Source organism: Pinus tabuliformis, chromosome 3_1, assembly GCF_031772625.1.
Source record: "Pinus tabuliformis cultivar Carrire ecotype Pingquan chromosome 3_1, CPIR1, whole genome shotgun sequence".
Lineage (NCBI taxonomy): Eukaryota > Viridiplantae > Streptophyta > Pinopsida > Pinales > Pinaceae > Pinus > Pinus tabuliformis.
In genome coordinates this window covers 100061437-100133525 of record NC_142301.1, presented here as the reverse complement: position 1 = coordinate 100133525, position 72089 = coordinate 100061437, and the positions used below count along the sequence as shown (strand labels likewise).

The 72089-nt window shown below is 37.8% G+C and overlaps 1 protein-coding gene across 3 annotated transcripts; it reads right to left on the bottom strand.

Moving 5' to 3' along the window:
• Positions 1-19396: 19396 nt before the first annotated feature.
• On the bottom strand, positions 19397-34467 carry LOC149185964 (uncharacterized). Of its 3 annotated transcripts, XM_089410846.1 has the most exons (5): positions 33972-34467; positions 29973-30965; positions 20744-20791; positions 20103-20594; positions 19397-20029 (listed from the first exon to the last, which is right to left on the bottom strand). In XM_089410846.1, exons 1-4 carry the CDS (start codon positions 34221-34223, stop codon positions 20145-20147), a joined length of 1743 nt encoding a protein of 580 aa, XP_089266972.1. In that variant the 5' UTR covers positions 34224-34467; the 3' UTR covers positions 19397-20029; positions 20103-20144. The 3 variants fall into 3 exon arrangements, with proteins under 3 accessions (XP_089266972.1, XP_089266971.1, XP_089266973.1); XM_089410845.1 differs by having other exon boundaries at positions 19397-20594; XM_089410847.1 differs by having other exon boundaries at positions 19397-20594; positions 29973-30962; positions 33972-34466.
• Positions 34468-72089: the final 37622 nt, after the last annotated feature.

Genomic DNA, 72089 nt, shown 5'->3' with positions numbered 1-72089 from the left:
GGCCATTTTCACATATTTTCGGTTGGGGTTTATGGGCTAGATTGGAAGCTGGTTGTTGTATCATGTTCCTTAACCACCCCAACCAATTTTTGGTGGTTTAAAAGGATGTAATTGGTATGAGAAAATCCATTTATTTCCATAAGTATACCAAACCTCATGAATTTCCTATGATATGAGTATATCTCCCTACATGCCTTTAAGCATTTCCCCTTAGGAAATTCTAGTTTCCTTGTCTTCCTTATGTCTCCCCTATATCATGATTGATTCTTCATCACCCTTTGAAATCAAATGCTAGAGGAGACCTTCAATGGACTAGGAAGGAGGAATTCGAAGGATGGTTCTGTGCAATGCATATAGCGAGGAGCAAATATATGTTGCTATTTAATAATAAATAAAATCATTCACATTCCAATATCGTAGTAATTTATGATTAATTTCCTTTATATGCTTTAATATTTAATTGAACTAACATAATGAATACATGTATGTCTTGATTCTTCGTTATTTGGTTGTTTTCCACTTATGTTGGTTGCATGCCTGAAGATGAGGGGAAGCAAGTGTAGAAGGGGGCAAATGATGTACTACAACCACCGAACCTTTAAGTATCATCCAAGTGGATATCGATGGCCATCCAACTACTCCACTGGCTCAAAGCACGGTTCTCCATCTTAGTAGTTTTTCTACATGTTTTTAGGTCCTAAACTTTTGAGGTCATTTTAAGGCCCTAAATGATGTTTTAATGACATAGCAAGGAACCAGGCTATACATAGCCTATGTTGATCTGAAATGTCTAATTCTTGGTTATAACTTTCCAATGGGCTACCAAGCACACTAAACGGATGTTGAATGCAAAAGTTATAACCCTCGAAAGTTGATGTACCAAATAATCCCAGTGGGGCTCATAAGCCTTTCGGTATTTGATCTTTTGTGGTTAGGTTTTTTATGTTTAGGGTTTCCTCATTGCTTCTAATGTTAAAAGGGTCCTTTTGGCCTCATTATAACTTGCTCTAGTAAAGGCGCATAACCATCACATCTCTTCTTAAATATAAGCTACCACCATTTGAGCTAGCTTGTTTTCATTCAACATTTGTACAACTTCAACATTTTCCATTTATTAATAGAAATCAAGTTTCATTGTATCTTTGTTTTTTTTGTTATAAATTTGTATTTCATTTTTTTCCCTTCATAAATTTGGATCAAATTAGGTCTCCTATCTAGTATATTAGTATTTGTCTGGTTTGCATGTGTTTTTGGGCTAGTTTCTTGAGTTTCTATTGTCTGTTATGTTAGGGTTTTCAGCCCTAACCTCAGGGGAAGATTTCCCTCGACAAAATTAGCAACTCCGTTGGGGAGAAACTCCTTTTAGTTTCTCTCTTAGGGTTGTTTAACTATCTTAGGGCTTTCTTGAAGATTGATTTTTAATATTTGAAATTTTTTAAGTTTGCTTTAGCCTATGGCATAGCCTCATATTTCATAGCCAAGCTTTCTCTTTTTATTTTTTCCTTTTGCAGTGGGTATATGCTATTATCATTAGAAACAATCATGAATATATGTGTTTTGTTTCAAATATAGTTGTCTATGCACATGCTTTGTTTCGAAAACACTCACATGAAGTGATATAGGTATCACTTCATCAGAGACAAGGTTCAAAGGGGGTGTTGTAAGATTGCAAAACATTTCTACATAGCAACAAGTGGCAAATGTTCTCACAAAGCCTCTAGTGAAAGGAGAGTTTGCAAAGTACCGAGATATGCTGGGGGTGGTGGAGGATCCCTTCTTTGCTAGGAGAGTGTTGATGTGAGTAGCATCAAGAATCTTCTACGATTGCTTGGTGTCTTAGCATGTGGAAGACATTATTTGCCTCTTCTAGTGATTTATGTCTTATTTCCCAAGTTTAACTAGGAAAAGTACACTACTTAAAGTCAATTAATTATTGTGGACTATTGGGTTATTCTAGAGATAAATTATTTAATTATTTAAGTGACTTAGAAATAATCTCAACCGTTGATCTTCAAGATATTTCTAAAAACTTATCTTCAAGATGTTTCTAAAAACTTATCTTCAAGATGTTTCTAGAGGAGAAATTGGAGTTAGAGATTTGGACTCAATGAAGATTATAAATGAAGGCTAGTGATGGAGGTGAAGACAACGAAAAGCACAAGTGTGTGAGAGAGTCATCACAAGGGAGTGATTTTCTCTGCAGTGCAAGTGGCCTAGTGACCAGTGTGCAGAGGAGAAGTGTGAGTGGGTTTGGGCAAATTCAAAAGGGCCGAGTTGGAGGGGATTGCAGGGCCAAGTTGTCGAAAGTAGTTTGAGTTTGTCTGGAGGAGGTCGAGTTGTTGGAGTGTTGGGGTTTTTCTAGTACACATTAGTGGCAGGGCACGGATCGAGTCGTTGGAGGGCGCAAATCTAATTAATGGAGAATGTTTTCTTTGGAGTGATTTCATCTAGAGGCGAATTTCCTTGAGGGCAATTTCCCTGGGCTGAATTCATTCTGAGGGAGCCCAGTTACAAGTTCCAAATTGTATTTCTCCTTGTATCTTTGTGGGTTGAAAAAACCAGATCTTCTAGATAATGAAATGATAGAATTGTTTGTGGGTCAATTAATTTTACAATGTGTGATTGATCCCTCTGGTATATTTCCACTGCATATTTTTAATTCTAGAAGTTAAAGTTACCAGTGGCCTTATGTTTCAACGATTCAATTATTATTTAGGTAAATAAATAATACACTGGAGACCAATTAAATTGTCGTGAGAAAATAAATCTGGTTGGTATTAGAAATTTAAAAAGTTACCACATTCATTCATAAAGGGAGTTTCTAAATTGTGAAAATAGAATCAATATATTGTAGTATTGGGGGGAAGATGTAGGCTAGGGAGAATTTTAAGTCTCGTGGTGTATAAAAAGGGGTATTCCGTAAAAATATGGGATATCTATTATAACCCCGTAAAAATATGGGATATCTATTATAAAGAGGAGTTATTTTTATTAGAAAGATGTATCGAGTAGGAAGTTAAACAAAAAAAATTGAAAAGTTTTTATGAATATCTAATGAGATTAGGGACATTTTTTACTATCCCACAAACGTAGGTGCTATGACATAAGTTGATGAAGTGAGAAACCCAAGACTCTGGAAATCTCATTCCACTAATACTTGACACTCAACTTTTCATTATAGCCCCACTTTGAATTGGCCAAATGGTTCACAAGTCTGACACTTTGTTTTGGCACGAACACTAAACTTTGACTCTAGTGTTTACAAAGTGTCACAAACACGTGAACTCTTGAACTTCGCTTTGGCATAAACTCTAGATATTGGGTCTCTGGTATTTACACAGACATTATTGGCCCTCGGGTATTCACATAATTCATATCCTTGGCCTTCGATGGTTCTCTTTCTAAAAGCATCATTGTCTGACTCTATGTCACAAGGTTCATCGAATTCCAACCTTGAGGTTTGAATTTTGGCGAACCTTAAATTTTTTTTGAGGTTTGGCGAACCTCATCGAACTTCATAGCCATTGACCAAGTCCATAGATCAAAACTCATAACCTTAGGTTACAACTCAAGCTTGTAACTTATCCTTGCAATTTCCATGTCCATGATAACATTTTTTATCTTTATTGATGTTGATTTCTTTTTCATGTTTATTGATGATGATTTCTCACTATTTTATCCTATATCTCATTTTTATATTATATATATATATGGACAAACCTAATAGCAAACCTCATCCAAACCTCATCAAAAAATTGAAACTCAAACCGAACCTAATCATTGTTGAACCCGAACTCGAACCTGAACCATGTGACTTAGGTCTGACTTATCCATCATCTACTGTGACTTTTGCTCTTTTTGCTCATGTAAACTAGTAGACTTCGAATTTCGCAATTTAGCCTTGAATTAATATTGGCTTTTTTTAATGTGGCAAACAGAGTTACAAATTAAAGAATTAAAGAAAGACTAGACGGTAAACATGAAAAATGCAGAGGCTTACAGAGCCAAATATAAACAGTGAGGAATATCCCAGTAAAGCTTGGGATGTTCAAACTGACAACACCCGACATCATTACTCTTATGATCTCACGATATAAGATTCCTGAAAATTATTGCAAGACAGAGTACAGTATAACGTTCTCAATACACAATCTCGACATTGTATATCATATCACATTCTCGGAACAAATCTAGAAAAATGACTTTTCCAGGTAACTTCCTGACTGTATAAAAGGTATCTTTCTTAGTACTGAACCTCAACCAGCAAATTACAAGTAATATAGCCGGGCAACCAAAGAGAAAAGCGTAAATACGTCTTAAAAGCAATAACAGACTAAAACACACAACTGTATGGATCAAAAAACAAACCATCAAAACACACAACTGTATGGAACAAAAAACAAACCACTAAAACACACAACCGTATATGTAACAACAAAATAAAATGAAGGCCGTGGTCTAATCTTCTATGTTCTGACCTTTTCCAGGCCTATTTCCCAGTTAATTTTGTCCAACATACATCAAGGATTCTTTGAATCCCAAGGTTGAATTACGAAATTTGCATAATCCAACTACTATATATGGATTTTGCAGAGTGTTGAATATATTTCTGCATTCAAAAACATATTTTAAATAAACAAAAAACCATAATTTCCCAAAAAAATTATTGCCAAATTCCGATGAAAAAACCAAAACATAAAAGAGTAAGAATGCACCCACACCACACCAAGTATAGAAACAAAGATTGAACCTAAGTATGTTAAGTTCAATAGCTTGGCACAGTTTCATTTGCAGTGATACCAGCAAGATAAACTGGCCTCAAGGGCCAAAACGTGCCACTTTCGCGGCGTATTGCAACGTAGGCAAATCTTTCAAAAGAGAATGGCCAAAGGTTGCAACCAAACTGTACAGTATAGAGTTAAAAAATCAGCGCTCTTTCACTCAAAGGTCGCTTAATTATATTTAAGAAAATAACAAGCAGCTGCATAATAATAAGCTACACGATTTGGATAAGTGGGCCAGGCACTGACAAAAAGTATCCTCCTCTTACTACCCCAAACTCTCCCCCTTCCACTCTTCTGATTATGGATTGTCACACATTTGTCGTCTTTAAAAATCATGATTTCATCATGTATGAAAAAAATACATGCTTCAAGTGTCCTGTTATCAGCCCTGTCAACCGGCTGATAAGATACTTTTCTGTCGGACCCTGAAAAGCCAATAAACTTCGGCACACTAACCTAGACAATATGGTCTTAAGAGACCAGGCATCCATCAGATACTAATCCAAATACAAAAAGGAGATGAATAGTGTCCCAGGTTTTACCCAGCCAATTCACTCTCTCTGCATATCATTCACAGAAGTAACAGATATCCGCTATTTACATATACTCGTGAACTGCTGGTGTTTTCTAAAAAGATTTACATTAACAACAGAAATTACTTCATTCAATTCTTCCAAAGAGATAACCAAGCACCTGTGGACCGTCCTTCAACAACCTGTCCACCTCTCGATTTATGGGTTAATGGAATTTTTGAAAGACACGAGTGAAAGAGATAGATTCAAAAATTCCAGCAACCCAAAAAAAACTCACCCACAGATCTAGGATGTACATTATGCAGAAAGCCAGTCCCTTGCATGCAACACATTTGTCACCCTATTATTTCAAGATAACCGATATATCATCTCCACTCTTACAAATTCCTTGGTATTGCCAACAATATGATTTGAGCCCATTTTCAGGGCAGCCAAAGGAAATACAGATACAGCCAGGGCAAGAAGGCTTGTCAGGAACCCAGAGAGGAACTGAACGTCACCTTCCCATGACCAACAATTCAGCTGAAGGCCATGCTCTTTCTAAGGGACTGGACCTAGTGTTCCGAGAGGGTAACACGAACTTAACATGCATTGGGAAATTCAACATTAGTTATGAATTTCATGAAAAGCAAATCATTTCCCATCGACTTAAATCTTTGTGCTAGCATCAAATCTTGCCTAATCACTTCATTGTATTAATTATGTGCACCCCTTGCATCAACAGTTATGCAGAACACATTGCAAACATGGGTGCACATTTGAAGTTGAACAAACCTAAAATCAGAAGTGCAGTGACCATATTAATAATGTTAGAAAGGTTTCAGTTGAGTCAGTTTACAGAAATCAGATCCTACAAGAAGAAATGAGAAATATGTAGCAGTAGCAGATGAGAGAAAGGAATTTGACACGAGATATGGCGGTTCTTAGCACCACATATAAGTTCAGGATAATGTCAAGTGATGACTACTCCCTGAATTCAGGCAGATACAGTAGTACTCAGCATTCCTCTGAAAAGGCTGACAGGCTGGATACTAGCAGCACTAACTAAAAGAAAGAACGTGGATCCAAATAACAACAGAGCAACAAGATCAGATTGGGTAGGCATTGCAATTTTTAAAACCTCGTTGCAATGCAATGTATTCAAAGGGCATCAGAATTGAGAAAATGAAAGGATATTTGTATAGTTTTGTTGCAGATTGTTAAAATTGGCAACTAGGGCCAAGGCCCAAACTCCATGTGGGTCATCTTATTAATGGCAGTTGATATTTTTCTTGGATCCCTCTCATCGAGAGGTGTAGGATTGATCTAAAGATCATCCAATTCCGATAAGTATTCATAGAGTTATGAATTTATTTGTGTTATAAGACAATTCGTCAAGGTCGGCCAGCAACCAAATAAACCCCACTTGTGCTCAACGTTAAAAAGGGGTGGCTTGCAAGTCATTTCAACACACTCTTCTTGTGATCTCTTCCTCTCCATTTGTCTTTGGGTTTTGGTGGGAGGAGCGATCCTAAGAGTATACGCTGGCCTAAGTCTCATGATGCCCTAGCCGCAGTAAGGAGGATGCCCTAGCCGCAGTAAGGAGGATGCCCTAGCAGCAGTCTGGCTGCAGTCAAAGGAGGAACATCTAGACGCAGTCAAAGGGAATATGCCATGCCCTAATCCGCATTCTGAGAGAGACCTTAACACTGTCATGGAGGAGAGAAGAAGTCTAAAATGTTGACCTCAAGGGAGATGCCCTAACTGCTATTCTATACAAGATCAAGGCACAGTCAAAAGAGAAGGCTCTACGCAGTCAAGGAGGGAGCTCTAATCCGCAGTTAAGGGTGGCCCTAATTCACTGTTAAAGAGGCCCTTATATGCTGTCCTAAGGTGCCCTAATCCGCAGTCTGTTGAGCCCTTATTCACAGCTAAACAGTGATCCTATTCCACAGCAACTGGGCCCTAATACGCAGCTAAGAGGAGGTTCTATACACAGCTAATATAGGCCCTAATCCACAGTTAGGAAAGGTCCTAATACGCTGTCCAAGAGATACTTATACGCAGTCCAGAAGGAGCCTTAATATGCTGTTAATGAAGGCCCTAATACGCTGCCTGAAGCAGCCCTTATCCACAGTCCTAAGGGAGCATTCATCCACTGTCAATGAAGCAACAAAGGTAGCCCTATAACGCAGCAAGGAAATGTCTTATCACAACATTAAGATGCATGTTTGCTGTAGGTGACTGTGTGATAAAGGAAGCTGATATAGACATGCCTTCAGGACTGTTTGATAAGCCATAGTTATACAATAAAGGAAAGCGTTGAAGTCTGCTCCTTAGTGTTGCTGCGTTAATGATGTTTATGTAACTGTTTTGAGGACATTTACTTCAGAGTTGCTATGTGCTAGGCCATAGGCCATAGCATCATAGCAAGGGTTTCTTAGTGACTGCGTGGAGGGTTGTTAAATGCTACAACTAGGCCGAGTTTGAAGAAAGGAGGACGCAGGTCTGTGTGGGCAGTTTTAAGGTAAGGGAAAAAGCTGTTTTGGTTGGCTGTAGGTGACAGTTAGTGCAGCAGCATGATGACAGTATGTACAGCAGCATGTATAGGTACAACTATAACGATTGCAGCATAGTGGAGGCAGTATGTACAGCAGCATGTATGGGTACAATTGTGAATGGTGCAGCATAGTGCACCATGATGGGTACAACCATGACTGGTTACATATCAGTGACAAGAACAGCTCAGTGAATGGGTGCAGCACAGTGACGGGTGCAGCATGATGATGAAGTGCAGCACAGTGAGGTGCAGTATGGTGATGGAGTCACCTTAGAGGATCTGTTGAAGCAGCCTGCCTTCACCTAAGTTCAGATCAGCTACCTCATGTGACATCTTCTTAGAGAAGATATCTGCTCTTATTTTTATAAGTCAAAATGTTGACTTCTGATGTATATGTACTATCTCTCTCTTTGCTGAACCATTGAAGATCATATAAGAAGAATTGATGAAGGGTTTCCTCACATTGGGGTTTGTCCCTGGCTAGCGCCACATCTTGTGTCTTCTTGTCTTGGCTTGTCTTCCTTTATTTATATTTATGTTCTATCTGCAGTTTACTTTAACGCTGATGTGATTGCTAATCTGGATAAGTTATTAAGCTAACTGTGAAAATTGAAATAAATTGCTCTAACATAGAACATACCTAAATTTATCACAGATGTTTCCACTTGGCATTTCCAAGCAAAGAAATGAAGAAATAGAGCAAGAAAAAAAAATTGAATGCCAACAAGTGACCAAAATGTATCATTGGGACTATAAACAGCAGTAAGAATGATGTTAGAAAAATTGCAGTCAAGTCAGGCTACAAAAAATCAGAGCTTTTTCTTCGCAGTAACACCCCTAGGCAGGCCACTCGAAGGGGCCTCACGCCCAGCCGACTCAACTGATGGAGTCTAAACCTGATGGACCAAAGGAGAATTGAACCCGCGCCTCATGACAGAGGGCCAAAGGCTTGGCCAGGGGGCTTCAACCAACTGGGCCACCCATCAGGGCTTACAAAAATCAGAGCCTACAACAAGAAATGAGAAATCCGTAAGCAGTAGGAGATGACACAAAGAATGAAGACCAATAAGTGTTGAAAGGAATTTAACACTCAAGTACACACATACGGGCAAATGCTTGCATGATGTTGCACATTAGAAAATTGAGCACATAGAAGCTTAGGATAATGTCAAGCAATAACTACTCCCTGAATTCCAGGAGAAATGGCAATTCTTAGCACCGCATAGAAGCTCAAGATGATGTCAGGTGATGACTACTCCCTGAATTCATGGAGATGTGGCAGTACTTAACATTCCTCTGACAAGGCTGACAGGCTGGATACCAGTAGCACTAACTAAGAGAAAGAACAAAGACCCAAATAACCACGAAGCAACATCAGATTTGCCCCTTTTATAATTTTGTTGCAATGCAGTGTATTCAAGCGCATCGGAATTGAGAAAATGAAAGGAATTTTGTATAATTTTGTTGCAGATGTTTCCACTTGGCTCTGATGAATCACTTGATGCTCTCAAAAAAACTGCCAAGCTTTTAAATGTCAAGAAAAGTGAAGATCAAGGCTAGATGTACGAATGCATGTATCAGCAGGCATAGGCATGTACATGAATAGAAAGAAAGGGAATACTCTGAGCAGGTGCCGTGTAGTTAACATGCATTGGGAGATTTAGCATTGGTCATGAACTTAATGAAAGAGAAATCATTTTCCATTAGACATGTCACGTAAGTCTTCAAAGTTCAGCAGTTCGTTGTGATGACATCAAATCTTGGTCATTTCATTGTGTTGATTACAATTAAATATGGAAGATCAAAAAGTGCTAAGCTTTTCATTGTGTTGATTACAATTACATATGGAAGATCAAAAAGTGCTAAGCTTTTCAACGTCAAGAAAAGGAACTGTGTATGCATGCATATATGTGCAGACGTGTATATGAATAGAAATAAAGGAAATAGTGTTTTAACTATTACTAAAAGTATTGAAATAACTAATGCCTTCAGATATGGCCAAGGCTGAAGGCCATGCTCTTCATACGGGGCTGGGCTTAGCACTCTTAGAGGGTGTCATTGACATAACATGCATTAGGAGAACAGCCTTGCTCTTCATACAGGGCTGGACTTAGTACTCTTAGAGGGTGTCATGAACATAACATATTAGGAGATTCAGCAATAGTTATAAACTTACTAAAAAGGAACTCATTTCTCATTGACATAAATCTTCAAAAGGTTCTTTTTTACGGCATCAAATCTCACCTAATCATTTTAAATGTGAAGAAAAGGGAGGATCAAATCTAACCTTTTGAATGTCAAGAAAAGGGAGGATCAAAGCTAGATTTATGCCTGCATATATCAGCAGGCATGTATATGAATAGAAATTAAGGAAAGTGTTCTAACTAACAGTGACCTTTTTAAAAACCAAAGGCCTTAAAGATGTGACCAGGGCTGAAGGCCATCCTCTAAGGGGCTGGACCTAGCACGCCAACAGACTCTCCTGAGCTTAACATGCATCAAGAGATGCAGCACTAGTTATGAACTTAATGAAGGGGAAATTAGTTCCCAAAGACAAAAATATTGTTCTTTGTGACATCATCAAATCTTGTCCAGTCGTTTTAATATGTAAGATACCCCCTTGGAATATCTCGAAAGCCCCACTAAAATTTCCAAGTTTGTTTGAGTTTTTCACTGAAATATTTTGTCAAACAGTTTGCATGCATATGGCTGTAGGTGCATTTCTTTTGTCTTTTATTTTAAACAAGTAAACACAGTGTCAAATAAATGCCCAAAAGATACTTCAAACAGCAGTATAGTATTTATATTAAACTCAGAAATATACGCCCCACTGATAGACACTTGCAACAGCAATAAGTTTAGGGGTAAATAGCAATTTTATTAACTTGATAAAAGAATGCAATGCTTAAAGTAACTGAGAAACCATGTGTATGATCCAGCAATGCAATCTTCCAAAATAACAGAGACTTTCTTGAGCAGCCCTAGCAATATATATTATAGACTTCAGCAATACGTCCTCCAGGGTGACAGTGACTTCTTCCAACAGCTACAACCATGTAATAACTTCCCAATGAAAACAACAACAGACAAGGGTACTCAGTACAGCCTTTAAATCTGGTACATACATCACAGAAATTTGTCCCACATATACAGCAGTCACACTCAGCTCCAATAGACAGGGAACTAGACCCTCCTAGAGTGAACTCGCCCCCACAGAACAGAGGTTACTCTTAACAGCAAACTCGGCCAGCAAAAGATGGTACTCAGCCCCTTCACAAAGTTGATCTCGGCCCTCCTAAATGACTCAGACTCGACCAGCACACAAGAGAAGGCAAACTCAGCCCAATACTCTAGTGAGAACAGTGGTAACTTGGTCAGCAAACAAGAGAAGCCCTCAGCCTCTTTAAATAATGCCCTCGGCCTGATAGAAAGAGAAAACTCAGCTTGTGTATAGAATATGAAGTACCAAAAGTTAGAATATAAAATCAACTAATAACACCTTCAGATTTACTCTTTTCCAACCAATGCCTCAATCAAAAAAGAAGTGCAATATTGAAATCTAAGTGACTCTGCTCCAATACTAGCTACGATGTATAGTTTCAACACCAAAACCAGCAACCAGAATGAGGGTTTCCAAAACCCTAGTCTTTTTCTCACTTACTCTCCAAAATATTTTTCTCAAATGATCAAATGCAAGAATGAGGAGAGACCCATTTGCATTTTTCATAACTCACTAGACCCTTTGGTCACTCTTTTACCCTTTATTTTAATAAAGCCACTTTAATGGATTTTCTCACTTTATAATTTAAAAGTGACTTTTCGTTAGCCTAGGGACCCATGTCTCATTTTTCTCAACTTAGCTTTTATAAGGTTTACTCCTAAGTGAATTGTGTTCCCTTGATTAAGAATTTTGTCCTAGCCTACAAGAACTTAATTAGGCTAGCGAAATCTTCCCCTTATGTCTCTTAAGCAGATGGGGATATCACAATGTATTAATTATAATGAAGTATGAAAGATCAAAAAGTGCCAAGCTTTTGAATGTCCACAAGAGAAGATAAAAGCTAGATGTATGCCTGCATATAGCAGCAGGCATGTATATGAATAAAAAGAAAGGTGTCGTGAATTCAACACGGGTTAGGAAATTCAGCAATAGTTATTGTTGGACACCTAATCCTTCGAGATTGGGCAAAATTTTGTAAATATGTAAATAGATATTAGAATATGAAGAGACCCTAGAATGTGAGATCTTGATTGTATTTAATTACATTCATCTTAATGAGATGAATAGGAGTTATTATCCTGGCCTGACATGGTATCAGAGCACAAGTACCAAATTTTGGTATAACTCCTTTGCCATTTTTCCTCAGGTCAAACATATCCCTGCAATTACAGAGAGGTATATTACAAATTATGTGAGTTGTGAATATTACATTGTCCTTCTCTCTGCCAGGTAACGCAGACTAATGTCTCTACGTTAAGATTTAACTGTTCATCGAAGGGTTTCATGTATCTGTCATTTGTGTTTTCTCTTACACACTCAGAAAACCCAATCAAATTTATTCTCAGCCTGCCATGTCTCCCCTATCGTTACCATTGTGTGTTATCACTGTGGAACTGCTGCTCTCGACCGTTTCTCACTGTGGTACTGCTATTATTGATTGTTTCTCACTGTGAAATTGTTGCTTTGACTCAACACTACATAAACTCTCATGCCATACTGTCGATCAGTTCTAACCTCTGTTGCTCTAACTTAACCTGCTTAATCATTGAGACTCCTTGCAACTCCCTTCTTCGCAGTTGTGTGAAACGTAAAGGAAAGAGAAGGCTTTGATCTCTACCATTCTAAGAGACTTTGTTGCCATGGTTGACGACGTATTTGATAGTGTAGATACCAATTAGTGAGCCTATGATTCGGTTGGATGATGATTTCCTCCGGTGAACTCTTTGATGGAACCTTGGTCTTGTGGATGCTATGTTCATTGAGGGTGAAGGAATTCTAGCGGATAAGAGAAAGGGAAATCAATCGCCTTGTCAAAAGCCTGCAAACTAAGGCCAACGCCAATTCTGCCATTGTTCATGTGTTATCGAATTGCAAGTTCATGGTGTTTTGCATTTTGTTGTTCATGTGTTTCAAGATTGAGTTGAACAATGAGGTCAACCTGCGGGTGGACGCCACTATGAAGCAAAGTGTTGAAAAATGCAACTAGTGTCAGTGTTCATAATTGTATTTGAGTCATGATATAATGTATTTGTCAAAAGAAAGAACAATAAATTTTATTATAAGAGAAATTGACTTATGGAAGCATGGGTTTCATGCTTGGGTCAATGATTTTTAGGTCAAAGCCTCCATTGTAGGCTTTTAGGGTTTGTATCAAGAGTCCTTGTCCTTGTCATTATGTAAAAAACACTTCTTGGGCTTTATCAATCAAGAAAGAAATTTATTTTAATATAAATTAGGTCATTTAGGACTCTTCCACCAAGTCGGCCTCAAAGGACAAGTCAGCCTCATCAAGGGAATTCGACCTCACAGATTTCACTATATAAAGGCAACAACTCGACCTCATTTGGAGCACATTCACAACAAGTTCGATCTACAGTTGTTGGAGAAGAAAAGAGAGTGTGAAAATCAAGGAAGAAGGGAAAAAACCCTAGCGAAGAAGCGAAAACCCTAGCGAAAAAGTTTGGAGACCTTTTTCTCTCTCTTTGACTCACGTGCAAAATTTTCAAGTTGCTGGGAAGGCTGGAATTTTAGATCTGCAATAGGGCCGAAATTCTGGAAGTTGGGGGCCGGAATTCTGGACTATTGTTGGGATGACGCTGCTAGACAAGAAAATACTACTGAAGTTTGCAGAATCATCTTGGAAGGATGACTTGGTGGAGGAGGAAGGCCTTTTGGTTAGGTCTAAGGTCTTGGTCGAAGGTCTAAGGTCTTTTAGCCCTGGTTGAGTGCCTACATCTGGTGTCATTGATCTTCATGTTTTAATTTGATGATAGCTTGATAAAAGAACATAAAGAAAGTTAATAAGACTACAAGAATATCACAAGTAATTATCAACATAAGAAAAGAAAAAAAAATTGCCTTTCTGGTTTTTTAACACAAAGCTCATTAAGTTTGCAACCATAAATGGGTCGTCATATATAAATCTATTGGTCTTCATCATTACAATCTTTAGCCCTTTTTAAGTGGTCATTTTCAAAATAAGATAAAATAAAAAAGAAACTTCTATTGTGTTTTAAGAAAAAAGGGGAGATTTGGACTATATTGCTATATTGCTTTGGTTATGTGAGGTGAAGTAAATAATTTGTTGAAGACTTGTAGAACTTGAATTGTTATTTGCCTTGTTTGTTTTAGAAGGGTTTTGAGGAAATAACTACAAATCATGAAGAAGGAAGAGGTATTGCAAAGTATTATTCATTCCCTCATCTCCATCATTGGAGTAGTTCTCACTAGCAAGGAGAACTACCGCAAAAAAATCAAGCACGCCCTCATTTTCAATGACCTAGGGAAAGAAGTCTATGAAGGAGAAGGTGACAATCCGCCAACAAATCCTACATCAGATAAAGAGCTTTCCATATGGGAAAACAAGAACAACAAGTCCTATGCCCTCATTGTTGCTTCTATAAATGAAGAGGTGAGTCGTCATATAATTCCAATTACCAATGCTTTTGATGCATTAAAGAAGTTGAAAGATTTATATGACTCACACTCAGAGCTCGAGGTAGTCCAGTTGATGATCAAACTCTTCAACCTAGAGTTGAAGGATGATGATCCCCTGGACCTAACATCATAAATTAGAGCTATTATGCATGATGTAGAAGCCAATAGAGTTAAAATGGACATTCCTCTCACAACTTTCGTCAAGGCTCTCTATCCGACATATTCTCGCTATCTTGAATCCTTACAAACTAGTGCCCAACTTAAGAACATTACTTTTGACACTCTTATGGAGAAGTTTACAAAAAGGGAGAAAATGTTCGGGAAGAGGAAGACAATTGCTTGGTCTCTTGAAGAAGCTATGTGCCTTGCACAAAAAGAGAAGAATCAAACAAGAGATTCTTCTAGAGGAAGAGGTGGCAAAAGAGGACGTGGAAGGAAGAATAACAGAGGTCGGGGGCAAATGTCATCAAGGAGGAAAATCTGATCTCCACTATATTCGTTGCAATAGAAATGGACATGATGCATCCACATGCAAACTCTCTTGGGACAAAATCCAACAAGAACGAAATGAAGAGAAAGGTAAAACACCAGATCCAAGGAAAGGTAAAGCACATGAATCTGCTCATTATATTGTGGCACATTGCAATATTGGAGTAACTAAAGATTTGTTTCATACTTCATTTGCTTCTTAGAAAGATGCATGGCTGCTTGATACAAGTGCAACCTACCACATGACCTTTCGGAAAGATTTTTTTGAAGACTTCGGTGACAATGTAGATGGAGCAGTATGCTTTGTACACAAATCGAGACTCAAGCCATCCGAACTTGACACCATCAGTCTCAAACTAACTAGACTCCCTGAATTTCTTCGACATAGTATTCTCCACCTCCCAGAGCTACGGAGAAACTTGTTGTCCCGGGTTCACATTCACCGACAAGGACACTCCATTCACATGTTGGAATAGTGGAGAGACTCTTGAAGTTGCAAGGAACATTTGTTCCATGTATAAAACTGTGAATACAATTTTCAATGATAATGAAGGAACATTGCCATCCAATTTTTTATGGCATGCAAGATTTGGACATTTGAATTATGACAGTGGTCGTTTATTGAAAAGAATTGGTGTTTTTGGTTTGCCAACAATTCCAAGGAAACTAAAACGACGTGATGCTTGTATCCTAGGAAAACAAGCAAGCAGTGATTTCATGATTATGTTTCCAAAGCACGTAGAAAGCTTGCATTGATTCACTCTGATTTGTGTGGCCCTATACATGTTCCTTCTACAAACGAAAATAAATATATGATGAATTTTATTGATGACTACACCAAAATGTGTTGGATATATTTGTTGAAAAGTAAATATGAATCTTTTGAAACTTTGAAGAATTTTCAAGCATTGATTGAAAAGGATGCACAATCTCATATGGTTCTATTCGTATTAATAAAGAATATACCTCAAATGAATTTGAAATCTATCTTCACCAACATGGGATTCAACATCAAACAATGGTGCCATATAATCCTCAACAGAATGGAGTAGCTGAAAGAATGAACGAGACTATCCTAAATATGGTTCGTTCAATGATGTTTTTAAAAAATGTGAAGCTAATGCTTTGGGTTGATGCAATTCTATGTTCAATATATATGAAAAACAGATGTCCATCTCATGCTCTCAAAAACAAGACTCCTTATGAAATTTGATATGGCCACATTCTTTCGATAAGGCATTTCAGGATCTTTAGTTCCACCTCCTATGCCTTGATTCCCAAGGAACAGAGAAACAAATTTGGTGCAAGGAGTCAAAAGTGTATCTTCTTGTGGTACTCAAATACCTCCAAAGCATATCGTCTCTACAATGAGGTAAATAAGAAGTTTACACTATCTAGAGATGTCATGTTTCTTGAATCTTCCAAGATTGACAATGTTGTTGAGCGGCAACTTGAATGTTTGAACAAATTCAGTCATGCAAAAACTTTTTAAGAATTTGATAATGAGATTCCACATCTTGAAGGGGGGATCCCTATCAAGAATCAATTTGTGGAATCTCTTTTTGAAGCACTCTCTTCCCCTCATGAAGCTCTAGCTACTTCTTCAGATCAAGAAGACACTTTGAATGATGTGATTGAGAGGGTTGAAAGGCTAGATCTTGATGCAGCCCCATCTCAGTCAACAGAGCATCCTGGACCATATCAAGAAGGTCTTCCAAAATGGCTCACTAAAACACTTGAAAGTGTTCATCCTGATGAAGTTGGAAAGACAAGAACTAGAAGTTCCACTAGCAAAATGGAGATGATGTAGATGATTCTGATTCAGCTGTTGACGTAAATGTTTCTTATGATTGTGAATTAAATTTGTCTACTAATTTTGAACCAACTTCCTTTGAAGAAGTTTCTTCTCATCATGAATGGAAATAAGCAACGCAAAAAGAGTATGATGCTCTCATAAAGAATGGAACCTGGAAGCTAATGGACCCTCCATTTGGAACCAAACCAATTGGTTGCAAGTGGGTGTTCAAAAACAAGTATAAATCAAATGGTTCACTTAACAACCCCAAAGCAAGGCTTGTGGCAAAATTATTTGCACGGAAAGAAGGGGTCAATTATGAGTAGACCTTTGCCCCACAACAAAATAGGCTACCATCCAAATTCTCTTTGCGTTGGTAGCTCAGAATGGATGGAAAGTCCATCAAATGGATATAAAAACTGCTTTCTTGAATGGAAATTTGGAAGAAAATGTTTTTGTCTCAACCAAAAGATTTTGTTGTGAAGGGACGAGCACAAATTATGTAAACTCATCAAATTGTTGTATGGCCTAAAACAAGCACCACAACCCTGGTATGAAAAATTCACTGAGCATCTTCTGAAACAAAATTTCAAACACTTTAATTTTGATGATGCAACTTTGTTTTTCAAGAAAGTTGGCAAAATTGTTGTCTATCTTATGGTATATGTAGATGATCTGTTGATGACAAGGAACAACAAAAATTATATTGCATCTATAAAGAAAGGATTGAAACAAAGATTTGAGATGGAAGATTTCGGATATCTTCATTACTATTTGGGTATTGAGGTGACTCAACATTCGAAATATATATTCCTCTATCAAAATAAGTACATTAGAGAGTTATTGAACAAATTTGGCATGGTTGAATGCAATCCTTTATCCACTACAATGAAACAAAATTTGTTCACATCTAAAGGAGGAAATGAATTTGAGGATGCAACCAAGTATAGACAGCTTGTAAGAAGTCCTATCTACCTCACCACTACCAGACGAAATATCTCATTTGTTGTTGGAATTCTTTCCAAATTTATGCAAAAGCCTTGTGAGGGACATTGGTCTACTGCAAAAAGAGTTCTCAACTATGTTGCAGGAAACATCCAGCAAGGCCAAGTTTCAAACCGTACTGATACCGAAAACTCTGAAACGTGGCCAAAACGTGGGTAATCGTACCGTACAGAAAACGTGGGTAATCCTACCATACAGCATCACTCGAGTTGGGGATGTCGTATGGTACAGCTACCCACGTTTCAGCCGAGTTTCAGCCTTTCTGAGCAGCATTTCAGCCATTTGTTAGGCGTTTCAGGGGCCCCACAGACAGCCAACCCATTTGTGGGGCCTGATTTCTAGCTAAAATTGATTCAAAAAGTCAATTATTAGCTGGAAAAAGAATTTCTACAAGAATTTCATTATTAAAAAAAAATAAAAAGAAGAATTTTCCAGAATTTTTCTACAATGAAATATGGAAGATCAGATATTGCCAAGCTCTTGAATGTCAAGATAACAGAAGATCAAAGCTAGAAGTATAACACATGCATATATCAACACGTGTGTCGTGAACTTAACGTGTGTTAGGAGATTGAGCATTAGTTATGAGCTTAATGAAAGGAAATCATTTCCCGTCAACATAAATCTTCGATGGTCCTTTGTAATGGCATCAAATATTGCCCCGTCATTTCATTGAGTTAATTACAATGAAATATAGATGATCACAAGTACCAAGCTTTTGAATGTCAAGAAAAGGGAAGATAAAAGCTAGATATATGCCTGTACATATCAGTAGGCATGTCTATGAATAGTGAGAAAAAATATAGTGTTTTATCTATTACTGAATTCAATTTTTAAAAACTTATAGCCTTGCAAGTATGACTAGTATTGAAATCCATGTTTTTTGAAATGGGCTAGGTCTAGCACTCTGAGAAGATGTCATGAACTTTACATGCATTAGGGGATGCAGCATGAGTTATGAACTTAATGAAAGGGAAATCATTTCTCATCAACATAAATCTTCCAAGGTTCTTTGTGATGGCATCAAATTTTGCCTGATCATTTCATTGGATAATAGATGGCCTGGTCTGTGTCTGTGTAATTTCCCTGTATATGAAATAAAACCTATCATGTTCCCTTTTTGAAAAAACATTTTGGCCTTCTGTTGCCATTTATCTGTGCGGAAAAGTATGCCTAAGCTTAGTTTGTTTACATTCTACACTAAATTGTTCTAATGTAGTAATTTACATGTTTTGTCAGTCAACATAATCATTTGTTATGTAAAGCATTGCATTTTGCCAAAATGACTCATATCAAAGCCTACTACATCATTGAAGAGCAAGAAAAAGGGATACCAGTATCAGTAAAATTACACTCCCTGCATGTGCAAGACAGGAGGACAAGGCATCTTTGTGGAGTTTGTTTCACAGTTCACCAGGAATTAGTTGACATCTAACCATCGCTTGTATATTATTGGTGCATACTTGGCAGGGGATGGACACACAGACCGTGAAAGATATGGCCACTGGAGAAATGGAAATTTGTGCAAACTAAAGCCTTTAAGGTTACCATACCACCTAGCAGATCTAAAACCAAACTTCAAAGAGTTCCTCCTGTCACAATTTGTCAAAATGCATATTACTAAAGGTGTGCAATGCAGCCACATACATCCAAAATATATCAGCATAGTTCAACAAAATGTTTTTCACTTCAGCAATCATAGTCATGTTGCAACAAATACAATCTAATTCTCTTGTAATAGAGAAAGTTAAACTCAATCGAATGTAAGTTCACCAATCCTATAATCAACGAATAACACAATAGCACTTGTACAATGAACCCCATCAATGATCAAACTTGAGACCACTATCGAGTATCAGTCAATAATATGCCTTCATCTAGTTGTAGAACTTATCTGGATGTCCCAAACAGTAATGTCTACTTCCTTAAAAAGGGATGTTCAGAAGATAAAGAACTTGATCTTTATCAAAGAGGAAACGGTTGCAACTTGATCCCTTTGCAAGCCAGAGCACAGGCTGTGTCCTTACATTTGGCGAACCAGAATGCAGTCTGAAGTTATCATGACAACTGGAGAAGATCTTGAGAATCCTAAAACCACTCATTAACACTTTCCAAGTCTTAAACAGGTAAGAGAAAAAGGGATGCAGACACCAGGCAGATCTTACACTTTGTTGTGCCAAATTCCATGCAAAAGCAACCAATTATGCTTGTTTCCTTCAAACTTATCTGCAAAATAAGAGAGGCTTATAATTCTTCAGCAGCACCATCCAAGATAGTTGTGTGATAACACAGATTTTACCTTCATTTCAAAGTTGAGACATAATCCCCAATTTGAGATAAACTATCTTAAATTTGTGGACATCTTCCCTCTGTCATGTGAAACTTTTATAGACTTTCTGGCATCATCTGATTGACTGCCTTCAATGGCGATATTTCCCATTGCTACTTCAGCATTCTTCACAGCCTCTATTGCACTTTTGTCACTTGTCTTCTTTTCCAGGAGAGCCTCGTTACAATTCTCAGTTTGCCCAGAGGGCACTGATGGTTCAAGTAGCCGAGGTACAGCATTAAACCACGGGTGAAGAAGAGCTTGTTCTGCAGTGGGGCGCTTTTCAGGTACAAAGTCTAAGAGTGGCATGAGAAAATCAGCAAAATCATTTGCATCTTGTCCAGGAAAATTATATTTTTCTTCAAGCACTTTGTTCAATGGCCAAAACCGTAGCCGCCGAATATGTCTTAGATCACCATGCCTGTTGAAAAAGTCACGAGAATACCGTCCACCTAAAGCAATCTGGGATCATTAAGAATACAAGGCAAAAGCATATATGATTTAAGAACATAGACCAGGATCAAAAGGTACTCAAGCTGATACTTTGAGCTGCTTTATGACCTAAAATTACAGTGGGACTGAAGAGGAGACAAAAGGCAAAACTGACTTACTTTCCGAGGCATCATTCCAAGAAGCTCCATCATTAAGGCCAGATGATCCTATGAATCACAACATCCAACCACAAAGGGTGCATAAGATTCCACACTGTCAACATAAGCAACATCTTAAAACAAAAGCAGAGAAAATAATGTTTTAAACCACAGATGGATACGTCACAAGACATCACTAAAACTGTTTTCCTTTACAAATTCGCAAATAGTGAAGTCCCAAATGATTGGTCATAGAATCTTCTTTTTCCAAAATAACAAATGTGTGGTTCCAAAATAACAAATGCGCAATTCCACCTTAATAATTTTGCTTTCAATGATTTGAGATTGTTAGCTATCAAATCTTCCTTTTTGAAACCTAGGTGAAATGAGGGAGCTTTCCATTTCAGAAAGATGAAGGTGGGCATGCATTCATATTTTTGCAGTGTATTTCAGAAAAAGGATAGTACCTTGTTCTTATTCAATGTTATCAGAAGTGCCGGTATAGCAGAAGAGAAAAAAGTGGAACATTTTTAAGAATTATAAGCTAAGGTTTTTAAAAATCATAAAGACAAGTATTTGTTAGTTTTTCTTTCAAACCCAGGTCAGATTTTAATGTCCAATAAAACATACCCAGAACAAAAATAAATATATTACTTCATATCTGAATTTTATGACATTAAATACACTAGGTTCCTAACTCAATATGCACAGCAGAAATAAAACAACCACAAAACCAAGCACATAAAATTATTTGACACAGTTTTACCCTGAAGACCCCAATGTGAGGAAAACCAGCAAATTTGAGCTTCTTATTCAGCTCATAAAATTTCACTACAGCAAGACTACACTTCAAAAACTTCAGCAGAAACTTAGCCCTACACAGCCTGTTTGATCCAGCTCAATCACTGTAAAGCCACAGAGAAATTTGGCCTGTACGGCCAGATGGTTTTTAGACTGTACAGCCCAGCCAAAATCCGCCTGTTTGGCCTGGGAAATTTGGCTTGTACAGCCCTGAGGAATTTCAACCTGTATGCTCAGGTAAATTCAGCCTCCTTGCTGGTTTACTCACTCCCCCTGAAACTTGACCTGTTCACTGCCATCTCTTGCTATCAGTTTGATCTCTTGCTTCAGTTGAATGCCTAGTCACTTGTGCCAATCGATCTCTCTCCAACAGCCTCTTTCCCTCTATAATTTTCCAACCTAATCTCCAAAGTGATGGAGGGCTAAGATTGCATCTCCACAATTGAGATCTATGGTCACAATATAATCTTCTGTCGACCCTTTTAACTTTATAAAAAAAATGGTCAATAAAGTCAAAAAATTAAATTAATGACTTTATGCCTAAGGTATAGACTTAGGAAATAATTAAATAATTTTTGTGAGAGAACCTTCTGGTGATTAACTGAATGTCATGGCACTTGTCCAATGCAGAATCACCTTCCAAGCTACAGTTTCAACACTTCCTCTTAGCAAGCAAAGTGTTCTGCACCACCCCCATCTTGTCTCTGTAGAATAGAAATTTGCCCTTCATCAAAGCCTTGGTCGGGATGCCTACTACCTACTCATGAGTCATCCGAAGGTACATACTGCAGCTTTATTGTCCCCTTTTGGACACAATTCACGAATGAAGTGGTATCTGATTTAAATGTCTTTCAACTTATCATAAAAAACTACATTCTCTGAGAGCTTGATATAGCTCTAATTGTCACAGTGAATTAAAGTTGACCCCATCTCCTAATCAAATGATCCCACGAGAAGCTTTCAAAGCCAAATTGCCTCGCAAGCTACCAAGTTGGCAGCCATGTACTCGGGCTCAGTGGAACTCAAAGCAACTAACATATGCTTCCTACTGAACCAAGAAATTGCTCCTAATCCCAAGCTAAAACAGCGCCCAGAAATGCTTCTTTTGTCAGTTGTACTATCTGCCCAATCAGAATCGGTGCACCCCTCTAACTTTACTCCATCCATCTGAGTATATCTTAGCCCATACTCAATTGTGCCTCAAAGGTATCTCAGTACATGCTTTGCAACCACTCAATGAACTCCCTTTGGCTCTACCATGAATTGACTGAGTGTGTTAACTACAAAGCAAATATCTGGTCTGGTATTGACCAAATGCATGAGAGATCCAATCAGCTCTCTATACCACTGCTTTTGACCTAGAAGCATCAATCTTCTTTCAGTTGGTCACTAGAGGCGCAGACATGGGTCTACATTCCAGCATCCTAAATCGCTACAAGATCTCAATAGTGTACTTCCCTTGTCCTAGGAAGATTTCTCCATCTATCTACCACATCTCCAAACCCATAAACAGTGCATCAAACCCAAATCTTTCATCTTGAACTCAACTACTAGGTCCATCTTGCATTCTTCTAATGCTTATCACAACTTGTGAGAAACAAGTCATCCACATAAAGCACCAAAATGACAGGCTCTCCCCTGACCCAAATGTAGTACGGATTTGAGTCTACTTCACTCTTGGTGAAGCCCATGCCCTGCAAGTAACTGTCAACCCTGACATACCACGCCCTAAGAGCTTGTTTGAGTCCATACAACGCTCTCTTCAATCTACACATGTGGGGATCCCTCCCATGCATCTCAAATCCCTTTGGTTGTGCAATGTAGATCTCTTCATCAACCACACTGTTGTAGTGTTTTCTTCTCAAAGATGTACGAAAAGAACCCACTTCAGATTGTGGATGACAAAAAATCTCAACAATATAAATGGCTGTTAAACATTGTAGATCTATAGCAACTGATAGAAACAAAACCTACGAAAGCCCGAATCTATGCTACAATCATAGTTAAACAGCAAAAAGGAAGAGAAATAACTCCAATCATCCAATGGAAACTAGATATACAAAGAATAGTTTTATTATAACACCTATGAAGGGAACAAATAAATGTTACCGGTCCCCCTCTATGGGATGGGTTCTTTGCTATCCTCAAACGTCTTCAGCTAGTGTAGAGTCTCTCTCCTCTATAATGTGTAAACCCATCAAAAAATATGGTGTGCGACAATGAGTACAACAATGAAAATAATAAAAAGTGAATAATGAATGGAAAATGATTCTATTTATAACAAAATATTGAGTTATCCTCGAATAATGAGCAATAATAAAATATTATTGATCCCATTCTTGGAATAACCACTTGGAATATTTTATTATATTTGGTTAGGAGGGAAAAAGTATTTAAACTTTTATTTAAAAATAATAAATAAATAAATGATGCCCACGAGGCTTTGGATTGACGGTGAATGGATGCACTATTAAGGCCCTCCTTGCGATAGGTCACTAGTTCAAATCCCCCGTGGGAGTTTACCTACCAAAAAAATAAATAAATAAATAAATGATTTATTTATCATCTCAAGGAATTAGTTAAGGAACAGTAAACAAATAAGGATTTATTTAATTATTCCGAAGGGATTTAGTCAAATTTAACAAAGAATAATAATTAATTAGTGATTAATTAATTATTCTTAGAGAAAAATAAGATAAATAATGATTTATCTGTTTATTTTTCATGATTGGGTCAAATTTGACAAGGAATAATAATAAAACAATGGTTTAATTAATTATTCCTAGAAGAAAATCAAACAACTAGTGATTTATTTAATTATTCTTCATGGGTTTAACTATAAATTACTTAACAAAGGTGGTTTATTAGGTAATTTCTCACGGTGAAAGCAATTTTACTATGGTAAATTGGTTTTACATTGTGTACTTCGATCCATCTAGTAAATTAGGCTAGATGATCAATTTTTTGGTGATAACATACACCATAAAGGAAGGTTGTCTTCACGTCCATCTGGTGAATCCTCCAACCCATCTGCATTGCAATAGACATCACTTCCCTTATGGATGAGTATCTAGCTTCTGAAGCGAAGGTCTCATCATAGCTAATCCCCTCATTCTCAGAAAACCCTTAGCCACAAATTGGGCTTTGAACTTATCCACTACCATCAGCAGCATGCTTAATCTTGTAAACTCATCTAGAGCCAACCACCGATTTGCCCTTTGGCCGTGACACAACCTCCCAAACATTGTTCTCCATGATGGAAGAGTGCTCTTCCACCATACCATCCATCTACACATGATGCTCGAATACTTCCTGAAAATTGGAAGGTTCAACCTCAATCAACTCACTCATCAATGACATATAGCCGAAATATCATTGTGGTGCTCTACTCTATTTGATTGAATATCTAGGAGTACCTGCATACTCCTGAGCATCTATTAGTGTCTACTATGCCTACTTCTCTTCCTCCTTGTGTTGGGAGTCTGAGCCTGACCGAGAGAAGCCCTTTGCCCCTCGTTTTGTTCCTCCTGCTTGGCCTGCTCATTTAGCTCACCACCCTGTGTCACAATATCCTAAGGAGTTAGAACTACTTCTATATTTGATTTTTCCTGCTCCTAAACCTCCACTTTAGAGGATTATGTGTTGCAAGACCTCCTGAGAATTCCTTTTATCCTCAAACCTCACATCCCTACGTAGCACTGCTTTCCTAACTGTCAGAATGTAAAGCCTATAGGCTTTTGAGGTTTCACTGTACCCCACAAGAATCTCCTTCCCTGCAGTAGGTTATAGCTTTGTCCTCTTTTTTGGTGGGACATGGCAATATACTAAACAACCAAAGATGTGGATGTGTGCCAAATCTAGTTTATTTCCTGTAAAAGCTTCCTTAAGTGTCAATCTTCCCAACACCTTATGTGCATTGTGAACTTATATCTGCAAAACAACGGTGTTGCAAGCCTCTGCGCATAAAAATATAGGCATCTATTGATCGTGTAGCATAGCCTTGGGCACTCCAATAATGGCCCTGTTCTTTCATTTCACGATCATATTCTACTGAGGGTTGTATGGAACTATCACGTCCTTTTTGATATCGTCACGTGCACAAAAGTCCTTGAAAAACATTCGAGGTGTACTCACCTCCATTGTCAAACCTAAGGCTCTTGATCTTTCTCCCAATCTGGTTTTCTACAAGGGCTTTGAACAACTTAATCCGACAAAACACCTCATCCTTATTCTTCAAGAAGTATACCCTGTTAGTTTTTGTAGCATCAGATATGTTCTAGCATTGAAATTTTGTGGAGAGGCTAGAATACATGAGATCTACAAAACCCAAAAATCGTTTATGGAAATTCCGCCTAGAAATGACTTAATTAGATTACTAACCAGTTTTTTAAAATATTTCCAGTCTGGGATCATATTGTCTCACACATAGCTGGCAAAGATACTGCCAAAGAGATGTGGAAGACTCTCTCCACGCTATACCAAAGTACTTCCAAGCAGCGAAAGATGTACTTAGAGGAGAAGTTGAAATGCATCAGGATGCAAGAGGTCCAAGACCGGTTGTCAGTTGTTGGGGCAACACCTCAACCCACGAAGCTAGTGCGATTAGCACTCAACGATGTCTCAAAGGAGTGGCAGGTATTCGTCCAAACTATCTTGGGCAGAGATACCTTGCCAATGTGGCACAAGATGTGGACAGATTTGCAACAGGAGGAATTAAGACGAGCTCTATTGAACAACTCCATCAGTGGCAGCAGCAACGAATCGAAGCAAGTGAAGGAGGAGGAGAATGTGACCCTCGCATCTAAGGGTCCCAATGAGGGACAAGGGGAGCAGAGAAAGAAGAAAAAGGACCTATTGAAGGTCAAGTGCTTCAAGTGTGGCAAGCTCGATCACTACAACACCCAGGGTCCTCTCAGGAAGAAGGACAAGGAGGAGAAGCAAGACCAACAGACAGCTTCAGCAGGGATCGACAGGCTTTCCTCCAGGCTAGAAGAAGACTTTGCCATGTTTGTTGATATACCTCCAAAAGTGAGGTGGGGTGACTTGGTGTTATTGCCCCAGAGTGCTACAGATGGGCAGGATACTTGAGGAATCCACCTCATGGTTCAATACCTTGCTACGGTGGCCCACAATATTCAGTAGCATGATGGATCAGTGACAATTGACGCAATCAGATGTCAGAGTAACAGTTGCAGAGATTAGTAGCAGTCAAAGGTTGGGGAGCGCAATGCAAAGTTGGCTGCAATGCAGTTGGCACAGTGCAGAGTCAGCAGTAGCGCAGATTCCTCAGTGACAATGCAGATACTAGCAGAAATCAGAGACTCGAGTGACAGATGCATTACACTGATCACAGTTGATTTTATAGTTTGGATACTTTTCAAATGTAGATGTTGCAGTTGCAGCAACAACAAATGAGAGGGAGTTGCAGTGCACGTAGTGTTGGAAACAGTGTCAACAGCAACACAGATGCAGCATATATCAAAGTTGCGCAGTGGTTGGTGGGCAGCAGCGAAACATCAGCAGCGTGACAGGAGATGATGCAGAGACAAGGTGTGCAATAACACTAGAACACAGTGCTTGCTAAGAGGGAGTGTTAGTTTTTGTAGCGTCGGATGTGTTCTAGCCTTGAAATTTGTGGAGAGGCTAGATACATGAGATCTCCAAAACCCAGAAATCGTTTTTGGAAATTCCGCCTAGAAATGATTTAATTAGATTATTAACCAGTTTTTAAATATTTCCCAAGTCTAAACTTTGGGAATATGGTTAATTAATCACTACTAATTAAGTCAAGGCAAGAATCATCTACAAACTCACAAATCGATCAAGAGATGATCCTAGCCATTGGTTAAGTTTTAATCTTGGTCATTGGTGCTCCAACAAGGGATTATAAGAGGAAATCGAAGTGGTGATGGAGAAAACTTGAGACATTTGATTTCTAAGCAGATCGATTTCCAGAGTAGCAGCAGTCAGTTGCCCGAGAGAGAACTAGAGATCGAAGCAGTGAGAGAGAGGCAAAGACAGTGAAGCAGGAGGAAGGTTTCCGGATCCAATGAGTGCATTTGCAGAGAGGTTGATGTTGGGGCAGCGCAATAGCCTCTAGAGGCAATTTCGATTCTGCTGGGGAAAGCCAAGTTTCAGTGGTAGAAGTTGGACAGAGGTTCTGGGGGCCAGGAGAAACATTTTCCCAAACAACAGCAAAATAGACGGCTTGAGGAGAGACTGATTCAGACGGAGAAACATTTTTTTCAAACCATCTTAGAATTGCGATGCAATGCATGTTATCAAACATCAAAGAGATGGAAGAAGCATACATCCAAATGCTAAAGCAAATACTAGACAACAACTATCAATTGCCTCAGAAATCTCACATAAGTACAAGTATCAATGACACAGATTATCAAATAACGCAGGGTTGTCGACAAGAGGAGAATGTTGACTGATAAAACAGTAAAGGTCCACATATCAAAGGATTATGTTGATTGATAAAACTGTAAAAAATTTCTCATTTCCCACCCAGGTTTTCAGTTTCACCTTATTTCTCCAAAATAGTTAAATGCCATTTTCCATATCCATACATTCAACCACTGAAAAATAAATTTTGCTGAAAACACAAATTCTGGAAATTTTACAGAATGCTGGAAAATGCAGAAATAAAAAAATCAGTAGGTACAAACAGCCATTTAACACATTTAAACACAGTGATTTTTTGTCAAGGTGACCCTGGAAAAACCCCCTACAACTCTTGGGGAAAACTAGTTCGAGAGCTCCTTATTTCTGAAAAAATGCTTTTTACAGTGAGAAATATTCAGCAAAAATCAGCAAGTAAACTTTTACAACTTATCTCGTTTTCTGTGCCTCACAGCCAACTGGAAAAACTTTGCAACAGCAAAATCTGAACAGCAATAAATGATGTACGTCCTCCTCAATTTCTATGCCAATTTTCAGCCTTAAATTCTATTGTACAGTCTGCCTAGAAAATTGTGCAAGGTGCCAAAAATTCTGTTGTATGATTTCCTCGATTTCTGTGCCGAAAACTGTTGTACGACCTCCTTGAAAATCTACTGTACGGCCTCCTTGAAAATTGTGCCCAAAAATCTACCTTTCACTGTATGCTAACTCAGCTATACGGACTTGCTGGAATGCTGCCTTGGAATGTGTGCCAAGCTGCTGCCTCCTTCTCCTCCCTATCCAGAAATCTCCCTTGCTCTCTTGCTCTTCTTTTCCCAATCTGCTCATGAAAGAATGAATGACCTTTTCCTCCTTTTCCTCCTTTATCTAACCCTAAGTGACTTTTGGGTGATCCCTAAATCCAATCGCTGAAATAGATTGAGATCTAGGGCTGAGATTAAATGCTCATTTAAATCTCACTTTCTATTTTTTAATTCACCCCACTTTAATAAAGACCCACTTAGTCATTTATTTCCAAAGTCACTTTTCCCTTCTAATTTTTCATTGACTTTAATAAAGTCACTTTAAAATTAGACTTTAGTAACTTTATCACTTAAAGTCACTTTTAAATTAGATTTGACTTTATAATTTTTATAAAGTCACTTTAGGAGAAAAATTAAATTCTTTTGGACACTTTTCCCTAGGCCAAAGATCAAAGCCTTAGGGAACCACCTGTCCTCCGGTACCAAATTTCAACAAAAACATGTAAATTACTACACCAATTTAGATTAATCTTAAACCCAGATCTATCAAGTTTCAAGAGAAATGAAATTTCTTAATATATATATTTTTTAATCATTAATTCAATGCCAACTATTAATTCCTTCATATTAAATGATTAAAAAATATATACATATTAGGAAATTTGATCACTCTGGGTGTTTGATAAATCCAGGTTTAAGAAGGATTGAGGATGATCTGTTTTTTTTAATGTTGCCACATACATATGTATGTGTGTAGTTATTTATTTATTTTTTAATACAGCATTATTTTATGTTCATTCATGACTACATCACCTCTACATTGTCATCACCTCCATACAAGGCTATAGAGCAGCTCACTACTCTTGGTGCAATTAGGAAAATATAAAAGTACAACCTAAACAAGACAAATAAGCTTAGCCTTCCTTCCTTGACTGATATAACAGGCAGAGAATACCTGATTAGAGTTTGCTAATGCATTCTTTTGGAGTTTCTTAGAGCTACCTTTTCTCCGAAAAATTTCTTTCAATTTTTAAAAGTAGCATCGTCAGTGCCAACTGTGACAAACTGAATTTTCCTAACAGTTATCAACGTCATATTACTTTCAAGTTAACAGTGTGCTATTTCCATACTACATTGTTATTTCACTAGGAGTGGACTGACTGTGATACATTTTATTATTTTCTGGACAGAATGATCAGACAACCCTGTTTCTCCTCCAATATGTATAAAAGACAGTACAATCATAAAGAAATCAAACTCGCAGAGGCCACGAAGATTTTTACATGATATGTTCATACCTCATCTCTGTCAAAGTTGTCTCCACTATGAGGATCAAACAGTACATCACCGGTTGCAAGCTCAAAGGCAATGCATGCAAAGGACCAAATGTCTGCTGACGTAGAGTATTTCGATCCAAGAAGAACCTCTGGGCATCTATATTGCCTTGTTTGAATATCACTCGTGAACTGCTTGTAGGTCCAGCACGCATTGCCAAAATCAACCAACTTGCACTTGAGATCGAGAGATGCCAACAATCTCTGTCTCGTCATACGGCTGACTTTTCTGTAAGTTTTATGGTGCTTTTCAACCTCTGTTGCTTCCACAGAGACATCCGGGGTTTTTTTGCTTGAAGCATTTTCAGCTAGGTTGCCTTGAGAATTGCCATCTGATTTCCCCCCTTGAGATTCAATGGTATCTTTCCGGTTTTCAGGTGCAAGATCATTTTCTGGGTCATCAACACTATTTACACAAGCCTTCGCTGCTTTCTTGGCATTGCGTCTCAATTTCTTCTTCTGATTCCTTGACAACCCTCCATTTGCACTTTTACCCTCCTTAAGGAGGGAAGAATTTAAAGGGAATATGGACTTATTTTTGTTAGGGAAAAGCAGGGGCGAAGTACCAGATTTCCTAGGATCTTTGGCAGGGTCAATTGTAGACAAGAGGAGAATGTTCTCAGGCTTGAGATCCGTGTGAATAATAGAAAGCTGCCGATGCAAGTAGTCCAATCCTACCAATACAGAAAAGCAAATTTCCTTCACCATGTGCAGCGGCATGCCCCTGTAGTCATAATACTTTATAAGAGTCAACAAATTGTCTCCTAAGAACTCAAAAACCATACACACGTGCTGCCCATTCGGTCCAGTGTGCTTGAAATGATCCAGCAATTTAACCACACACTTCTCGTCATCTACATCCCCTTCTGCTATTTGCTTCAGTATTGCAATCTCATCCATGGCTGCCTCTGTGTAATGCTGTGCACTCTTCTGTACCTTCAATGCCACATATCTCTGCTTCAAAACAAAACCAAAATTACACATAGATAATCGAGCAAAAGGGAAAAATCCCAAATGTCCTCTGAACCAGAATTAAAAAAAAAAAAAATATATATATATATATATAAACCATATCTGAATACAATTTTTGAAACCCAGTTGCAAAATGACCAGATTTCTTGAAAAAGACATACAGAGGAAGTTGATATCTTCAGGCAGACATGGGAAAACTTTACCCTTCAATATTTTCAAAAACCTAGTGGAGAAAATACAATACTTCTACAGGCAAAGCTTTAAAGTCAAACTCATTGCCAAGAAAACAAACAGAAAGATGTTCTCTCAAGAAGCACAATTTAAAAAACAAATAGCATGCACAAAAGTTCCTAATGAATGAAAAAATTAAAAAATATATAGAGAGAGAGTATATTTATACCCATTAGAAACAGAAAATATATAATTATAAGTCCTTCCAAGATATTGTGAGTGATCTTTTAAGTTCTAACTCAAAAAACGATATGAACTTACAAATTTGATAAGAAAACTGATAAACCACATAAACAAGACCTTAGAAACCCAACACCCATACTGCTTCAATTCCAACTACATTCATTTTTCAATTTCATTCTAAGAACGGAACAGAATAAAATAGAATAAATTTGATTGCATCCTCAGGATACTCTGTAGTATCTATGAGGCGGAGGAAAAATGTTATAGTAAAATTTGCACAGGAATTTAACCAAGGTTGTCTCTACATGGCATATGTAAATTGCCAATAACATCTTGAATATAATTGCCTACTTGTTTAATGGCAAAACATAACAAGATATGTACATTGTAAACTATTCAAATATTCCTGCTTTTATTTAGGGATTTTCTCTGACTTGCTCATACATAGGACAACACAGGATTACGTGCACCTCATCCTCAACTTCTCTTTGCCTCCTAATTTTTATTTTTCCATCTCCCTATTTCAACTGCTGGGTGATCAGAGCTTACCCTATACTTGTTCTTTATGCATGGAGGTTCCGTTGAGGATATTGTTGTTCTGTACAAGTGATCAATGGCTTAATCTCACATAGCTAGAAATTCATTTTGTCGCTAGTATCCTGCCAGAGCTTCTCTATTACCTTCTATTGTACCAGATACCAAAACCTGAATAGTTTATAGTATATCAAATAAATCTACCTCAACTCTCCATCATTTAATCCATTTCATCCCAGCAACCCTCATCATGACTCCCAATCATTACTTGATAAAGTCAACTTTTCGTGTCCATATGCCTTGTTTTGATTAAATATGCTTGAAATAAGCATAATCTTTCCCCACCAAGGATAGAATACGTGTTTCTGAGAAATATGAATTCGAATACAGTTTGTATGGAAAAAATATGTAATCAATATGGAAGTACACATCTCATATTTGTGTTCATATGCCTTATTTTGATGGCCAGAAATTACCATAATCCTTCACCCTCTAGACAAAGAATACATGATTCTGGCATCTGCCATAGTAGCAAGATTTTAATACAAATGTGAATAAGATTTAAACACAAATTCAAATACGATTTGGTATGAAAAAAATATGCATTTTGTTCCAAACTTAGAATTTTAACATCGGGAATGTCCAATAAGCCAGGATGCGCTAAGAGCTTAAGACAACACCCACTGCTATGGTGTATACATCGACAGTTATGTAGAACTTCTTATTCCAATCAGGAAATCTCAAAGCCGGTGCTTCAACTGGCTCTCTCTTCAAGGTCATAAAAGAGCCCAGCGGGTATGATTACTCCAGGCTCTTCTTAGATAAGAGATATTGACTCCTAGATACCAGAAAGTTCTCGACATTACAATATAAACATAAAAATATAGCTTTGTCGCATTCAAAAAGGAGATGGAAAGCAAACAGGCTGTCGGTTCACTGACAAAATAGTTATATTAGATTTCAAAATGATCAGAAAAGCCAACAGGTGAGCCATTGATTCACTGGTCGGGTTGATAGATTATTAAGTCATCCATCAGAGTTGCATTCTCGCTCTGGTCTACACCGTCTGCCCCACTAGAATGGCATGAATTTCAAAGGACGAGACTGAATGCAAGTTTTTAGGGATTTTTGACAGATTAGCTACTGCTTAGAGTTGGGATCTAAGTTAAATGAAATCCACTTTATGCAGTGCCACCTCTGATGACATTTTCTCAATGTGTGTTGTCTAATTCTTTTATGTTTTGTTTTTTTGGTAGGAATCAGGTGGGTTTCTATGCTTTCTATATTTTGTTTTTCTCAATGTGTGTTGTCTAATTCTTTTATGTTTTGTTTTTTGGGTAGGAAACAGGTGGTTTTTATGATTTCTATATTATATTTTGTTTTTTAGGAATTAGGTTTATATAATTTTCAGGAAATTTGTAACTTTTTATTATTTAAAATGTATTTTCTAATCGAAAAAATTATAATTTTTTATTATTAAAATATATTTTAAAATCAAATATATTGCAATTTTGTATTTGTTTAAAATATATTTTCTAATATATAAAATGATTCAGCTCTCCAAAGTTTAAAATATATTTTCTAATATATATAAAATGATTCAGCTCTCCAAAATTTCAAGGGCATTTAGACTATGCACACCGCTCAAACTTGTGAATGTTAAAGAATCCATACCAGATTTTACAAAAAAAAAAAAAGGTGAGCTAAATAAAATGTACAAAGTTAAAATAAACTGTCATCACATTTCCATAAAATCTATGAAAATAAATAAACAAAATATAAAGAAACCCCAAATGGAACATTTTTTTCATCGCATTGAAAAATCAAAAAGAATGAAGGCCAACCTCGGTTCACAGTGTTCCAACCTAATTCCTGAAAACGGTTGAACTATTTGAGCTAAACCAAAAGGGGCCTTCGGCAAAGAGAAACAAGATATTTTTTTCTGAAACGACTGCAGTACCAAAATGCAAACTGAAGACAAGGCATGATCATAGCTTGAAACAATATCAAATACAGTGACGCGAGACCTTGAAATGTACATACATTGTTTTGGGTGTCCCAGGCAAGCCAGACAGTGGAGAAATGACCCCATCCCAGCTTCGACTGGACAACATATCTCCCTCCCTTGAAAGAGTCGCCAATCCGCACGGCGTGGTATCCTCCTCGCCTGTAATCGTCCGTGCCCTCGTCTTCAGACGAGGTGTAATCGCTACTCTCACTGTGAGCCTCAGCCTCCTCTTCTTCCTCCTCGGGTCTCCTGCTGCTCATCCCTGCTAAGTCTTCTGCTTTCTCCATCTTGGCCGATCAAAAAACCAACCAAAAACTCGAAATGATGCAAAATGAATGGCTTTGTTGCCGCAAAAGATCCGTCGGGCGCTCTCTGCGCGACGTTTTCCTCTTTACCCTCTCTAACCAAATCATGTCACACCTCCTCTATTGGCCGATCTAAACTTGTATATATAAACCCGTGTCAATCCGTTTTGTGGCCTGAACATTAATGAATTGTCTCTAATTTCATCCCCATTTTGCGAAGTATAATTTTTTTAATGCTTGGATTTGGTTATTATAATATTTTGAATTCCACTTTCCACCATGTTCCTCGTGGTCTCGGTCCAAAAGCTTTGTGAATCTCATGGTTGCTTTTGGGACTATTTACATATTGTAATATTGTTGGATATGAATTCTTTTAATAATTTTATAAAAGTTTATATTTTAAAATAGGTTATAAAACAAATTAATATTGAGATATAAAGAAAATTAAAAAATCATTCTAAATTATAAGTTCATTTTTGTTCATCTAAAATGTGAATTTTAATAAATATTTATATCTTTTTAAGAGTGAATATATAGCATTTTTTTTTACAGTTTTTTATTTTTTTAATAATTTTTTTCATTTTCGAGATAAATCTATTTTTTTAATCAGTTCTTTCATTTTAGAGATAAGTGATTTAGCAAATTTTTATGTTTCTTGAAATTAAAATGGATTTGTCATGTTATGAGTACCACATGCAATTGCCAACCAAATAGCTTTTCAAAATGGTATTCAACAACTAAGCACGTGTGGTACGTCTAAAAGTTCCCTACGCCTCTAAGAGATCCTCGTGAGTTGTCCCACAGTGTCATGGCCCCAGGAGGGGGCCCTGAGGCCCCCCTCCTCTTCCTCCCAAACTATCAGCGTTTAAGAAGTTGGTCGCAGCTTGCAATAAACGCCCAGCAAGCATGCAGCAGTAGAAGTTCGTAAAACGGTTGGATTCCATACCCATTATCGCCCTGCCATCTGAAGAACCTTGCAAATCAGCCCTGAATCTAGTTGAACGAGGACTCATTGGGTAGTTCATCGGGCTTTGGCCCTCGCCCAAAGTCGTCGACACCTGGGTGGAAAGGAACTGGAGATCTCTGACCAAAGAAGGAATCAGAAGCTATTTAGTCGGTAAGGGCTTTTGCGTTTTCATCTTTGATTCGGTAGAGGATATGAATCTCATCTTCAGAAATGGTCTGTATTTCATGGGCCCCCAAGGCTTGTATTTGAATCAATGGAACACAGATTTCGATCCTTCTCAAGACGTGCCTTCGGTTGTTCTCATTTGGGTACGCCTGCCTCATCTACCTTTGCACTGTTGGAACCTGAAATCACTAGAAACCATAGGCAATAAGCTAGGAAAATACATAGACCGAGTTGAAAGAAAGGATCAATACTCCTACTCGAGAATCTACATAGAGGTGGACCTAGAGGAAGGCCTCCCTGAAGCTATAAAGCTCGCGGTGGTAGATTGGTCCTACATTCAAGAGTTAGACTACGAGCAGCTCTCGTTTAAATGTCGGCATTGCCATGGCTATGGGCACTTCGCTAAGCACTGCAAAAAGAAAGCAGAGGAGGAGGCAGAGACTACAAAGGGAGATCAATGGACTCAGGTTCAGAAACCAACTTCAGCAAAACAGAATAACCGAACCAAAGGGAAAGGCGCGCCTCCGAGAACTGAAGCCCCACCCTCGGTATAGTTACAAAGGGAAGGGAGCTTTATCCCGCCAAGAGTAGAGTCACCCAATAACCCTTTTGAATACTTAGTACCCTTGAAGAACCCCCGGTAGTAGCAATTGAAGAACCCTCAGCAACAACAGTGGAAGAGGTAGAAAAGCAGCCTATTACCAATATAGAAGATCAAACTCTAGAAGAGGCAGCCCCTCTTCAGGCTGGATCTCCAATAGGAGCTTCCAACCCCCTCTCTTACGTAGAAATGACAAGGAAAAAGTCCCCAGAGATCTCGGGCTCCTCGGAAGATGAGACATTCGAGAGGCCATCGAAAATAGTTGGCAGAAAATCTCACAGGGAGGCAAGGGAAGAAGAAGCAAAGAGACAAAAAATGCAAGGCAGCCAGCCCACGATCAAGATGTCCATCGACGGGAATACTAGAACCAAGCCTCCTAAGGGAGGGTCTGCCCACCCCCTGGCAGTAAATAATGCGCTTAGTCTCTTGGAAGTGCAGAGGCTTGGGGAACCCACTAAAAGCCGAAGTTATAAAGAACCTACTGAAATCTGAATCCCCTGAGATCCTCATGCTCCAAGAGACAAAAATAGAAGGGGACACCCTTCTTGACCTCAGCAAAGCGAAATGAAAAAAAATGTCGGGAAAGCAGTAAGTGCGAGGGGCACATCTGGAGGGCTTGCCACACTCTGGGAGGAAGACAAATTCCACCTTGAAAGCTCCTTTGATACGCAACACTGGATTTACACCGAACTCCAACACAATGTAAGTAAGATCACCTTCGCTCTCTTCAATCTCTATGTCCCAGTCCTCTTTGCGGAAAAGAAAGATTGTTGGCAAACTCTGTCTGATTTTCTAGATGCATACTCCCCCAAGAACATAATTCTAGCAGGTGACCTAAATTTAGTCTTCGAACCAAAGGAAAAAAGAGGAGGCATCATCAGTAGAGACCCTTTTCTTCCCTTCGTTGAAGATTTAATTCAACAGTGGGATTTATTGGATTTTAAGCCAAAAAAGGGCTCTACACTTGGACAAACAACAGAGCCAGGGAGGATCATATTTCAGCTCGCCTGGACAGATTTCTTCTACAAAGTACCTTCCTGTTAGAAAAGAAGATTATCACCACTAGAATTCTGCCAAAGATGACTTTAGACCACAAGCCCATTCTGCTGCAGTTCGAAGAAGAGGAAAGATTGGGGCCCATCCCCTTTCGGTTCAGCCCCCTCTAGACAGAAAGGGAAGGCTTTATGGAAACAATCTCGAATGCCTGGTCCACCCTGGTCAATGGTTCGCCCAGCTTTGTGTGGGAACAGAAACTAAAGGCCACCAAAACAGCCCTAAAAGAGTGGATAAAAAAGCCTTCACACTCCCCCTCTTGCTATAGAAAGTAGACCACTGAGCAGCTCCTAGATCTGCAATTGGACCTGGAACAACAAAACATTACCTATACAGAAATTCAGAAGGAGCAAGAAGCCCAGCTCATCACCTTTCGCTCTTTCAGAATAGAGGAAGAAAATTTAAGGCCCAAATCCCGTAACCTTTGGCTTGAATCTGGAGACAAAAACACCTCCTTCTTCCACAAGCAATTTTGAGTTCATCTCTCTCGAAACTATATTATTGAAATTACCTCCCCCGACGGGACTGTCCACAAAGGAATGGCTCAATTAAAAGAGGTTGCAACCTCTCACTTTCAGCAGCCCTACAAAGAAGATGGACTGGACTCTGAGGAAAAATCTGTAGAACTCCTCACTCACATCCCAAGCATGGTAAACAAGGAGGATAACTCAAGTCTCCTGAAGACTTTCACTGAAGAAGAAATTAGAAATGTCATCTGGGGATGGACCCAGACAAAGCTCCAGGGCCCGATGGTTTCTCCATCCACTTCTACAGAATTTGCTAGGATATCATCTAGGTTGATTTGTTTCGAATGATCAAAGGTTTCCTCCAAAAAGCCAAAGTGGGAGGGAGCACAAACTCCACTTTCCTAGCTCTAATTCCAAAAGAGGCGAATCCGGGGTCTTTTGATCACTTCATGCCTATTTCGCTCTGCAATGAATCTTATAAAATACTCACCAAACTCCTTGCGAGCAGAATAAAGCCTTTGCTGGAAATTCTCATCTCTCCCAGTCAAGGAGGGTTTGTTAAAGGCAGGCACATCTTTGATAACGTGACACTAGTGCAGGAAACCATTCACTCTAGCCACCAACGCCAAGAGCAAGGGATGCTTATAAAGCTAGATATGGCTAATGCCTTTGATCAGGTAAGGCACTCCTTTCTTTTCCAAGTTCTTTCTGCTTTTGGTTTCAGCTCTGATTTTGTAAGGTTGATTAAAGCTTGCATAGGAAAGTCGTGGATCGCCCCTCTAGTAAATGGCAGGTCGGCCATCTATTTCCAAGCTTCAAGGGGCATAAGGCAAGGCTGCCCTCTATCCCCCTTCCTGTACATTCTGATGGCAGACTCTCTTAGTCGTAAGTTGACAGCAGAGAAGTTAGCTGGGACACTTCCAGGCATCAGGGCGATGAGAGGAATAGATCCAATCAACCATGCTCTATTCGCAGATGACTCTCTTCTTCTGGGAGGTGCTTCCCTTAAAATTGCAAGGGCCTTCAACGAAGTCATCCAAAGCTTCTGTAGAGTCTCCGGAGCTCTTGTTAATAAAAGGAAAAGTGTGGTGTACGGTTGGAAGGTAGACCAGCAAACCATCCACCGGATCGCCCATTCCCTAGGGTTCACGGGCTTTGCCACCTGGGAAAAAATCAAGTACTTAGGGCTGCCATTAACGTTGGGAACTAGCAAGGCCTCTCACTGGTTGGAAATCATTAGTAAAATTAAGGTAAAAATAACAGGGTGGGGTGGCCATTGGCTCACCACAGCTGGGAAGCTTACTCTAATTAAATATGTAATCTCCTCCCTGCCTATATATGAGGCCTCGTTCCTTTTGGCCCCAAAGATGATCACTGAGCAGCTCTCCAAACTGATTCGAAATTTCCTATGGCAAGGAGGAAAGGGGAACCAAAAAAAAAATCATTTGGTAAACTGGGACACTGTGAAAAGGTCTTTATCAGAAGGGGGTCTTCAGGTAAGAGACCCTAGGCTAGCCAATATGGCCTTGGGAGGAAAGATCTTATGGAAGATCTTCTCAAATCACTGACATCCAATAAGCCAAGTGCTCATCAGAAAATATCTACACGGGATTTCAATAAACAATATGGAGGAAGGTACTTCCATAAAAGGAACCACCCTATGGAAGCTCTGTAGTCGAGCATGGGAGTCCTACAAAGAGCAACTGTACAGAATTCTTGGAAATGGGAAAAGAATCATGATGTGGGAGGATAAAATCATCGGCCTTCAACCCCTAAAAAACTCTTATGATTTCGTTGATCTCTGCGCATGGCTTATTCAGTGTGGCATCCACAAGCTGGCAAATATCTCTGCTTGGGATCTTGGTGGAAGCTGGCTTGCTTGGGCACTCCCGCACCCTCTAGACAGATTGCAAACACAACATAATTCTCTTCTGGTTGCGCTCTCAAGCTTGGCACCCGTGCATTTGCGTATAATGGATAAGTGGGGTTGGGGGAAATCCAATGTTTACACAACAACGATGGGTTTCGTAGCTCTTCAAGCCCAACCCCTCCAGATTCACACCCCCACACTATGGCAGCAAGTCTAGGATCTGTTTAGTCTCCCAAAGATCAACATTTTTAGCTGGACCCTCATGCACAAAAGAGTCTTGACTAGGGATAAGTTAGAAAAATGAGGAATCACCAAGCCACATAGGTGCCCTCTTTGTTGTGCGACTCAGGAAACAATGGATCATCTGTTCATGGACTACCACTTCACTCAAGAAGTCTGGACACATGCGCTCCAAGGGCTCAACGCCCAAACTCCTTCGCAGATCACAGTAGTTAATATGTTTGTCACTTGGAAATACCGATACCCCCATATGATGAAGAGAAAATCTTCTTGGTCCAAAATCTGGTATGCAAAACCAAAATACATTTGTTGGGAAGTCTGGTTAGCAAGAAATCATTTCATCTTTCAAAACAACTTGCCCTCATCCACAGTCGTTGCTACCAAATCCAAAGCCTTGTTGTTGGAGACAATGGAGAATCGGCCCTTCAAGCTAGACAACTCGCTTCTCCCTGAAGAGATCATTTGGCTCGGCTCGCCTCTGAAACAAGCCAGGAACAAAAAGAACCCCCCTCGGCCTAGCCCCGATCCAGAGTGGTGACTTCGGAGCACTGAAGCAGAATTCCAAAAGTGGTGGAAGAACCAGGGTAAAGCCACGATTTTCTTTGATGGTGCGTCCAAAGGAAACCCGGGGATCTCAGGAGCAGGGGGAGCAATCTATGCCCGGGACAGTCACAGTAAACTCAACTTTAGTTGGGGCCTAGGGCAGAACACCAACAACCAGGCAGAAATCTTAACACTGCTCAAAGCTTACCAACTTGCTTAGGAGAATGACGACAAATAAATTCAAGTCTTTGGAGACTCGGAGATTGTGATAAAAACCTTACACAAGGAAGACTACTTCAACAACTCGACACTAAACAAGACCTTGCAAAAACTTTGCAAAGTGATGCAGAACTTCACCTCCATCTCCTTCTACCATATCCTTTGAAGTCTAAACAAGGAAGCGGACAAAAGGGAAAATCTGGGATGTCACTTAGCCCAAGGAGAATTTACAAGGAATGACGAAGCACCCATATGGCACCCTATACCTTAGACTAGTAGTTGTTATCCCAACCATTCAAGAATAGATTCTTGGCCTTTTGGGACTTGGAAAATTTTGATGTAATAGGGGTTGATTAGGCTCTGGCCCAACCTTTTTACCTTCAATAAAAATAACCATTTATGTTAAAAAAAAGAAATTAAAATGAAATAATTAATATATCTTCAAAACTATATTAAAAACATAATATTCAGTAACTATATAAATAATTTGACTATATAAACAATCTATATATAACTTCAAAATCTACTAAAGCATGGACCCAAAAATAAAGGTTTACATGAAAACTCCAAACAAAAAAAATATAAATCTAATCTAACATATAAAAGTATTAAAAGATAATCATATCACTACCATCAATTAGCAAGTTTTTCATATGCAAATTATTCTTGCTAACAACCATACAAGGAAGATGAAGATAAATAGGTCATTTGACTCATATAACTCTAATTTGGAGAGATGTGATCTTTATGACTCATGAAAATGAAATATGAAAAGATAATTTCATTAAAATGTCCATTGGCTTTTCACCATTTCATTGAATGGATGAGGTCATGTGACTCATATAACTCTAGTTTGGAGAGATGTAATGTTTATGAGTCATAAAAATTAAATATAGAAAATTAATTTCATTAAAATATCCATATAAGTCTAGTTTGGAGAGATGTGATCTTTATGAGTCATAAAAATTAGATATAGAAAATTAATTTCATTAAAATATCCATTGGCTTTTCACCATTCCTTTGAATGGGATGATGTACGAAAAAAACAAACAAAACTTTGCACATGCTCAAGCTCCCAAGAATAATATATAGCATCTAATTATAATTCTTGTGTAATAAGTTTCTAATAATTATACTAAAATACAGGTTTAATTAATTATGGTTGTAATTCGCTATTTATTTAAATAAAGTAAAAAAAATAAAAAAAAATCTAATTGATGTAAAAATACATTTTTTAAGCTTTTTCAAATGTTAAGAACTCCAAAATGTCTTGAGTAACAAATCTAACATATTTGTTTCGTTTTATTGTTTTAATCTTATAGACATAGAGGGTAAAGATTTACAATTTTGTTTTAACTTGCCCACAAAGGATTATGATAAGTTAAAAAAGTTAAAACCAAAACAATTATAAAACTTAGGATCTTTTTAAAAATAATACATTAGACTTCAAACTACTTTTGTTTAATATATTTCACTTAAACCACGGTGAAATTCTAATGTTATGCTTGATTTTATAATCTTTCTTATAATTTTAAATTGACAACGTTTCCTTTTGATTCATATTTATGTGATCTTCAACAAAAATATTATTAAAAGTATCTTTAATTATGAGGAAAAGGATATGTTTGTGAAATTAGAATGTTGTTATTATTTGTATGAAGTTTGAAAAAAAAACAACAAAAAGCATGTTTGCTTTATAGGGGTGAACTTGTCCACCATCAAAGGTATTGACTACTAAAAGTGATCTATCACAATTAAAATGAGTCAAATGATCCCATGTCTTTATATAAAGTGTGTAAAGGTAGCACCCTCTTCTTAAATAATTGATAGCCCACATTTAATTAAAAAGTAATAATGAAAGATTTATTAAAATGGCACTAAAAAGTAAATATGATACACATAGATTTTTATAAAGAGAACAATAACATCAGATTATTTTGAAATAAAATAAAAAATGGTAAATAGTTTATAAATAAATACATAATTATGGGTTTGGAGTATGTCGTAAAAATATTTTTGTTTGGTTAAAAGTTCATTCTTTTAGATGTAAGGAAACAGGTTAATGGTCCAAGACCCAAAGACATCTTACAAGAGTGAAAACTTGTCCCCTTACGAACCACCAGTGAATAGTAGTCAGTAATGGTTGTCCCCACTCTTGATTTGATAATTTAGTTATGATATATTCTCTCATTATGTAAAATAAATAAGTAAGGAAGCACAACTAAGTATGCTTGACAACAATACCAAGATTCAAAATTACATACTTTAATAAGTAAAGACCCGAAGGCATCTGAAAGGAGTGAAAACTTGCCCCCTTACGAACCACCAGTGAATAGTAGTCAGTAATGGTTGTCCCCGCTCTTGATTTGACAATTTAGTTATGATAGATTCTCCCATTATGTAAAATAAATAAGTAAAGATGCACAACTAAGTATGCTTGACAACAATACCAAGATTCAAAATTACATACTTTAATTACTTGAAATATAAATTTTCATGTGATAACTAACTTGAATTCACTAATTTTAATGGTAAATAAAATTAATTTACATAACATTTAATTTAAAATTAATATAGAAATCTATAAAATATTATAAATTTATTAAACCATTTTCAACACAGAACTAAAAACATTGTTATATTCTCCTTCGATGGGGGTGTTAATGTTGACGAGATGAAGGCATTGAGGGCAGTGCTCGCCACCTCCTAGTTGTAAGATGCATTTAAAGCATGGAGGGGCACAGTCTGCCACCGCATGCAGTGGCATGTAGATTAACAGTTAGTGTTTTCTATTTATTAAGGGCAGTATGAAATTTTTGGAGTTCATTGGAGAAAGGTGAAGAGAAGGTGAGGGTTGGACCTCAGCCTCCCCTTGTTGGCTTTGTGTCTTTGTTGAGTTGATGGTGAATTGGGTACTCTAGCGTGGGATCTTATTTGAGGCAGAAGGCGGGAATGAGTATTGGGTGTTATGGCAAAGCTCTCTAGGTGTTGGGGACTGCACACGGTTGTGGGACTTCAAGCTTGAAGTTGGGTTGGTGAGGTTGTCAAACGATTTCTTGTGTGCGAATTATCAGTCATCTATCCAATGTTATTTGTTTTGATGGTCTTTCCATATCTCGTGGCTCATGTCTGCTCTATTAGGGTGCGTCCATATGGTATAGTCCACGTATTGGTAGTTATTAGAGGTCAAAGTTTATTAGAGGTCAACAGTGGGATTTATTGGATTTTAAGCCAAAAAAGGGCTCTACACTTGGACAAACAACAGAGCCAGGGAGGATCATATTTTAGCTCTCCTGGACATATTTCTTCTACAAAGTACCTTACTGTTAGAAAAGAAGATTATCACCACTAGAATTCTACCAAAGATGACTTTAGACCACAAGCCCATTCTGCTGCAGTTCGAAGAAGAGGAAAGATTGGGGCCCATCCCCTTTCGGTTCAGCCCCCTCTAGACAGAAAGGGAAGGCTTTATGGAAACAGTCTCGAATGCCTGGTCCACCCTGGTCAATGGTTCGCCTAGCTTTGTGTGGGAACAGAAACTAAAAGCCACCAAAACAGCCCTAAAAGAGTGGATAAAAAAGCCTTCACACTCCCCCTCTTGCTATAGAAAGTAGACCACTGAGCAGCTCCTAGATCTGCAATTAGACTTGGAACAACAAAACATTACCTATACAGAAATTCATAAGGAGCAAGAAGCCCATCTCATCACCTTTCGCTCTTTCAGAATAGAGGAAGAAAATTTAATGCCCAAATCCCGTAACCTTTGGCTTGAATCTGGAGACAAAAACACCTCCTTCTTCCACAAGCAATTTTGAGTTCATCTCTCTCGAAACTATATTGTTGAAATTACCTCCCCCGACGGGACTGTCCACAAAGGAATGGCTCAATTAAAAGAGGTTGCAACCTCTCACTTTCAGCAGATCTATAAAGAAGATGGACTGGACTTTGAGGAGGAATCTGTAGAACTCCTCACTCACATCCCAAGCATGGTAAACAAGGAGGATAACTCAAGTCTCCTGAAGCCTTTCACTGAAGAAGAAATCAGCAATGTCATCTGGGGATGGAGCCAGACAAAGCTCCAGGGCCCGATGGTTTCTCCATCCACTTCTACAGAATTTGCTGGGATATCATCAAGGTTGATTTGTTTCGAATGATCAAAGGTTTCCTCCAAAAAGCCAAAGTGGGAGGGAGCACAAACTCCACTTTCCTAGCTCTAATTCAAAAAGAGGCGAATCCGGGGTCTTTTGATCACTTCATGCCTATTTCGCTCTGCAATGAATCTTATAAAATACTTACCAAACTCCTTGCGAGCAGAATAAAGCCTTTGCTGGAAATTCTCATCTCTCCCAGTCAAGGAGGGTTTGTTAAAGGCAGACACATCTTTGATAACGTGATACTAGTGCAGGAAACCATTCACTCTAGCCACCAACGCCAAGAGCAAGGGATGCTTATAAAGCTAGATATGGTTAATGCCTTTGATCAAGTAAGGCACTCCTTTCTTTTCCAAGTTCTTTCTGCTTTTGGTTTCAGCTCTAATTTTGTAAGGTTGATTAAAGCTTGCATAGGAAAGTCGTGGATCGCCCCTCTAGTAAATGGCAGGTCGGCCATCTATTTCCAAGTTTCGAGGGGCATAAGGCAAGGTTGCCCTCTATCCCCATTCCTGTACATTATGATGGCAGACTCTCTTAGTCGTAAGTTGACAGCAGAGAAGTTAGCTGCGACACTTCCAGGCATCAGGGTGATGAGAGGAATAGATCCAATCAACCATGCTCTATTCACAGATGACTCTCTTCTTCTGGGAGGCGCTTCCCTTAAAATTGCAAGGGCCTTCAACGAAGTCATCCAAAGCTTATGTAGAGTCTCTGGAGCTCTTGTTAATAAAAGGAAAAGTGTGGTGTACATTTGGAAGGTAGGCCAGCAAACCATCCACCAGATCGCCCATTCCCTAGGGTTCACGGGCTTTGCCACCTAGGAAAAAATCAAGTACTTAGGGCTGCCATTAACGTTGGGAACTAGCAAGGCCTCTCACTGGTTGGAAATCATTAGTAAAATTAAGGCAAAAATAACAGGGTGGGGTGGCCATTGGCTCACCACAGTTGGGAAGCTTACTCTAATTAAATATGTAATCTCCTCCCTGCCTATATATGAGGCCTCGTTCCTTTTGGCCCCAAAGATGATCACTGAGCAGCTCTCCAAACTGATTCGAAATTTCCTATGGCAAGGAGGAAAGGGGAACCAAAAAAAAATTCATTTGGTAAACTGGGACACTGTGAAAAGGTCTTTATCAGAAGGGGGTCTTCAGGTAAGAGACCCTATGCTAGCCAATCTGGCCTTGGGAGGAAAGATCTTATGGAAGATCTTCTCAAATCACTGACATCCAATAAGCCAAGTGCTCATCAGAAAATATCTACACGGGCTTTCAATAAACAATATGGAGGAAGGTACTTCCATAAAAGGAACCACTCTATGGAAGCTCTGTAGTCGAGCATGGGAGTCCTTCAAAGAGCAACTGTACAGAATTCTTGGAAATGGGAAAAGAATCATGATGTGGGAGGATAAAATCATGGGCCTTCAACCCCTCAAAAACTCTTATGATTTCGTTGATCTCTGCGCATGGCTTATTCAGTGTGGCATCCACAAGCTGGCAAATATCTCTGCTTGGGATCTTGGTGGAAGCTGGCTTGCTTGGGCACTCCCGCACCCTCTAGACAGATTGCAAACACAACATAATTCTCTTCTGGCTGCGCTCTCAAGCTTGGCGCCCGTGCATTTGCGTACAATGGATAAGTGGGGTTGGGGGAAATCCAATGTTTACACAACAACGATGGGTTTCGTAGCTCTTCAAGCCCAACCCCTCCAGATTCACACCCCCACACTATGGCAGCAAGTCTAGGATCTGTTTAGTCTCCCAAAGATCAACATTTTTAGCTGGACCCTCATGCACAGAAGAGTCTTGACTAGGGATAAGTTAGAAAAACGAGGAATCACCAAGCCACATAGAGGCCCTCTTTGTTGTGCGACTCAGGAAACAATGGATCATATGTTCATGGACTACCACTTCACTCAAGAAGTCTGGACACATGCGCTCCAAGGGCTCAACGCCCAAACTCCTTCGCAGATCACAGTAGTTAATCTGTTTGTCGCTTGGAAATACCGATACCCCCATATGATGAAGAGAAAATCTTCTTGGTCCAAAATTTGGTATGCAAAACCAAAATACATTTGCTGGGAAGTCTGGTTAGCAAGAAATCATTTCATCTTTCAAAACAACTTGCCCTCATCCACAATCATTGCTACCAAATCCAAAGCCTTGTTGTTGGAGACAATGGAGAATCGACCCTTCAAGCTAGACAACACGCTTCTCCCTGAAGAGATCATTTGGCTCGGCTCGCCTCTGAAACATGCAAGGAACAAAAAGAACCCCCCTCGGCCTAGCCCTGATCCAGAGTGGTGACTTTGGAGCACTGAAGCAGAATTCCAAAAGTGGTGGAAGAACCAGGGTAAAGCCACGATTTTCTTTGATGGTGCGTCCTAAGGAAACCCGGGGATCTTAGGAGCAGGGGGAGCAATCTATGCTCGGGACGGTCACAGTAAGCTCAACTTTAGTTGGGGCCTAGGGCAGAACACCAACAACCAGGCAGAAATCTTAACACTGCTCAAAGCTTACCAACTTGCTTAGGAGAACGACGACAAATAAATTCAAGTCTTTGGAGACTCGGAGATTGTGATAAAAACCTTACACAAGGAAGACTACTTCAACAACTCGACACGAAACAAGACCTTGCAAAAACTTTGCAAAGTGATGCAGAACTTCACCTCCATCTCCTTCTACCATATCCTTTGAAGTCTAAACAAGGAAGCGGACAAAAGGGAAAATCTGGGATGTCACTTAGCCCAAGGAGAATTTACAAGGAATGACGAAGCACCCATATGGCACCCTATACCTTAGACTAGTAGTTGTTATCCCAACCATTCAAGAATAGATTCTTGGCCTTTTGGGACTTGGAAAATTTTGATGTAATAGGGGTTGATTAGGCTCTGGCCCAACCTTTTTACCTTCAATAAAAATAACCATTTATGTTAAAAAAAAGAAATTAAAATGAAATAATTAATATATATCTTCAAAACTATATTAAAAACATAATATTCAGTAACTATATAAATAATTTGACTATATAAACAATCTATATATAGCTTCAAAATCTACTAAAGCATGGACCCAAAAATAAAGATTTACATGAAAACTCCAAACAAAAAAAATATAAATCTAATCTAACATATAAAAGTATTAAAAGATAATCATATCACTACCATCAATTAACAAGTTTTTCATATGCAAATTATTCTTGCTAACAACCATACAAGGAAGATGAAGATAAATAGGTCATGTGACTCATATAACTCTAATTTGGAGAGATGTGATCTTTATGATTCATGAAAATGAAATATGAAAAAATAATTTCATTAAAATGTCCATTGGATTTTCACCATTTCATTGAGTGGATGAGGTCATGTGACTCATATAACTCTAGTTTGAGAGATGTGATCTTTATGAGTCATAAAAACTAAATATAAAAAATTAATTTCATTAAAATATCCATATAAGTCTAGTTTGGAGAAATGTGATCTTTATGAGTCATAAAAATTAGATATAGAAAATTAATTTCATTAAAATATCCATTGGCTTTTCACCGTTCCTTTGAATGGGATGATGTACGAAAAAAACAAACAAAACTTTGTACATGCTCAAGCTCCCAAGAATAATATATAGCATCTAATTATAATTCTTGTGTAATAAGTCTCTAATAATTATACTAAAATACAGGTTTAATTAATTATGGTTGTAATTCGCTATTTATTTAAATAAAGTAAAAAAAAAAATCTAATTGATGTAAAAATACATTTTTTAAGCTTTTTCAAATGTTAACCACTCCAAAATGTCTTAGTAACAAATCTAACATATTTGTTTCGTTTTATTGTTTTAATCTTATAGACATACAGCGTAAAGATTTACAATTTTGTTTTAACTTGCCCACAAAGGATTATGATAAGTTAAAAAAGTTAAAACCAAAACAATTATAAAACTTAGGATCTTTTTAAAAATAATACATTATACTTCAAACTACTTTTGTTTAATATATTTCACTTAAACCACGGTGAAATTCTAATGTTATGCTTGATTTTATTATCTTTCTTATAATTTTAAATTGACAACGTTTCCTTTTGATTCATATTTATGTGATCTTCAACAAAAATATTATTAAAAGTAGCTTTAATTATGAGGAAAAGGATATGTTTGTGAAATTAGAATGTTGTTATTATTTGTATAAAGTTTGAAAAAAAAACAACAAAAAGCATGTTTGCTTTATAGGGGTGAACTTGTCCAGCATCAAAGGTATTGACTACTAAAAGTGATCTATCACAATTAAAATGAGTCAAATGATCCCATGTCTTTATATAAAGTGTGTAAAGGTAGCACCCTCTTCTTAAATAATTGATAGCCCACATTTAATTAAAAAGTAATAATGAAAGATTTATTAAAATGGCACTAGAAAGTAAATATGATACACATATATTTTTATAAAGAGAACAATAACATCAGATTATTTTGAAATAAAATAAAAAATGGTAAATAGTTTATAAATAAATACATAATTATGGGTTTGGAGTATGTCGTAAAAATATTTTTGTTTGGTTAAAAGTTCATTCGTTTAGATGTAAGGAAACAGGTTAATGGTCCAAGACCCAAAGACATCTTACAAGAGTGAAAACTTGCCCCCTTACGAACCACCAGTGAATAGTAGTCAGTAATGGTTGTCCCCACTCTTGATTTGATAATTTAGTTATGATATATTCTCTCATTATGTAAAATAAATAAGTAAAGATGCACAACTAAGTATGCTTGACAACAATACCAAGATTCAAAATTACATACTTTAATAAGTAAAGACCCAAAGGCATCTGAAAGGAGTGAAAACTTGCCCCCTTATGAACCACCAGTGAATAGTAGTCAGTAATGGTTGTCCCCGCTCTTGATTTGACAATTTAGTTATGATAGATTCTCCCATTATGTAAAATAAATAAGTAAAGATGCACAACTAAGTATGCTTGACAACAATACCAAGATTCAAAATTACATACTTTAATTACTTGAAATATAAATTTTCATGTGATAACTAACTTGAATTCACTAATTTTAATGGTAAATAAAATTAATTTACATAACATTTAATTTAAAAATTAATATAGAAGTCTATAAAATATTATAAATTTATTAAACCATTTTCAACACAGAACTAAAAACATTGTTATATTCTCCTTCGATGGGGGTGTTAATGTTGACAAGACGAAGGCATTGAGGGCAGTGCTTGCCACCTCCTAGTTGTAAGATGCATTTAAAGCATGGAGGGGCACAGTCTGCCACCGCATGCAGTGGCATGTAGATTATTAGTTAGTGTTTTCTATTTATTAAGGGCAGTATGAAATTTTTGGAGTTCATTGGAGAAAGGTGTAGAGAAGGTGAGGGTTGGACCTCAGCCTCCCCTTGTTGGCTTTGTGTCTTTGTTGAGTTGATGGTGAATTGGGTGCTCTAGCGTGGGATCTTATTTGAGGCAGAAGGCGGGAATGAGTATTGGGTGTTATGGCAAAGCTCTCTAGGTGTTGGGGACTGCACACGATTGTGGGACTTCAAGCTTGAAGTTGGGTTGGTGAGGTTGTCAAACGATTTCTTGTGTGCGAATTATCAGTCATCTATCCAATGTTATTTGTTTTGATGGTCTTTCCATATCTCGTGGCTCATGTCTGCTCTATTAGGGTGCGTCCATATGGTATAGTCCAGGTATTGGTAGTTATTAGAGGTCAAAGGTCATTTGTTGTTGGTGTAATTGTCTCCTAGGTCTATGTAATTGGGGAGCTCTAAAAGGAAAAGTGTTAAGTCATAATGAAAATAAATGAGCTCTTAAGCGAGAACAACATTAACTCTGTGTCGAGTTGCCTAGTATATGGGCTTTGTGTTGCCTTGTCTTGTATCTGGGTTTTGGTGTTATATTTGTGTATATTTCAGTGTCTCATGTTCTTAAGATGTGGGACGTTTGTCAAGGGTACTGAGTCTGATGTCTTTTCTTCTACAAAATCAGTAGAGTCTGAATTATTTATGTGGGGGTATGGGGATGATGTTATTACTTTAAGGTTGGGTCTGGAAGGTGGTTTGTAACGTGTCACCCCACATCTACCCGCTTTTACAAGCCCTACGGGTAAATGTGAAGCGACTTGTCACTATGACATGACCTGACCTCCTAGTTCCAGTTAAGGAAGTGGGGCTTACAATTGAGACTTACTGAACTTCCTCATGAACCACAGATCACTCAGAGGTTAAAAACCACCCTAGGTGACCAATCCCTGAGTTGAAACCCTTTTTCTCGAACCTAAACCTATAATTGCACCCTTGACACTACATGCATGTGGTTATGACCCTCCATCCGCACTCACAAGCCTTGCTCCATGCGGTTATGACCCCATATCTTTAGTTTTGTGTCTACGGTCCCAAGATCTGAGCCACTTTTCTAAGCCAGCCTCCAGACCACTACCCATAACTTCCTGTAACTTTCCATAATAATATTTCTCATAACGACAATGCTAATCATTCAAAATTGAAGTCAAAACTTGACCTAGATTGACTAGAACACAATGAACATTTTGACAAACATATGGTAAACATGTAAGCTATGGGTCATGAATGCATATTTGAGTGTAAATCTCTGTACTTTAGCTGAAAATTACTAAGAAGGTCTAATGCTCTCTCAAGTAGCTGCAACAACACTGGCTAGTCCATGCATTCATCAACTTATCAAAGCATAACAACATCCATGGCTAGAGCACATCATAGAACCTTGCTTATAACCAAAATATTAACCATGATAGAACAATCATCAAATCCACATAATAACAAGTAGAAATTCTCATAAATCACAAAGGAAAATAGCTCTTATTAACATGTGTAAAATCCAACCAAGTTAGGGACTTCCACGTACCACCCAACCATAGATTAAGTTGACTAATTATTTATTTCAACCAATCACCCTCATGCCATATTCCAGGTATGAATGTGGGATCTCATGGGATAAACCAAGACAAAATCAACCAAGGGAATCCATAGGTTAAACCACCTCCACCCTCAAACTACCATAAACTCGCCAAAACCAGTCAAGAGATCACAAAACCAAAACAAGCTTGGATGCCTTAGAATTTATTCACCATACCTTGAGGAATTTACCTATCTCCACCCACGTGTCGAGGGCTTCCTGTAGAAAACCATCTTTAGTCCAAACCCTTGGGAAGTTGCCTGAGACCACCTCACCCGGTTCCAAAACCTTACAGCAATCCAAAGCTCAACCAAGAAATGAATCCCATCACACCATGGTTATCCAAGAAATGGAAAGGCAAGGCTGAAACCACTATCAAACCCAGCAAAACCCATGCCAATGACAACAAATGAACCAAATAAACAAATGCATGTGCCATGCATTCACACCTTAGCTCGGAAATCACACATGCAACCTATTACCTACAAATCTCCCTGTTGAAGTCATTGATCCAACCTTCTCCTTGTTTTCCTTGCTTGTCATTCTCCTTCATTTTCTTGCTTGCTTGCTTTCTCCTCTTGGATCTCTCTCTCTCTTCCATACTATTATCAAACCAAAATTGACAAAAAGTTGTGAACTAATCCTCATTATCCTTTTTATCATTGATGCTTGATCCGAGTTGACTCAACTCCTGGATTTAACCAAGATCTTTTGCTTTTGTGATGTGATTATAATTGCATTTAAAATAGCATAATTGAACATATATGCACGGTGTAAAGAAGAAGGAACATGACAATCATCAGCAACATAAAATAACAAGACGTTGATAACGGAGTTCGTCCAGGAGGGACTACGTCTCTAGGCCCGGTGTCAAGATGATGTAGGTCACTACATTAAGTGTTGGAAAGAGTGATGATGTACATAGGTGGTGACATCGCTATCATACAAGGAAAATTCCCTCACGCAGGAGTGGCTCCAAGAGATGTTCCGCTGCAGGAACTCTCATTCAAAAAGGACTCCTATCAGTATGACCTAAACTCATGCATGGTGATAATGAGCATCTCGCCAACATGGCATAAAAGGGATCTCAATGCAAACATACATGGTGACACGTGATTATCCCATTAACATAAAAACAAAGGGATCTCACACAAAACATGACGAATCATGACAATAAGTACATCCCACAGATGATTCCGCATCACATCAAGTAGGAATCATGAAACAAGTAAGAAAACAAGATCCCACATCAAACAACAAATAGGGATCTATGTAGCACAATTCATCTCATAGCAAGAAGAAGTACATGAACGCACTACATATACCTCACATCCTGGGGCCATATGAAGAAAAGGATGTCAAACTGCTGAAGCTAGTCGTACCATCAATCTTGCAGCGTCAAATTGCATGGAAATGATTGCTCGCACATGAATGCTGACACCTACACTCCACTTTGAAAAGTGGCCGAAAAATGAAATGATCAAATGTGAAATCTGAATGCTCCATTAGATTTGTGGCATCGAATAGTGCAAAATCGACTGTCAAATTTCTGAATTCTGAGAAAATGAAAATCTGGGGCTTAAGGAATCTTTTAGATTCCCCCTAGATACCTCAAAGATACCCTCCTCCGGGTCATTTGCGAATCTGCTGCTCAAATCGAAATTCTGACTGCATCATTAGGTTCATGTTGCTGAGAGGTGTAGAATCGACATAAAGTTTGTCCAATTTGGACACTGGGAAAATTTCACCCTCTTGAGAATTTCGCCCAATCATGGTTCCACCTACAAATTAATCAATTAAAAAAAAACACGCCTCGATCCATGTGTGCGCTCCTCCATGCTGCCATGCTTCCGTTCCGTCGTTCTACACCACCATTCTGTTCTCAAACCTCGTTTCGCACTGATAAAAAAATGGTTTATGTATAAAATCGTGGGCAAAGTTTCTAAAGAAACTATTGTGACTTGTTGGCAAACTTGGCAATTTGTTAGTGGGAGGATGGGGGATCAAATCCATCCTCCCCACAAAAACCGGATGTAAATGTTTTATTTGGGCGCGTTAAGTTTTTTGCATTAATGTTTGGGTTGTTTTAATATGGTGCATTTAGGTTTTGGGCGAAGGTTGGTTTGGTACATGCGTTAAATGGAGGTACATGGGGTCGCTCGGTGGGGGCTGTCCCACGTGGGATGGGCGGGTTCAATCCCCATCAGCCCCACATTATATATGGCATATGGTTGAGTGTTGGGGTGTGGGCTGGGTCCACCAGAGGTGGCCCGCCCACCCCTTTAATGTTGGTTAATGTGTATGGAGGGTTCGGTTGGACCGACGGGGATCATGGCCCATCAGTCCTTATTTTAATATAGTTTTTGTTATATATTGTTGCAGTTGGTTGGGGGCCGATGGGGGTTGTGGCTCGTCGGCCAATTTTAATTAAAATTTTATATGTTGGGTGGGGGAGGTGGTGGGGTTGGTGGCCCGCCACCCCAAAAATATATTTTTTATGATTTTTAAAACCATAACTACATTTTCCGAATTTGTCTAATATAGGGGATATTAGACAAATTAACGATCCAACAAATTCGCCCACTTTCGGGAGCTAGGTTTTGTTGTAGTATTTTTTGGTTTTGATAAGATATAATATTTGAAAAAATGTTAAGTTAGGATATGGACATAACAATAGTGAATACAATGTTTTTGAAAAATATCTTGATGATGATGTCCATATCAAAGAAAATGTTAGGCTAGATGCCCTAAAAAATCAAGGAAAAAGAAAATGTTAGATTAGAAAGAAAAGAAAACAAATAAACTTTGAAAATGAGCAAGTCTAAATGCCACTACTATTTTTCACAAAATAAGTGCCACAACCCATGACAATCAAATAGTGTAATCTTGACTTCTTCATGCTTTAAATTTGATGTTATAGTTAGAGAATAAAGATCTGGCCAAACTGTTTAATCTTGGCAGATCAGTAGTTAGGTAGAGAATAATAAGGTGCTCATCAGTTTAATCTGAGCCTTTGGAGGTTATAAGGTTAGAATTTGATAGTTTTTTTTTCAAAATAAAAAAAAAGGAAAAGGGTTTGCTAGTTTAAATGCACCCATTAAGTGAAGAAAAAATGATAGGATAAGCAAAGGGTAAGTAGAAGAAAGGTTGCAGAAGTATGATAACTCATTGGACAAAATGTACATTTATCATGTTTTACCATATGTTTTTATGTCCATGATGCAATTACGCAAAGCAAATGAAGCTCTACAAGATTAATTAATTAACTTCCATCATCCCCATTCATTTCTAAATTTTCTAATTTCCCCTTCCCACCTTCATATAATTCATATTCATTCATTTTTCCATAAAAACCCCTTTTTCTAAGGTTAAAATCCTTTTTACCTAGGAAAAGTGAAAATCCCATGTAAAATCTCTTTTTACCCAAAAAACCCACAAAAAGGTGTTTACCTTAAGTATTGATGCATATATGAAAAACAAATAACTCATAAAAAAGCATTATACTTAGTGTATTTCCCCTTTCCGCTCATATTTCATATATTTCCCCTTTTCCGCTCATATTTCATATATTTCCCCTTTTCCGCTCATATTTCATATTAACGCTAACTTAGCGTTTTAAACCCCTAAAAGTCCCTTTCCCGTATATATTAACTCCCTTTAATAAAATACCCCGAAACCATAAGTTTTATAATAAAACTATGTATTTTCATAACATATCGCAATATTGGCGGATGACAACTTTTCAACTTGCATCCACTCTCCTCTGATTGCGATATGTGATCCACGATGGACCCAGACCCGATGCAATAGATATCATAATGCATTTCCATATCACATCCGCCCCTCATCGCAAGTCCCGACCGAAGCAATAACCCTCTGCCATTGCGATCTCTGATATGCGATGGGAACCTGGACCTGATCACATATCATCCATGGTCTATTTCCACGTCGCGTCTGGTCCCTATCGCATTCCTTTGTGATGGGTCGTCCTTCGCTAAACTTCGATTGCAATATGCGATAAACCCGAACCCAATATCATTTATCAACCGAAATTCATACTTTTTCAAGTCCGCCATACCATCTTTTGCAAAGGTTTTCTTTGTTAAACTTTTTTTATGTTTTAAACAAAGAATCAACCTAAACCTTTGTTTAACCATAAAACCCCGCTAATCTCAGTTTTTAACCCATAATAAAGCGCCATACTGCCATAATAGCTCCGTATTGCTCCTTCGCTCCACCATCGTCCGATCTAATGCATTCAAATCCAATGGCCTTCGACAATTTCAGGTTGGCTCTCTATATGGGCATTACCCACCCGAAAAGCGGTATTCCACTGACCTCCCTTGCTACATGTCAATCTCAGATCATATCAGGTAACCCCTCCCAAAACCACCCACGCCTTATAAGCGGTGCGATGAAAACCAAAACCACCTCCCACATAACGACAAAATAGCCACTGTTCATTTTGTGCCATAATTCAAATAGAAGACTGTTTTTCCGTTTAAACGCAAAAATCACCATTTTGCTTTGTTTTGCCTGTTTTCACAGTAAAACCTCCATACGCCACTGCGACTAATAAAACCATCATTTTACCTTCCGATACACTCTGGACTCCTTCCAATATCCTTTCAAGCTCAATAAAGCCATTGATGACCTTCTCTATCACCTTGCTTTTCTTAACAGTTTCTGTGTTTTGCAAGTAAAGACTCCTGTTCCAGGCTTCCAAAGAAAAAAGCCTGCGTACAGTTGGAAGACAACTATGAAGATCATATCAATTCACTTTACCCTGTAACATAAAATCTAAAGTGATTTACTGTTGAAAAACACAGTAAAAACTTGAAATGCACAGTAAAGGTAAAAGAACACAGTAAAGGCTACTAAGCAGGGTCAAAGGATATTCACATAGTTTAAAGAGAATCAGATGAAAGATCAAATGAAGAAACCAACTAGCATGAAGGATACAAACAATTTAGCAGCTTAAAGGGAAAAATATCAACCAACAAAGCTAGCACAACCTGAACAAGAGGGACAGCGAGAAGCAGTTCAACAGCTACCCCTATCTTCTTGCATGAAGATCTTTCCTTTCCTAGAATAAATTTCAATCAGTTTTAGGATATTTTTTAGTTTCATTATTGTATAAATAACTCTCTTCTTGAGTTATTATGGGTTCGAAGTTCAAGGTTCATGGTTCATTGCTTGTTAAGTTGTGATTGTTTATTCTACTTTGAACCTAGTTGCACCTTTGAAGGAAGCATTTCTAGACACTTGATGTACTCAATTTTTTTGGAACCTTAACACAAAGTAGAGGATTCTGAATTTGGTTTTACACAGTTTGTGTTATCCTGTCAGTTTTTCCAGTTATCAATCATTATGTCTTTCTTCATATGCTTATGACTTATAGAGATATCTAGGTAGGAATAATTGTGTCTCAATTTATTCCTATAAGCTCCTGAAGTGATCATCTATTAAGAGAATGGATTAATGAACTGTCTGTTTAGCTAATCCCCTCTAATCAATAAATCATCAACATCTTTTGTAAGCTTAAGTATACTGCCTTGAACCTTTGGAATGTAGTTTAGAAGGTTTTCACACTTATGATTGTTCTGTTTTACAGTCTGGAAACTGTGATAATCATATTATTTTTTGTCTTCTTCTCACCACTATTTTGATCTATATCACTGTGTAAAGCTTTATAGCAACCCTTTGCTGAGATATTAATATTATCCAAAGGATTAAGTATTTTTATTCTACATCTGTCTTCATTCATTGGTCTTCCAAAACTAAAACCAAAAACCCCAAAACAATTATTTTAGATGCTCTGGCATTGGTAGCTGACCTACTACTATCTCAGAGGTACAACATCAGACTGGCGTCGTTGCCGGGGATTCGAATTTCATTTAAGTTTCCCTTGGGACAACGATATTCATTCATTCCTTTCCTTTAAAGGTGATTAAAGGGTTTAGAAAGGTTAAAATCATTCACCTAGGCGACTCCACACTCCCAAGTTGGCACCTTTTAAACATGCCAGATCTCGTTCAAAAGCTGACATAGTTAGTCCTCTGTCAGATCCTGAAAGGCTGATGAGAAAAACCAGTTCTAAAAGGGGACACCATCCATCTTCTTCTTCCTCTTCAGTCCTACAGTTTGAAGAATTAGAATCATTTGACCCCTATAGTAATATCCCATATGATCCCGATTACTCCCAATTATCACCTAGGGTTGCTGAACTTCTAAATATAGGAGTTGATTTTAAGTCAGCCTACCTTATTCATTCATTAGAATCTCATCCAATACCCACACTACCACTAGGATCACCTAAAACTGAATCTGATTTGGGTGTTGATCTACCAGAATATAAACCCACAGATTTCATATCCCCTACCACCTATCCATTTCCTTCCATTTTTGACCGACCTGAAGCTTCTTCTTCTAAACAATCTGAGGAGACCTTCTCTATATATACCAATCCTCTCTTTGAAACAAAAGAAGGTATTCCTTCACAGGTCCCAAAGTTAATTCTTAAGACTCCTTTGAAGTCTTTCAGGATATCTCCTCCTCCTTCACCTCCAACTAGTTCATCAACCCCTAAATCACCATCTTCTTCCTCTACTTCTTCTTCATCCTCTACATCCACACAAACACCACATAATCCACTTGGACAACCTCATATACCTCAAGCACCTCATACACCACCTGCTGTCATGGCTTTTCGACCTATTGTACACGCTAGATATGCTGCCTTAGCCTTACCTAATAACCTTGATGCATTCCCAGCTGGATACTTAAAATACCTTCCCAAGTACAATGGAGAAACTGGTCCCTCAGTTGAAGACCATCTTCAAGCTTTCCTAGACTTTGCAGACAACATGAATATTGAACAAGAAAACGTTTATATGAGATTGTTTGTACAGTCACTTGAAGGAAATGTGAGGATTTGGTTTAGACAGTTACCAGCAGCTTCCATTAGAAATTGGGAAGAACTTATAACCATATTTAAAAATCAATGGGGTGTGAAAAAGGATCCTCTTTACTTCCTCACGGAATTTGAAGAGCTTAAAAGGAACTTCGGTGAACCAGTATCAGATTTTATCAAAAGATTCAATAAACTCTATCACAAAATGCCTGTTGATTGTAAGCCCCCTGTAGCAGCAGCTAAGTCTAGATTTTCTAAAGCTTTTGATGATGACTTTGTTGTTATGCTACGAGAGAGAAATTCAAGAACTCTTGAAGATATGCAAACAAATGCTATAGAAGTAGAAGCCAATAGGGCAGCCTCAATTTCTTTAAAACTTAAGGAAGAAAAGGCCCAAAGAAAACTCAAATCTATTCAAGAAGCCTCTAGTTCCTTTAAGACTAAATCAGAAGACTCAAAAATAGATGAAATAACATCTCTTCTTAGAAACCTATCAAATAGGATTTCAAATATTGAGACCCAACCTAGGACAATACAACAAACAGTTGCTAGACCTCAAAATCAAAATCAAGGTCAGTATAAAAGAAATCCACCACTACAAATTCTTTAGAGACCTAGCAATGATCAATAGGTTCCTACTCCTCTATTGATAGATGACCAACAACCTGATGATAATACTATGACAATTACTGAAGATATTAATAGTATGGATTCTTCTTCCAATCAAACAACCATCATTCCTCTCTCACAACAGAATCAGGTTCAAGAAGATCAGGAAGCTTCACAAGTCTCTAAATATCACACTTTCTCTGAATTTTTAATTGCAGAATTAAACAAGAGGTATGATCTTAGGCCTAGGCCTGGTCCTGGGAGACCTCCAAAGGAAACTCCAATAATTGAACCATGTACCAAAACTGTTGAAGCTCAAACAACTCTTATTCAGCCCTTAGATCAGTCAATTGATACTACCCAAACTGGTAAAAACATTTTGATTATATTTAATGTTGAAAAAGAGTTAGAGAGGGTTCAGATCCCAATTCCATTGTCAAAACTTTCTAAAAACCCTGGTTACAAAAGTCAAGTCACAAAATGGATACAAAATACCTCAGTTGATGCTAAAGGTGATGTCATAAGTCTGCAAGATGAAAAACCAACAGTAGTTTTTGGCCCTAGTTCAGACATGATAGATGAGATAATACCTCCTTTCTATGTAACTCTTAAAACAAATGATTCCATGTTGTATAATTGTATGCTTGATTCAAGAGCATCACACAACCTTATGCCAAAATCTATCATGGACCATTTGAAACTCAATAACTAGATCCTACCATGACCTGTATACCTTTGATTCTAAAAAGGTGCCCTGTTTAGGATTGGTCAAGGATCTAGTGGTTACCTTTGCCCAAATTCCAGTGAAAAGTGTAGTCCTTGATATTGTTGTCACAGATATCCCTCCCAAGTTTGGAATGCTCCTTTCTAGGTCTTGTTGTGCCAAATTAGGGGGAACTATACAGATGGATATGTCATATGCTACTATTCCTATTTATGGAGGAGAGCAATTAAGGTTATATAGAGAGGTAAGATTTATACATACTATTTGTAAGACTGACCAGCTAAGAAACCATCCAATTTATGCAATAGATCAAGACTTTGGTTGTTTTCAACTCACTTCAAACCAACATAAAATTCAAGTTAAAATTGAAGAGGTAGTTGAAAGTCCTGAACCAAATCAAATTGATATTTAGAAACTGTTCTTTGATGGCTCTTGCACGAAAGATGGGTCAGGAGCTGGAGTAGTTTTAATTTCACCTGAAAAAGAAAATATAACCCAATCATGTAAATTAGATTTTGAAGTCACCAATAATGTCGCTGAATATGAAGCTTTCCTTTTAGGATTGCAATTAGCCAAAAGCTTAAATGTTCAAAACTTAAGTGTCTTTACTGATTCAGAGCTTATTGTAAGAAATGCTTGCCAGACCAAGCACCCTATACTTAGGTCCTACCGAAATGAAGTATGGGATTCAGTTGAAAACTTCTTTGATGCTTTTAATTTGACTCATATTCCCAGAGATCAGAATATTCATGCAGATGCCTTAGCTGTCTTTGCTAGCTCTTTTAAAATTCCTGATCATACTGATGTACTCTATCAAATACAAGTCAAATATATGCCATCTATCCCAGATAATCTGAAACATTGGCAAATATTCGAAGATGATGAACATTTGAAATCATTTTTGTAGGTAATAGATGATTTTTCATTTCTACAAATTGATGACGATAGAACTGAAATAAATAAAAATGCAAATGGAAATGATACTTCAGATTTTAAATCCCAAATTGCTAATCATGACATTATTCAATTATCTAATAATTTTATTCCAAAAGGACTCATTCCTTTAGTAAAATTGTTTGATCAAAATGATGTCCTCCGAAACCCTCAATCCATTTCTTCAGAAGATGACATAGAAGAGATTAACTTTGGAACTGATGAACATATCAAAAACATCAAAATGTGTGCATCTCTAGACCCTGAGATCAAAGCTCAATATCTTAAGTTACTGCAAAATTATAAAGATGTTTTTGCTTGGTCTTATGCTGATATAAAGACCTATGATACTTCATTAATACAACATAAGATTCCTTTGAAGCCAGAAGCAAAACCTTATCAACAGAAACTTAGAAGGATAAATCCAGCCCTTCCACCAACTGTAGAAAGGGAGATTAAGAAAATGCTAGATGCTCAGATCATCCTCCCTCTTAGATATTCTATTGGGTTGCAAATTTAGTTCTTGTTAGAAAGAAAAATGGAGAAATAAGACTCTGTGTGGATTTTAGAAATTTGAACAAGGAATCATTAAAAGATAATTATCCTTTGCCCAAAATGGATCAGTTACTTCAAATGGTTTCAGGAGCACAAAGACTTTCTATGCTTGATGGTTTTTCTGGTTACAATAAGGTGAATGTTGATACAACAGACAGAGAGAAGACAACCTTCACTACACCCTGGGGTACATTCATGTACGCTAGGATGTCATTTGGCTTAACCAATGCTGGAGCAACATTTTAGAGAGCTATGGACATAGCTTTTATGGGTCAGGTAAATAAATTTGTGGTTATTTATCTTGATGACATAACTGTTTTTTCTAAATCTGATCAGAAACATCTAAAGCACTTGATGAAGGTTTTTGACAAGTGTAGAAAATTTGGAATATCATTGAACCCTAAGAAGTCCTTGTTTGCTATCAAAGAAGGAAAATTGTTGGGCCATATAATTTCAAAGGAGGGAGTAGTAATTGACCCCAAACGAGTATCTGCCATTGAATCATTGACCTTACCTAGAAACAAGAAGGAGATTCAAGCTTTTCTAGGCAAGATTAATTTTTTAAGGAGGTTTATTCTAAATTATGCAGAGATTGTAAAAGATATAACTGACATGCTCCGAAAGGACCATGAAATCAAATGGACTCCCTATTCTAGGCATGCATTTGAACAAATAAGAAGGGCTATCTCTGAAGCTCCCACCTTAGCCAACCCTAATTATACTAAGCCATTTAGCATTTTCTCTTTTGCCTCTGAAATAACCCTTGCTTCCATTTTATTTAAGAAAAAATGAAGATTCCCATGGCTAACCCATAACCTTTTTTAGCAAGGTTATGAGAAACGTTGAGCTTAAGTATGACATCATTGAGAAGCAAGCCTATGCCCTTATTCAAGCCCTGAAATCATTCAGGATGTATGTCTTACATTCACCTATTATTGCTTATGTCCCTAATAGTGCTGTGAAAATTGTCCTAACCCAACCAGACACTGATGGGAAAAGAGGTAGATGGATCACTCAAATTCTGGAGTTTGATCTAACTATCAAGACTACCAAGTTAGTAAAAGGTCAAGGATTAGCCAAGCTTCTAGCTGAATCCAACTGCAAAGTTCTTGGAATCAATTCTGTTTTAGAAATACAAGGGAAGAATACACAAGAACCTTCTCTCCTTGCAGAAGGGGAGAATCCACAAGAACCTTCCCTTCATCCTAAAGGGGAGAATCCACAAGAACCTCTACCTTCAAAGCAGATCAGTCCTATACACATTGATGAAAAATTCTTGTTGTCAAATTGGTATCAAGATATTGTAAATTTCTTGATCCATTTTGAGTGTCCAGCATCATTCTCCAAAACCCAGTGTAAAACCCTTAAGTTAAAATCAGTCAAGTATTGCATTATAAATGCAAATTTATACTGGAAAGATCCACTGAATATTTTGTTATTATGTTTAACAGAATCAGAAACTGAAGGAATCATTGATCAGTTTCATACAGGATTTTGTGGGGGACATTATGCTTGGAAAGCAACAGCATACAAGATTCTGAGGGGAGGATTTTATTGGCCCACATTGTTCTTACAAGTAGGGGCAAAGGTCAGAGGTTGTGTTCCTTGTCAAATGTTTGCTGGTAAACAAAAATTAGCAGCTCTTCCACTCGTTCCATCAATAGTTTCAACACCTTTTTCTCAATGGGGATTAGATTTTGTTGGAGAGATTCACCCCACTTCAAGTAATCAGCATAGATGGATCCTCACTGCAACATACTACTTTACTAAATGGGTGGAAGCAATTCTAGTCAGAAATGCTACTGATTCAGTAGTAATTAAGTTTATTGAGGAGAATATCTTATCTAGATTTGGTTTCCCAACTCAAATTGTCACTGATAATGCAACAACTTTTTCTAGTGTTAAAATGATTGACTTTTGCCAGAAATATCAGATTCTGTTACATCATTCAACTCCATACTACCCTCAAGGTAATGGCCTTGCAGAGTCATCCAACAAAAGCCTGGTAAAGGTAATAAAAAAGACTCTAGCTGATCATAAGAAGAGCTGGGATTCACATTTGATTTATGCAATATGAGTAAACATAATTATTCCAAAGAGATCAACTGGAGAATCTCCATTTCAATTAGTCTATGGGAAAGATGCAATCTTCCTTACCAATTTGGCCTTCCCTGTTTTAAAATTCCTACAGGATTTAATAGATGAACCTGATGATTTTTCAAGAAAAATAAACCAGATTATTGAACTTATTGAAAATAGAGATGAAGTTCAACACAAATTGAATAAATATCAGAATAAGATGAAGGCCCTGTTTGACAGAAGAGCCAGGGAGAGGGACTTTAAGGAAGGTGATCTAGTTCTAAGATGGGATGTCAGGAGAAAGCAGTCCCCAGATGGAGCCAGGAGAAAGTAGTCCCCAGAAGAGAAAGGAAAGCATGGAAAATTTGACAATCTATGGTTTGGACCTTTAGCAATTACTGATGTGAAGGGTAATAACACTTTTGTGCTGTAGAATCTTGAGGGGCTATATTTCACTTATCCTGTAAATGGAAGGTTTCTCAAACATTATATTCAGTACTAAGAAGTTGAAATAGTTTTTATTGTAAATACTCTAGTTTTCTTTTACCTTTCAAGATGTTAGTGTGATTTTCTTTACAGCAAGGACTCTATAGTTCGAGGAGAAGGCACATGGATCTGTAGGTTCTCTGCATTCTACAGGAGAAAGCAGTCCCCAGATGGAGCCAATGTTGTAACATTTTTTGGTTTTGATAAGATAGAATATTTGAAAAAATGTTAAGTTAGGATATGGACATAACAATAGTGAATAAAATGTTTTTGAAAAATATCTTGATGATGATGTCCATATCAAAGAAAATGTTAGGTTAGATGCCCTAAAAAATTAAGGCAAAAAGAAAATGTTAGGTTAGAAAGAAAAGAAAACAAATAAACTCTGAAAGTGAGCAAATCTAAATGCCACTACTATTTTTCACAAAATAATGGTTGTGTGTAGCTTGTCATAAATGCCACAACCCATGACAGTCAAATAGTTTAATCTTGACTGCTTTATGCTTTAAATTTGATGTTATAGTTAGAAAATAAAGATTTGACCAAACTCTTTAATCTTGGCAGATCAGTAGTTAGGTAGAGAATAATAAGGTGCTCAACAGTTTAATCTAAGCCTTTGAAGGTTATAAGGTTAGAATTAGATAGTTTGTTTTTCAAAATAAAAAGAAAGGAAAAGGGTTTGTTAGCTTAAATGCACCCATTAAGTGAAGAAAAATGATAGGATAAACAAAGGGTAAGTAGAAGAAAGGTTGCAGAAGTATGATAACTCATTGGACAAAATGTACATTTATCATGTTTTACCATATGTTTCTATGTCCATGATTGAATTACACAAAGCAAATGAAGGTTTACAAGATTAATTAATTAACTTCCATCATCCACATTCATTCCTATATTTTCTAATTTCCCTTCCCACCTTCATATAATTCATATTCATTCATTTTTCCATAAAAACCCCTTTTCCTAAGGTTAAAATCCTTTTTACCTAGGAAAAGTGAAAATCCCATGTAAAATCCATTTTTACCCAAAAAAACCCACAAAAAGGTGTTTACCCGAAGTATTGATGCATATATGAAAAGCAAATAACCCATAAAAAAACATTATACTTAGAGTATTTCCCTTTTCCGCTCATATTTCATATATTTCCCCTTTTTCGCTTATATTTTATATTAATGCTAACTTAGCGTATTAAACCCCTAAAAGTCCTTTTCTCGTATATATTAACTCCCTTTAATAAAATACCCCGAAACCATAACTTTTATAATAAAACTATGTATTTTCATAACATATTGCAATATTGGCGGATTGCAACCTTTCAACTTGCATCCACTCTCCTCCGATTGCGACATGCGATCCACGATGGACCCGGACCCGATGCAATATATATCATAATTCATTGCCATATCGCATCCGCCCCTCATCGCAAGTCCCGACTAAAGCAATAACCCTCCGCCATTGCGATCTCCGATATGCGATGGGAACCCAGACCCGATCACATATCATCCATGGTCTATTTCCACGTCACGTCCGGCCCCTATCCCATTCCTTTGCGATGGGCCGTCCTTCGCTAAACTCCGATTGCAATATGCTATAAACTGGACCTAATATCATTTATTAGCCCAAATTCATACTTTTCAAGTCCGCCATACTGTGTTTTGCAAAGGTTTTCTTTGTTAAATTGTTTTTATGTTTTAAATGAAGAATCAACCTTAACTTTTGTTTAACCATAAAACCCTGCTAATCTCAGCCTTTAACCCATAATAAAGCGCCATACCGCCATAATAGCTCCGTACTGCTCCTTCGCTCCACCACTGTCTGATCTAATGCATTCAAATCCAACGGCCCTCGGCAATTTTGGGTTGGCTCTCTGTATGAGCATTACCCACCCGAAAAGCAGTATTCCACTAACCTCCCTTGCTACGTGTCAAGCTCAGATCATATCGGGTGACCCCTCCCAAAACCGCCCACGCCTTATAAGCGGTGCGATGAAAACCAAAACCACCTCTCGCATAACAACAAAATAGCCACTGTTCATTTTGCGCCATAATTCAAATAGAAGACTGTTTTTCCGTTTAAACGCAAAAATCACCATTTTGCTCTGTTTTGCCTATTTTCACAGTAAAACCTCCATAAGCCGCTGTGACCAATAAAACCATCATTTTACCTTCCGATATGCTCTGGACTCCTTCCAATATCCTTTGAAGCTCAATAAAGCCATTGATGACCTTCTCTGTCACCTTGTTTTTCTTAACAGTTTCTGTGTTTTGCAGGTAAAGACTCTTGTTCCAGGTTTACAAAGAAAAAAGCCTATATACAGTTGGAGGACAAATATGAAGATCATATCAATTCACTTTACCCTGTAACATAAAATCTAAAGTGATTTACTATTGAAAAACACAGTAAAAACCTGAAATGCATAGTAAAGGTAAAAGAAAACAGTAAATGCTGCTAAGCAGGGTCAAAGGATATTCACAGAGTTTAAAGAGTATCTGATGAAATATCAAATGAATAAACCAACTACCATGAAGGATACAAACAATTTAGCAGCTTAAAGGGCAAAATATCAACCAACAAAGCCAACACAACCTGAATAACAGGGATAACAAGAAGCAGTTCAACAGCTGCCCCTATCTTCTTGGAGCAAAGATCTTTCCTTTCCTAGAATAAATTTCAACCAGTTTTAGGATATTTTCTAGTTTCATTATTGTATAAATAACTCTCTTCTCGAGTTATTATGGGTTCGAAGTTCAAGGTTCATAGTTCATTGCTTATTAAGTTGTGATTGTTTATTCTACTTTGAACCTGGTTGCACCTTTGAAGGAAGCATTTCTAGATACTTGATGTACTCAGTTTTTCTAGAACCTTAATACAAAGTAGAGGATTCTGAATTTGGTTTTACATAGTTTGTGTTATCTTGTAAGTTTTTCCAGTTATCAATCATTATGTCTTTCTTCGTATGCTTATGACTTATAGAGATATCTAGGTAGGAATAATTGTGTCTCAATTTATTCCTATAAGCTCATGAAGTGATCATCTATTAAGAGAATGGATTAATGGACTGTCTGTTTAGCTAATCCCCTCTAATCAAAAAATCATCAACATCTTTTGTAAGTATACTGCCTTGAACCTTTGGAACGTAGTTTAGAAGGTTTTCACACTTATGATTGTTTTGTTTTACAGTCTGGAAACTGTGATAATCATATTATTTTCTGTCTTCTTCTCGCCGCTATTTTGATCTATATCAATGTGTAAAGCTTTATAACAGCCCTTTGCTAAGATATTAATATTATCCAAAGGATTAAGTATTTTTATTCTACATCTGTCTTCATTCATTGGTCTTCCAAAACTAAAACCAAAAACCCCAAAACAATTATTTTAGATGCTCTGGCATTGGTAGCTGACCTACTACTATCTTAAAGGTACAACGAGTTTCATGCCCCGGGGTCGGTCAAATTGTAGGACACTTAAACCTGGCCCATAGCCCAACTTTGACCAAAACTTTGACTGGCTCGTTGTCCCTCATAAGAGCCCGGATTGACGATCCGTTTGCATTGCTGCGATTAGGACGACAAGATCTACGCACTGGTCCTAGTTCGAAAGCATTCTGATCACTTTGATTTTTGAGCTCCCATAAGCCTTCTTTGTCATGTGTGTGTCCTTGGAGCCACCTGGATCAATGCCTCTATTTTTTTCATTTTCCTTTATTTTTCCTCTAATTTTCCTCTCATGAAAATCTGTGTCTATTCACCTTCATTTTCTCCTATTTTCCTCTATTTCTCATAAATGAATGTCAATTAATGCCTCTTTTCCTTGCCTATACCTTTGCCAATTTCCATAGCCATTAATAAACAGAAAGTGATGTCCACTATATTTTTTTCCCAACATTTAGCTTGGAATACATGTCCCATGACCTTGGTCTTATTTTGCCTTTATCAACCTTTATTACATGAACTTTTAACTTGGGGTTGTTACAAAACCCTCGCCCTTAGGGGAACACCGTCCTTAGTGTTTTATGACACCTATGACTAGCAAACCGCAGAAAAAAAAACATATTACCTATGGAGTTTTATAACATAACTCGATACAGAATTTACAATGAACAACTACTGCAAACCATGGCGAACATAGCAATCATGACAATCATACCAGTTATTGGAGCTTTATAACACAACTCATTGTGGTATCTATAACCATACACATATATGCATACATATACCAAAACTCATTTGCTTGACCCAACAAATAATGAAGGATACAAAACCCACATCTAATCAACCATCTCTCATGTAGCTTCATCGGGCCCAAAGTGCTTTCACTGCACTTTAACTTGTTCTATTGCTCAGTCCCGAAGCATGAGTTGTTTCCGCTACAATATGAATTGTAGTTTTGGCTAGAATTCTCCCTATGATTCCACCTGCAATACAGACCAATCAATCATATGATCAGCATCCTGCACATATATCTTAAGCAATTAAACATGGAAAACATCATGGAATTTCACTATCAGAGTTAGTACAAGTTTGTAGGCCACTGGTCTAATCCTCTCAAGGATCTCAAAAGGCCCGCAATACCAAGGTGTCAACTTGGCACATGATCCAATCAACAAGGAGCTCCTCTTGGGCCTGATGTGCAAGTACAAATGCTCCCCAACCCAAAACTCCTTAAATACCCTATGTTTATCTACATAACTCTTTTGCATGTTTTGTGCTACCTTCAAATTCCTCTTAATAACCTGCATTTCATGTTCCATCTCTGCAAACATGTCTGGTTCAATCAACACTTTGTTCATTGGATCACTCCAACTGATGGGAGTATTATAACTCCGCCCATAAAGAACTTCGAATGGACTCATCTTCAAGTACTTTTGATATCCATTATTATATGTAAACTCTACCAGTGGAAGATAATCCTCCCACTTTCGTTGTCGATGCATGACATACATCCTCAACATGTCCTTTAGTCTTGTTGACCCTCTCTACTTGTCCATCTGTCTACGAATGATAAGTTCTAATGAAAGCCAACTCTATCCCCAAACCTGCAAATAAATATTTCCAAAACCTGGAAGTGAACTTGGCATGTCTATCCGATATGATCTTCTTAGGAACACCATGCAACCTTACTATCTCCTTGATGAAAATATGAGCTACCTCAGTAGCTAAATTCGTAGACTTAACTACAATGAAGTGAGATACCTTACTTAACCTATCAACCACAAACATGATGGAATCATGATGTCTCAATGTCCTTGACAAATTTGTAGTGAAGTACGTGGAAATGACCTCCCATTTCCACTTTGGAATCAGAATTGGATGCAAAAAACCATCTGGATGCTCACACTCTGCTTTTACCTGTTGATAGTCAAAACATCTTGCAACAAACTTAGCCACCTCCTTCTTCAAGTTCGTCCAATGATAGAATTTCTTAACTATCGTCAATGTCTTCTGATATCTCACGTGACCTGAATATGGCTTAACATGAAATTCCCTCAAGATAAACTTCTTGAGCTCACTGTTTTCCAGCACATAAATCATGTTCCTGAATATAACGAAGCCATTAGTTGTGAGATGATACTCTTCATCCCTATTACCTTCACCCTGTTGTTGTAACGTGTTCCTCAACTGCTGATACCTATCATCCTACCCGCAAGATTCGCTTATGCAAATTTGTCCTATAAGAACTCACTGTTGCAATATGATTTACCTACACTCTCCTACTAAGAGCATATGCAACCCTGTTCTCCCTTCTCTTGATGTACCTAATCTCGAAATCAAACTCACTGAGCGTAGCCAATCATCTAGCTTGTCTGGCATTTAGGTTAGGTTGGTCAAATAAGTACCTCGGGCCACTATGATCACTCATCAAGACGAATCTCCTACCAAGAAGATAATGCCTCCACATCTTCAAGACATGAATGATCGCTGCCAACTCAAGGTCATAAATCACATAGTTTCACTCATGCTCATTTAACTTCCTTAAATCATAGCATACCACCTATCCTTCCTGCATGAAGACTCCACCAAGTCCTCTCTTGCAAGCATATGTACATACCACGAACTCTTTGTCTAGATCTGCAATCTTCAAGACCAAAACATTTGTAAGCAAATGCTTCAACTACTCAAAACTACTTGGACACTCCTCAGTCCATTCAAACTTCTTCCCTTTTCGCTGCAAAGATGTAATAGGATAGACAATTTGTTAGAAGTTCACAATGAAATCGTCTGTAATAATATGTTAGTCCCATGAATGATCTAACCTCATCCACATTCCTAAGAGATGCCCACTCCATGATAGCTATAATATTTTCTGGGTCCACTACTATACCTTCTTTGGAAACAACATGTCCCAAGAAATGAACTTTTTTTCTGAAATAAATTGCATTTACTAAGCTTGTCATACAATTGATGCTCTTTCAACAATCTTAACATTGATGCTAGGTGTTTTGTATGCTCTTCCTCATTCTTAGAATATATCAATATATCATCAATGAACATTATCACAAACTTGTTCAGATAAGGACACAACACATTATTCATCAAACACATGAAAGTAGTTGGAGCATTAGTAAGACCAAATAGAACCACTACAAACTCATAATGCCCATACCCGGTATAGAACGTTGTCTTGTAGATGTCCTCTTTTTTGATGCACACCTGATGATATCCTGATCTCAAGTCAATCTTTGAGAACATTGTTGCTCCCTTCAACCGATCAAACAAGTCATCAATCTGCAACAAAGGATACCTATTCTTGATAGTCACCTTGATCAACTGTCTGTAGTCAATGCACAACTTAAGAGTACCATCCTTCTTCTTTACAAACATCATTGGTGCACCCCAAGGTGACACACTTGGACTTATGTATCCTTTATCAAGCATTTCCTTCAGCTGCGACTTCAATTTCACTAACTCTGGAGTGCTCATATTTTAAGGTGCCTTTGATGCTTGTGTTTCTCCTGATACTAACTCAATAGAAAAGTCCACTTCCCTGTGAGGCAGGAACTTTGAAATCTCCATTGGAAATACATCCTGAAACTGCTGCAAAATAAGATACCTCTTCAAGACTTCAACATCCTCAACATCCTTCCCCTTGTCACTGGAAACATGCATTGTAAAAAATACACACCCTTTCCTGCAACTACGCTTTTCCTGAATCATGTTGTGGTGAAATCACAACATCCCCATTTTTAACTTATTATTTCATAATAATAATGGGGACACTTTTTGTAAACTTTGGTTAAATCGCCTTTTAATATTTTATTTTGGTTAAGTGTCCTACAATTCTGCCAAATTTTTATTTTCTTTGGATTTATCTTTTGATTATTTCATTGAGTTTCAACTCATTTGGATGCACAGTTTGCAAATGACGCTTCTTTGAAGTTTTTACCGCCAGTGCTAAAAAACATACAAAATGTATATTACTTTAATTTTTGTAAATTAATTGTAAATATTGATTTTTAGTTAATTTTTATTGATTAATTCATTTTTTCTCTAACGGTCCTACAAAATCACCGCAGCCAAGTTGTAGAACAATTAAAATTTTGGTGTTTTCAAATTTTAAAAGTTTATTTCAAATCCCAATTTATTAAACTTACGAGATCCAAAATCCCGACATTATAAGTGATTGTAATTTATGATGGAAAAGACCCACTCCACGTGAGTCCCACTTTGCCTCACATCCCTTACTGCTTCACTCCTTAGAACCTCAGATCTTATTTCGGCAGTATTTCGAGAGGGTTCAACCTACTTCACTTTCCAATTGGTAACTCTTCCAAAGTCTCAAGATTGTTCAAAGGTATGAACGCTCGCAGATTGCAGGTATGAACGTGAGCAGAGCATTGAAGGTGGGATTGGATTTGATCCTAGATCTGATCTGATATGCGAGAATGTTGCAATGCATATTTCTTCTCTCTGAAACAGGGATATTGAGACCAAGCATCACATTTCAGGCAAGCGTGAATAGGTAACAGGTAGTGTGAACAGGCAGCATGAACAAGCGGACAAGCAGAGGACAGGGTTTTGTGAGCACAGTGGACAGGCAACGTGAATAGGGTTTCGTGAGCACAGACCAATGAGGCAGTTAACTTCTAAATAAGTAAACGTTCAGAACATGGAAAATGCTCAGAAGAGCTAAGGCATAAAGAGCAAGGAAATTTCAGATTTTGTGGAAACAAATCATTTGGGTCAAGTAAAAATTGCTTCAACAGACAAAAAAAGAAGGTGGATTTGGGTAAATGCAAAGCAATATGAGGGCATTTTAAGGTGTAGGATTGCTTGCCTTAAATGGGTACAAATGAGAAGAAAACCGATCAAGATCAAGAAAAATAAAAAGAAAATAAATAAGAGA

Excerpts from the sequence above, each read along its gene's own strand:
- LOC149185964 (XM_089410845.1), bottom strand. The coding sequence starts at position 34,223 with ATGGAGAAAGCAGAAGACTTAGCAGGGATGAGCAGCAGGAGACCCGAG. Across the intron at positions 20,792-29,972 it reads ACAACTTTGACAGAGATGAG|GATCATCTGGCCTTAATGAT; the intron begins GTATGAACATAT and ends TGTGATTCATAG. Across the intron at positions 20,595-20,743 it reads TTGGAATGATGCCTCGGAAA|ATTGCTTTAGGTGGACGGTA; the intron begins GTAAGTCAGTTT and ends TAATGATCCCAG.